Source organism: Heterodontus francisci, chromosome 39 (assembly GCF_036365525.1).
Source record: "Heterodontus francisci isolate sHetFra1 chromosome 39, sHetFra1.hap1, whole genome shotgun sequence".
NCBI classification, from domain to species: Eukaryota; Metazoa; Chordata; class Chondrichthyes; order Heterodontiformes; family Heterodontidae; genus Heterodontus; species Heterodontus francisci.
Window position 1 is genome coordinate 32,213,114 of NC_090409.1, and position 72,089 is coordinate 32,285,202.

Sequence of the window (72,089 nt, forward strand, 5' to 3'; positions counted from 1 at the left end):
CATCACACTGGATACAGAAAGTCAGCATATGATACACAACACTGGATTATGACAGTCAGTATTTAACACACCACATTGCATAGAGTCAGTCAGTACATAACACACCACATTGCATAGAGACAGTCAGTATATAACACACCGCACTGGATAGAGTCAGTCAATACATGACACACCACACTGGATAGAGATAATCAGCATATAACACACCGCATTTTATAGAGACAGTCAGTATATAACACAGCACACTGGATAGAGTCACTGAATTTATAACACACCAAATTGGATAGAGACAGTCAGCGTATAACACTCCACACTAGATACAGATAGTCAGTACATAGCACCACACTGGATTGAGTCAGTCAGGATATAACACTCCAAACTGGATTGAGACAGTAAATATATAACACACCACACTGGATACAGACAGTCAGTACATAACACACCACAGTGGAGACAGACAATCAGCATATAACACACCACATTGGATACAGACAGTCAGTACATAACACACCACACTGCATAGAGTCATTCAGTACATAACACACCACAGTGGAGAGAGACAATCAGCATATAAGACACCACGCTGGACACAGTCAGTCAGTACAGAACAGAGCACACTGGATACACACAATCAGGATATAACACACCACACGGGATAGAGACAATCAGCATATAACACACCGCATTGGATAGAGTCAATCAGTATACAACACATCGCACTGGATAGAGACAATCAGTATATAGCACACAACACTGGATAGAAACCGTCAGTATATAACACACCACACTGAATAGAGACTGTCAGTATACAACAAACCACACTGGATAGAGAAAATCAGTATATAACACAGCACACTGGATAGAGTCACTAAATTTATAACAGACCAAATTGGATAGAGACTGTCAGTGTATAATACACCACACTAGATACCGATAGTCAGTATAGAACACTACACTGGATAGAGTGAGTCAGTATATAACACACCAAATTGGATACAGACAATCAGCATATAACACACTACACTGGATAGAGACAATCAGCATATAACACACCGCCTTGGATAGAGTCAATCAGTATACAACACATCGCACTGGATAGAGACAATCAACATATAACACACCACACTGTATAGAGACTGTCAGAAGACAACATATCGCACTGGATCGAGTCACTGAATTTATAACATGCCAAATTGGATAGAGACAATCAGTATATAGCACACAACACTGGATAGAAACCGTCAGTATATAACACACCACACTGAATAGAGACTGTCAGTATATACCAAACCACACTGGATACAGTCAGTCAGTATATAACACACCACACTGAATAGAGACTGTCAGTATACAACAAACCACACTGGATAGAGACAATCAGCATGTAACACGTTGCATTGGATAGAGACAGTCAGTATACAACATATCGCACTGGATCGAGTCACTGAATTTATAACACGCCAAATTGGATAGAGACAGTAAGTGTATAACACTCCACACTAGATACAGATAATCAGTATATAATACCACACTGGATAGAGTCAGTCAGTATATAACACACCACACTGGATACAGACAGTCAGTATATAACACACCACGTTGATCAGAGATAGTAAGTATGTAACACACCGGATTTGATAGAGACAGTCAGTATATAGCACACCACATTGGATAGAGATTGTCATTATATAACACACCGTACTGGAAGGAGAGAGTCAGTATATAACAGAAGACATTGGATCGTGACAGTTAGCAATAACACACCACACTGGATAGAGACAGTCAGTACAGGATACCACACTGGATACAGTCAGTCAGTATACAACACATTGCACTGGATTGAGACAATCAATATAAAACACACCACACTGGATAGAGGCAGTCAGTATATAACACACCGTACTGGAAGGAGACAGTCAATACATGACAGTTAGTAATAACACACCACACTCTATAGAGACAGTCAGTACATAATACCACACTGGATAGAGTCAGTCAGTATACAACACATTGCACTGGATAGAGACAATCAAGATATAACACACCACACTGTATAGAGACAGTCAGTATATAGCACACCACACTGGATTGAGACCGTCAATATATAACACAGCACACTGGATAGAGTCACTCAGCTTATAACACACCAAATTGGATAGAGACAGTCAGTGTATAACACACCACACTAGATACCGATAGTCAGTATAGAACACCACACTGGATAGAGTGAGTCAGTATTTAACACACTACACTGGAGACAGACAGTCAGCATATGACACACAACACTGGATTGAGACAGTCAGTATATAACACCACACTGCATAGAGTCACTCAGTACATAACACACCACATTGGATACAGACAATCAGCATATAACACACCAAAGTGGATAGAGACAATCAGTATATAACACATCGCATTGGATAGAGACAGTCAGTATACAACACATCACACTGGATAGAATCACTGAATTTATAACACACCAAATTGGATAGAGACAGTCAGTGTATAACACTCCACACTAGATACAGATAGTCAGTATATAACACCACATTGGAGAGAGTCAGTCAGTATATAACACACCACACTGGATACAGACAGTCAGTATATAACACAGCATACTGGACAGAGTCACTGAATTTAGAACACACCAAATTGGATAGAGACAGTCAGTGTATAATACACCACACTAGATACAGACAGTCAGTATATAACACAGCACACTGGATGAGTCAGTCAGTATATCACACACCACATTTGATAGAGAAAGTTAGTTTATAACACACCACACTGGAGAGAGACAGTCAGTATATAACACCCCACACTGGATAGAGACAGTCAGTACATAAAGGACCACATTGGAGAGAGTCAGTCAGTAAATAACACACCACATTGCATCGAGACAGTCAATACATGACACACCACACTGGATAGAGATAATCAGCATATAACACATCACATTTTATAGAGACAGTCAGTATATAACATAACACACTGGATAGAGTCACTGAATTTATAACACACCAAATTGGATAGAGACAGTCGGCATATAACACTCCACACTAGATACAGATAGTCAGTACATAGCACCACACTGGATTGAGTCAGTCAGGATATAACACCCCAAACTGGATTGAGACAGTAAATATATAACACACCAAATTGGATACAGACAGTCAGTACATAACACACCACACTGCATAGAGTCATTCAGTACAGAACACACCACAGTGGAGAGAGACAATCAGCATATAAGACACCACACTGGATACAGTCAGTCAGTACAGAACAGAGCACACTGGATACAAACAATCAGGATATAACACACCACACGGGATAGAGACAATCAGCATATAACACACCGCATTGGATAGAGACAATCAATATACAATACATCGCACTGGATAGAGACAATCAGTATACAATACATCGCACTGGATAGAGACAATCAGTATACAATACATCGCACTGGATAGAGACAATCAATATACAACACATCGCACTGGATAGAGACAATGAATATATAACACACCACACTGTATAGTGACAATCAGTATATAGCACACAACACTGGATAGAAACCGTCAGTATATAACACACCACACTGAATAGAGACTGTCAGTATACAACAAACCACACTGGATACAGTCAGTCAGTATATAACACACCACACTGGATTGAAACAGTCAGTATATAACCCACAGCACTAGATACAGTCAGTATACAACACATCGCACTGGATAGAGACAATCAATATAAAACACACCACACTGGATAGAGACGGTCAGTATATGACACAATACACTGATTAGAGACAGGAGGTATAGAACACACCAGATTGGATAGAGTCACTCAGTTTATAACACACCAAATTGGATAGAGACAGTCAGTGTATAACACACCACACTAGATACCGATAGTCAGTATAGAACACCACACTGGATAGAGTGAGTCAGTATTTAACACACCACACTGGAGACAGACAGTCAGCATCTGACACACAACACTGGATTGAGACAGTCAGTATATAACACACTACACTGCATAGAGTGACTCAGTACATAACACACCACATTGGATACAGACAATCAGCATATAACACACCAAAGTGGATAGAGACAATCAGTATATAACACACCAAATTGGATAGAGACAGTCAGTGTATAACACTCCACACTAGGTACAGATAGTCAGTATATAACACCACACTGGAGGGAGTCAGTCAGTATATAACACACCACACTGCATATAGTCCCTCAGTACATAACACAACACACTGGATAGAGACAATCAGCATATATCACACCACATTGGATAGAGACAGTCAGTATATAGCACAGTACACCGATTAGAGACAGTAAGAATGCAACATACCAGATTGGATAGAGACAGTCAGTATATAGCACACCACATTGTACAGAGACTGTCACTATATAACACACCGTACTGGAAGGAGACAGTCAGTATATAACAGAAGCCATTGGATCGTGACAGTTAGCAATAACACACCACACTAGAAAGAGACAGTCAGTACATGATATCACACTGGATATAGTCAGTCAGTATATAACACACTCCAGTGGATTGAACTTGCTGCCAGGGGAGGTGGTGTTGGCAGATACGATAGCGACGTTTAAGAAACATCTTGACAAATATATAAATAGGAAGGGAATAGACAGATATGGGCCCCGGAACTGCAGAAGGTGTTAGTTTAGGCAGGCATCAAGATCGGCGCAGGCTTGGAGGGCCGAATGGCCTGTTCCTGTACTGTACTGTTCTTTGTTCTTTGAGACAGTCAGTATATAACCCACAGCACTGGATACAGACAGTCAGTACATAACACACAACAATGGATTGAGTCAGTCAGTAAATAACACACCACACTGGATGGAGACAGTCAGTATATAACAAACCTCACTGGATACAGTCAGCATATAATACACCACATTGGATAGAGTCAGTTTATAACACACCATACTGGATAGAGACAGTCATTATATAACACCACACTGGATAGAGTCAGTCAGTTTATAACACACCACACTGGATTGAGACAGTCAGTATATAACACAGCATACTGGATAGAGTCACTCAATTTATAACACACCACACTGGATACAGACAGTCAGTCTATAACACACCACACTAGATACAGATAGTCAGCATATAACACCACACTGGATAGAGTCAGTCAGTATATAACACACCACACTGGATACGGACGGTCAGCATATGACGGCACAGTGGCGCAATGGTTAGCACCGTAGCTTCACAGCTCCAGCGACCCGGGTTCAATTCTGGGTACTGCCTGTGTGGAGTTTGCAAGTTCTCCTGTGTCTGCGTGGGTTTCCTACGGGTGCTCCGGTTTCTTCCCACATGCCAAAGACTTGCAGGTTGATAGGTAAATTGGCCATTAGCAATTGCCCCTAGTATAGGTAGGTGGTAGGGAAATATAGGGACAGGTGGGGATGTGGTAGTCATATGGAATTAGTTGAGGATTAGTATAAATGGGTGGTTGATGGTCGGCACAGACTCGGTGGGCCGAAGGGCCTGTTTCAGTGCTGTATCTCTAAACTAAACTAAACACTGGATAGCAACAGTCAGTATATAACACACCATTCTGCATAGAGTCAGTCAGTACATAACACACCACATTGGATACAGACAGTCAGTATATAACACACCGCACTGGATAGAGTCAGTCAATACATAACACACCACACTGGATGGGGTCAGTATATAACACCACACGGGATAGAGTCAGCTATTATATTTAATACACCAGACTGGATAGAAACAGTCGGTATATAACAAACCGCATGGATACAGTCAGCCTATAATACAGTGCATTGGACACAGTCAGTCTGTATACAACACACTGCATGGATAGAGACAATCAATATATAACACACCACACTGGATAGAGACAGCCACTATTTATCACACCACACTGAATAGAGACAGTCAGTATATAAAAAACCACACTGGATAGAGACATTCAGTATATAACACACCACACTGGATAGAGACATTCAGTATATAACACAGCATACTGGATAGAGTCACTCAATTTATACACACCACATTGCATAAAGACAGTCAGCGTATGACACACAACACTGGATAGCGACCGTCAGTATATAACACACCGCACTGCATAGAGTCAGTCAGTACATAACACACCACAGCGGATAGAGATAATCAGCATATAACACACCGCACTGGATAGAAACAGTCAGTACATAATACCACACTGGATAGAGTCAGTCAGTACATAACAGACCACACTGGATACAGACAATCAGGATATAACACACCACAGTATATAACCGCACTGCATAGAGTCAGTCAGGACATAACACACGACAGTGGATAGAGATAATCAGCATATAACACAGCACACTTGATAGAGTCAGTCAGTACATAACAGACCACATTGGATAGAGTCAGTCAGTACATAACACACCACACTGGATCGAGTCAGTCAGTACATAACAGACCACATTGGATAGTGTCAGTCAGTACATAACAGATCACATTGGATAGTGTCAGTCAGTACATAACAGATCACATTGGATAGTGTCAGTCAGTACATAACAGATCACATTGGATAGTGTCAGTCAGTACATAACAGATCACATTGGATAGTGTCAGTCAGTACATAACAGATCACATTGGATAGTGTCAGTCAGTACATAACAGATCACATTGGATAGTGTCCGTCAATACATAACACACCAGAAAGGATAGAGATAATCAGCATATAACACATCACACTGGACAGAGACAATCATCTCTAACAAACCACACTGGCTACAGTCAGCATATAACACACCACACTGCATATACACAGTCAGTATACAACACATCACATTGGATTCAGACAATAAATATATAACACACCACACTGGATAGAGACAGTCAGTACATAATACCACACTGGATAGAGTCAGTCAGTATATAACACACCACACTGGATGGAGACAGTCAGTATATAACAAACCGCATGGATACATACAGCATATAATACAGCGCATTGGATACAGTCAGCCAGTATACAACACAGTGCACTGGATGGAGACAATCAATAAAAAACACACCACATTGGAAATAGACAGTCAATACATAACACACCACAGTAGATAGAGACAATCTGCATATAACACACCACACTGGATAGAGTCAGTCAGTACATAACAGACCACACTGGATACAGACAACCAGGATATAACACACCACACTGGATACAGACAACCAGGATATAACACACCACACTGGACAGAAACAGTAAGTACATAATACCACAGTGGATAGAGTCAGTCAGGATATAACACACCACACTGGATAGAGACAATCAGCATATAACAGACTGCATTTTACAGAGACAGTCAGTATATAACACACCAAATTGGATAGAGACAGTCTGCGTATAACACTCTACACTAGATACAGATAGTCACTATATTGCACCACACTGGATAGAGTCAGTCAGGATATAACACACCACACTGGATTGCGACAGTAAGTATTTAACACACCACACTGGATACAGACAGTCAGTATATAACACACCACACTGGATAGAGACAATCAGCATATAACAGACTGCATTTTATAGAGACAGTCAGTATATAACACACCAAATTGGATAGAGACAGTCAGTATACAACATATCACACTGGATAGAGACAGTCAGTATACAACACATCACACTGGATAGAGACAGTCAGTATACAACACATCACACTGGATAGAGACAGTCAGTATATAGCACCACACTGGATAGAGTCAGTCAGTATATAGCACCACACTGGATAGAGTCAGTCAGGATATAACACACCACAGAGGATAGAGACAATCGGCATATAACACACCACACTGGATACAGTCAGTCAGTACATAACAGACCACAATGGATACAGACAATCAGTATTTAACATACCACACAGGATAGAGACAATCAGCATATAACACACCACACTGGATAGAGACAGTTAGTGTATAACACACCACACTGAATAGAGACAGTCAGTATACAACAAACCACACTGGATAGAGACAGTCAGTATATAACACACCACACTGAATAGAGACTGTCAGTATACAACAAACCACACTGGGTAGAGACAGTCAGTATATAACACACCACACTGGATACAGACAGTCAGCATATGACACACAACACTGGACAGAGACAGTCAGTATATAACACAGCACACTAGATACCAATAGTCAGTATAGAACACCACACTGGATAGAGTCAGTCAGTATATGACACACAACACTGGATAGAGACAGTCAGTATATAACACACAACAACGGATAGAGACAGTCAGTATATAACACAGCACACTGGATGGAGACAGTCAGTATATAACAAACCGCACTGGTTTCAGTCAGCATATAATACATTGGATAGAGTCAGTCAGTATACAACACATCGCACTGGATAGAGGCAATCAATATATAACACAATACACCGATTACAGACATTAAGTATGTAATACACCAGATTGGATAGAGACAGTCAGTATATGGCATACCACATTGCATAGAGACTGTCACTATATAACACACCACACTGATTAGAGACCGTCAGTATATAGCACGCCAGACTGGATAGAGGCAGTCAGTATATAACAGAACACAATACATAGTGACAGTTAGTAATAACACATCACACTGGATAGAGACAGTATGAATATAACTCACTGCACTGGATAGCAACAGTCAGTATATAATACAAGGAACTGAACAGGAACAGTCAATATATAACACATTACACTGGGTTAAGACAGACAATGGAGAACGCACGACACTGGATAGATTTAGCGTATAATACACCACACTGGATAAAGTCAGTCAGTACATAGCATACCCACTGGGATAGAGATAATATGTAACACATCACACTGGATGGAAACAGTCCATATGTAAAACATCACCGTGGATTGAGACAATCAGTATACAATACTTCACACTGGATTGCGATAGCCAGTATATAACGCACCATAACAGTTATCGACAGTCAGTATATAAAACACTGCATTTGCTGGAGACAGTCAGGAAATAGCTCACCACACTGGAGACAGACAGTCAGCGTATGACACACAACACTGGATAGCGACCGTCAGTATATAACACACTGCACTGCATAGAGTCAGTCAGTACATAACAGACCACATTGGATAGTGTCAGTCAATACAGAACACACCAGACTGGATAGAGATAATCAGCATATAACACATCACACTGGATAGAGTCAGTCAGTATATAACAAACTGCATGGATACAGTCAGCATATAATACAGTGCATTGGATACAGTCAGTCAGTATACAACACATTGCATGGATAGAGACAATCAATATATAACACACCACACTGGATAGAGACAGTCAGTATATAACAAACCACAGTGGAGAGAGTCAGTCAGTATACAACACATTGCACTGGATAGAGACAATCAATATATAACACACCACACTGGATAGAGACAGCCACTATTTATCGCACCACACTGAATAGAGACAGTCAGTATATAACAGACCACACTGGATAGAGACATTCAGTATATAACACAGCACACTGGATAGAGACATTCAGTATATAACACACCACATTGCATAAAGATAGTCAGTGTATAACACACCACACTAGATACAGTCAGTATATAACACAGCACACTGGATAGAGTCAGTCAGTACATAACAGACCACATTGGATAGTGTCAGTCAATACATAACACACCAGAAAGTATGGAGATAATCAGCATATAACACATCACACTGGATAGAGACAGTCAGTCTCTAACAAGCCACACTGGCTACAGTCAGCATATAACACACCACATTGGATATAGACAGTAGACAACACATCACATTGGATTCAGACAATCAATATATAACACACCACTCTGGATAGAGACAGTCAGTATATAATACCACACTGGATAGAGTCAGTCAGTATATAACAAACCGCATGGATACATACAGCATATAATACAGTGCATTGGATACAGACAGCCAGTATACAACACAGTGCACTGGATGGAGACATTCAATATATAACACACCACACTGGAAATAGACAGTCAATACATAACCCACCACAGTGGATGCAGACTATCAGGATATAACACACCATACTGGATAGAGACAATCAGCATATAACACACTGCATTTTATAGAGACAGCCAGTATATAACACAACACACTGGATAGAGTCACTGAATTTATAAGACACCAAATTGGATAGAGACAGTCAGCGTATAACACTCCACACTAGATACAGATAGTCAGTATATAGCGCCACACTGGATAGAGACAGTCAGTATATAACACAGTACACTGGATGGAGACAGTCAATTTATAATGCAGTAGGCTGGATAGATACAGTCAATATACAACGCATCACACTGGATAGTGACAGTCTATCACACCACACTGGATAGTGACAGTCAGTATATAACATACCACACTGAATAGAGACAGTTTATAACACATTGCACTGGAGTGAGAGTCCGTATATAACCCAGTATTATTGATAAAGACAGTCAGTATATAACACAACATATAGGATAGTGACAGTTAGTGTATAACACACCACACTGGATTGAGAGAGTCAGTACATAACGCACTGCACAGACTAGAAACAGTCAGTAAGCAACAAACTGCACTGGATAGAAACTGCGTATAACACACTATAATGGATAGTGACAGTCAGTACATAGTACATTACACTGGATACAGATAGTCAGTATAACACAATGTAATTGATAGTGACAGTCAATATTTAACACAATGAACCGAATAGACAGTCAGTACAGAACACATATCACTGCACAGAGGCAGTCAGCACATAACACACTGTAATGTATAGACAGAATCAGTATATACACATCACAATGGATAGAGACCCTCAGTATAAAACACACTGCACTGGATAGGGGTAGTCAGTATATCATATACTGCACTGGAATGAGACCGCCAGTATATAACACACCACACCGGATAGAGACAGTCAGTATGTAACAAAACACACTACATAATGACAGTCAGTATTTAACACACCATACTCCATTGAAACAGTCCATATATAACTGTAGTGCAGTCTGTTTTGTACTGACTGTCTGTATCCAGTGGGGTGTAGTATAGTCTGTCTCTATCCATTACCATGTGTTATATACTGACATAGAGACAGTCAGTATATAACACATGGCAATGGATAGAAACAGACTACACCACACTGTATTCAGACAGTCAGTATAGAGCACGCTGACCTGGATGAAAATTCAGTCCATAACACACCATAATGTATGGGCAGAGTCAGTATATAAGACACTGCAATGGATAGACACATTCAGTATGTAACACACCACACTAGATAGAGACAGTCAGTATGTAACACACCACACTGGATAGAGACAGTAAGTAAGTAAAAGCCACACTGGATAGAGACAGTCAGTATATAACAAACTACACTAGATAACGACAGTCAGTATATAACAAACTGCACTGGATAGAACGTGTACAACACACGATAATGGATAGAGATAGTCAGTATATAACACATGGCAATGGATAGAGACAGACTATACCACACCGCACTGGATACAGACAGTCAGTACAAAACAGACGGCACTACAGTGAGTCAGTCAGTATATAACACACAGTAATGGAGAGGGACAGTCAGTATATAACACACAGTAATGGATAGAGATGGTCAGTATATAACACACAGCAATGGATAGGGACAGTCAGATTATAACACACAGCAATGGATAGGGACAGTCAGATTATAACACACAGCAATGGATAGGGACAGTCAGATTATAACACACAGTAATGGATAGAGACAGTCAGTATATAACACACAGTAATGGATAGAGATAGTCAGTATATAACACACAGCAATGGATAGGGACAGTCAGATTATAACACACAGCAATGGATAGGGACAGTCAGATTATAACACACAGTAATGGATAGAGATAGTCAGTATATAACACGCAGTAATGGATAGTGATAGTCAGTATATAACACACAGCAATGCATACAGACAGTCAGTACAAAACAGACGGCACTACAGTGAGTCAGTCAGTATATAACACACAGTAATGGATAGAGACAGTCAGTATATAACACACAGTAATGGATAGAGACGGTCAGTATATAACACACAGTAATGGATAGAGATAGTCAGTATATAACACACAGCAATGGATAGGGACAGTCAGTATATAACACACAGTAATGGATAGAGATAGTCAGTATATAACACACAGCAATGGATAGAGATAGTCAGTATATAACACACAGCAATGGATAGGGACAGTCAGTATATAACACACAGTAATGGATAGAGATAGTCAGTATATAACACACTGAACTGGATAGAGATAGTCAGTATATAACACACAGTAATGGATAGAGATACTCAGTATATAACACACTGAACTGGATAGAGATAGTCAGTATACAACACACAGCAATGGATAGGGACAGTCAGTATATAACACACAGTAATGGATAGAGATAGTCAGTATATAACACACTGCACTGGATAGAGATAGTCAGTATATAACACACAGTAATGGATAGGGACAGTCAGTATATAACACACAGTAATGGATAGAGATAGTCAGTATATAACACACAGCAATGGATAGAGACAGTCAGTATATAACACGCAGTAATGGATAGAGATAGTCAGTATATAACACACAGCAATGGATAGGGACAGTCAGTATATAACACACAGTAATGGATAGAGATAGTCAGTATATAACACGCAGTAATGGATAGAGATAGTCAGTATATAACACACAGCAATGGATAGGGACAGTCAGTATATAACACACAGTAATGGATAAAGATAGTCAGTATATAACACACAGCAATGGAGAGGGACAGTCAGTATATAACACACAGTAATGGATAGAGATAGTCAGTATATAACACACAGCAACGGATAGAGATAGTCAGTATATAACACACAGTAATGGATAGAGACAGTCAGTATATAACACACAGCAATGGATAGAGATAGTCAGTATATAACACACAGCAATGGATAGGGACAGTCAGTATATAACACACAGTAATGGATAGAGATAGTCAGTATATAACACACAGCAATGGATAGAGATAGTCAGTATATAACACACGGCAATGGATAGGGACAGTCAGTATATAACACACAGTAATGGATAGAGATAGTCAGTATATAACACACAGTAATGGATAGAGACAGTCAGTATATAACACACAGTAATGGATAGAGACAGTCAGTATATAACACACAGCAATGGATAGGGACAGTCAGTATATAACACACAGTAATGGATAGAGACAGTCAGTATATAACACACAGCAATGGATAGGGACAGTCAGTATATAACACACAGTAATGGATAGAGACAGTCAGTATATAACACACAGTAATGGATAGAGACAGTCAGTATATAACACACAGCAATGGATAGAGATAGTCAGTATATAACACACAGCAATGGATAGGGACAGTCAGTATATAACACACAGTAATGGATAGAGACAGTCAGTATATAACACACAGCAATGGATAGAGATAGTCAGTATATAACACACAGCAATGGATAGGGACAGTCAGTATATAACACACAGTAATTGATAGAGACAGTCAGTATATAACACACAGTAATGGATAGAGACAGTCAGTATATAACACACAGTAATGGTTTGAGACAGTCAATATATAACACACAGCAATGGATAGAGATAGTCAGTATATAACACACAGTAATGGATAGAGACAGTCAGTATATAACACACAGCAATGGAGAGGGACAGTCAGTACACAACACACAGTAATGGTTAGAGACAGTCAGTATATAACACACAGTAATAGATGGAGACAGTCAGTATATAACACACAGTAATGGATAGAGACAGTCAGTATATAACACACAGTAATGGATAGAGACAGTCAGTATATAACACACAGTAATGGATAGAGACAGTCAGTATATAACACACAGTAATGGATAGAGACAGTCAGTATATAACACACAGTAATGGATAGAGACAGTCAGTATATAACACACAGTAATGGATAGAGACAGTCAGTATATAACACACAGTAATGGATAGAGACAGTCAGTATATAACACACAGTAATGGATAGAGACAGTCTGTATATAACACACAGTAATGGTTAGAGACAGTCAGTATATAACACACAGCAATGGAGAGGGACAGTCAGTATATAACACACAGCAATGGTTAGAGACAGTCAGTATATAACACACAGTAATGGATAGAGACAGTCAGTATATAACACACAGTAATGGATAGAGACAGTCAGTATATAACACACAGTAATGGATAGAGATAGTCAGTATATAACACACAGCAATGGATAGGGACAGTCAGATTATAACACACAGCAATGGATAGGGACAGTCAGATTATAACACACAGTAATGGATAGAGATAGTCAGTATATAACACGCAGTAATGGATAGTGATAGTCAGTATATAACACACAGCAATGCATACAGACAGTCAGTACAAAACAGACGGCACTACAGTGAGTCAGTCAGTATATAACACACAGTAATGGATAGAGACAGTCAGTATATAACACACAGTAATGGATAGAGACGGTCAGTATATAACACACAGTAATGGATAGAGATAGTCAGTATATAACACACAGCAATGGATAGGGACAGTCAGTATATAACACACAGTAATGGATAGAGATAGTCAGTATATAACACACAGCAATGGATAGAGATAGTCAGTATATAACACACAGCAATGGATAGGGACAGTCAGTATATAACACACAGTAATGGATAGAGATAGTCAGTATATAACACACTGAACTGGATAGAGATAGTCAGTATATAACACACAGTAATGGATAGAGATAGTCAGTATATAACACACTGAACTGGATAGAGATAGTCAGTATATAACACACAGCAATGGATAGGGACAGTCAGTATATAACACACAGTAATGGATAGAGATAGTCAGTATATAACACACTGCACTGGATAGAGATAGTCAGTATATAACACACAGTAATGGATAGGGACAGTCAGTATATAACACACAGTAATGGATAGAGATAGTCAGTATATAACACACAGCAATGGATAGAGACAGTCAGTATATAACACGCAGTAATGGATAGAGATAGTCAGTATATAACACACAGCAATGGATAGGGACAGTCAGTATATAACACACAGTAATGGATAGAGATAGTCAGTATATAACACGCAGTAATGGATAGAGATAGTCAGTATATAACACACAGCAATGGATAGGGACAGTCAGTATATAACACACAGTAATGGATAAAGATAGTCAGTATATAACACACAGCAATGGAGAGGGACAGTCAGTATATAACACACAGTAATGGATAGAGATAGTCAGTATATAACACACAGCAACGGATAGAGATAGTCAGTATATAACACACAGTAATGGATAGAGACAGTCAGTATATAACACACAGCAATGGATAGAGATAGTCAGTATATAACACACAGCAATGGATAGGGACAGTCAGTATATAACACACAGTAATGGATAGAGATAGTCAGTATATAACACACAGCAATGGATAGAGATAGTCAGTATATAACACACGGCAATGGATAGGGACAGTCAGTATATAACACACAGTAATGGATAGAGATAGTCAGTATATAACACACAGTAATGGATAGAGACAGTCAGTATATAACACACAGTAATGGATAGAGACAGTCAGTATATAACACACAGCAATGGATAGGGACAGTCAGTATATAACACACAGTAATGGATAGAGACAGTCAGTATATAACACACAGCAATGGATAGGGACAGTCAGTATATAACACACAGTAATGGATAGAGACAGTCAGTATATAAGACACAGTAATGGATAGAGACAGTCAGTATATAACACACAGCAATGGATAGAGATAGTCAGTATATAACACACAGCAATGGATAGGGACAGTCAGTATATAACACACAGTAATGGATAGAGACAGTCAGTATATAACACACAGCAATGGATAGAGATAGTCAGTATATAACACACAGCAATGGATAGGGACAGTCAGTATATAACACACAGTAATTGATAGAGACAGTCAGTATATAACACACAGTAATGGATAGAGACAGTCAGTATATAACACACAGTAATGGTTTGAGACAGTCAATATATAACACACAGCAATGGATAGAGATAGTCAGTATATAACACACAGTAATGGATAGAGACAGTCAGTATATAACACACAGCAATGGAGAGGGACAGTCAGTACACAACACACAGTAATGGTTAGAGACAGTCAGTATATAACACACAGTAATAGATGGAGACAGTCAGTATATAACACACAGTAATGGATAGAGACAGTCAGTATATAACACACAGTAATGGATAGAGACAGTCAGTATATAACACACAGTAATGGATAGAGACAGTCAGTATATAACACACAGTAATGGATAGAGACAGTCAGTATATAACACACAGTAATGGATAGAGACAGTCAGTATATAACACACAGTAATGGATAGAGACAGTCAGTATATAACACACAGTAATGGATAGAGACAGTCAGTATATAACACACAGTAATGGATAGAGACAGTCTGTATATAACACACAGTAATGGTTAGAGACAGTCAGTATATAACACACAGCAATGGAGAGGGACAGTCAGTATATAACACACAGCAATGGTTAGAGACAATCAGTATATAACACACAGTAATGGATAGAGACAGTCAGTATATAACACACAGTAATGGATAGAGACAGTCAGTATATAACACACAGCAATGGATAGAGACAGTCAGTATATAACACACAGCAATGGTTAGAGACAGTCAGTATATAACACACAGTAATGGATAGAGACAGTCAGTATATAACACACAGTAATGGATAGAGACAGTCAGTATATAACACACAGTAATCGATAGAGACAGTCAGTATATAACACACAGTAATGGTTAGAGACAGTCAGTATATAACACACAGTAATAGATGGAGACAGTCAGTATATAACACACAGCAATGGATTGGGACAGTCAGTATATAACACACAGTAATGGTTAGAGACAGTCAGTATATAACACACAGTAATAGATGGAGACAGTCAGTAAATAACACACAGTAATGGATAGAGACAGTCAGTATATAACACACAGTAATGGATAGAGACAGTCAGTATATAACACACAGTAATGGATAGAGACAGTCAGTATATAACACACAGTAATGGATAGAGACAGTCAGTATATAACACACAGTAATGGATAGAGACAGTCAGTATATAACACACAGTAATGGATAGAGACAGTCAGTATATAACACACAGTAATGGATAGAGACAGTCAGTATATAACACACAGTAATGGATAGAGACAGTCAGTATATAACACACAGCAATGGTTAGAGACAGTCAGTATATAACACACAGCAATGGAGAGGGACAGTCAGTATATAACACACAGTAATGGATAGAGACAGTCAGTATATAACACACAGCAATGGATAGAGATAGTCAGTATATAACACACAGCAATGGATAGGGACAGTCAGTATATAACACACAGTAATGGATAGAGACAGTCAGTATATAACACACAGTAATGGTTAGAGACAGTCAGTATATAACACACAGTAATGGATAGAGACAGTCAGTATATAACACACAGTAATGGATAGAGACAGTCAGTATATAACACACAGTAATGGATAGAGACAGTCAGTAAATAACACACAGTAATGGTTAGAGACAGTCAGTATATAACACACAGTAATAGATGGAGACAGTCAGTATATAACACACAGTAATGGATAGAGACAGTCAGTATATAACACACAGTAATGGATAGAGACAGTCAGTATATAACACACAGTAATGGATAGAGACAGTCAGTATATAACACACAGTAATGGATAGAGACAGTCAGTATATAACACACAGTAATGGATAGAGACAGTCAGTATATAACACACAGTAATGGATAGAGACAGTCAGTATATAACACACAGTAATGGATAGAGACAGTCAGTATATAACACACAGCAATGGTTAGAGACAGTCAGTATATAACACACAGCAATGGAGAGGGACAGTCAGTATATAACACACAGCAATGGTTAGAGACAGTCAGTATATAACACACAGTAATGGATAGAGACAGTCAGTATATAACACACAGTAATGGATAGAGACAGTCAGTATATAACACACAGTAATGGTTAGAGACAGTCAGTATATAACACACAGTAATGGATAGAGACAGTCAGTATATAACACACAGTAATGGATAGAGACAGTCAGTATATAACACACAGTAATGGATAGAGACAGTCAGTATATAACACACAGTAATGGTTAGAGACAGTCAGTATATAACACACAGTAATAGATGGAGACAGTCAGTATATAACACACAGCAATGGATTGGGACAGTCAGTATATAACACACAGTAATGGATAGAGACAGTCAGTAAAATAACACACAGCAATGGATAGAGATAGTCAGTATATAACACACAGTAATGAATAGAGATAGTCAGTATATAACACACAGTAATGGATAGAGACAGTCGGAAAATAACACATTGCACTGGATTGTGGCCATCAGTATTTAATACACTGTATGCTGGATAGTGACAGTCAGTATATAACACACTGCACAATGGCTTGTGGCAGTCGGTAGATAACACACTGCACACCGAACAGAGACAGTCAGTATATAACACACCACACTGAATTGTGGCAGTCGGTATATAACACACTGCACACTGGACAGAGACAGTCAGTATATAACACACCACACTGAATTGTGGCAGTCGGTAGATAACACACTGCACACCGAACAGAGACAGTCAGTATATAACACTCCACACTGAATTGTGGCAGTCTGTATATAACACACTGCACACTGGACCGAGACAATCAGTATATAACACTCCACACTGAATTGTGGCAGTCGGTATATAACACACTGCACACTGGACAGAGACAGTCAGTATATAACACACCACACGGAATTGTGGCAGTCGTTATATAACACACTGCACACTGGACTGAGACAGTCAGTATATAACACACCACTGTGGATTGTGGCGGTCGTTATATAACACACAGCACACTGGACCGAGACAGTCAGTATACAACACACCACACTGGATTGTGGCAGTCGGTATATAACACACTGCACACCGGACAGAGACAGTTAGTATATAACACACCACACTGGATTGTGGCAGTTGGTATATAACACACTGCACACCGAACAGAGACAGTCAGTATATAACACACCACACTGAATTGTGGCAGTCGGTATATAACACACTACACTGGAGAGAGACAGTCAGTATATAACACACTACACTGGAGAGAGACAGTCAGTATATAACACACTGCACTGGATAGAGGCAGTCAGTATATAACACACAGTAATGGATCGAGACAGTCAGTAAAATAACACAGCAATGGATAGAGATAGTCAGTATATAACACACAGTAATGGTTAGAGACAGTCAGTATATAACACATCGCACTGGGTAGAGACAGTCAGGATATAACATACCACACTGGATAAAGATAAACAATATAACGCACTGCACTGGATAGACACAGTCAGTATATAACACACTGCACTGGATACAGGCAGTCAATATACAACACAACACACTGAAAAGACAGTGAGTATATAACACACCACACAGGATAGAGCCAGTCAACATACAACACACCACATAGGATTGTGGCAGTCAGCATATAATACACTGTATACTAGATTGGAACAGTCAGTATATAACACACTGCACTGGATACAGGCAGTCAATGTAAAACTTGCTACACACTGGATAAAGACAGTCAGTATATAACACAGAGCACTGGATAGAGACAGTCGGCATATAATACCAGACTGGATAGAGTTAGTCTGTATATAACATCAGACTGGATAGAGACAGTCGGTATATAACACATTGCACTGGATTGTGGCCATCAGTATTTAATACACTGTATGCTGGATAGTGACAGTCAGTATATAACACACTGCACAATGGATCGAGACAGTCAGTATATAACACACCACACTGGATTGTGGCAGTCGGTAGATAACACACTGCACACCGAACAGAGACAGTCAGTATATAACACACCACACTGGATTGTGGCAGTCGGTATATAACACACTGCACACCGAACAGAGACAGTCAGTATATAACACACCACACTGGATTGTGGCAGTCGGTATATAACACACTGCACACCGAACAGAGACAGTCAGTATATAACACACCACACTGGATTGTGGCAGTCGGTATATAACACACTGCACACCGAACAGAGACAGTCAGTATATAACACACCACACTGGATTGTGGCAGTCGGTAGATAACACACTGCACACCGAACAGAAACAGTCAGTATATAACACTCCACACTGAATTGTGGCAGTCTGTATATAACACACTGCACACTGGACCGAGACAATCAGTATATAACACTCCACACTGAATTGTGGCAGTCGGTATATAACACACTGCACACTGGACAGAGACAGTCAGTATATAACACACCACACGGAATTGTGGCAGTCGTTATATAACACACTGCACACTGGACTGAGACAGTCAGTATATAACACACCACTGTGGATTGTGGCGGTCGTTATATAACACACAGCACACTGGACCGAGACAGTCAGTATACAACACACCACACTGGATTGTGGCAGTCGGTATATAACACACTGCACACCGGACAGAGACAGTTAGTATATAACACACCACACTGGATTGTGGCAGTTGGTATATAACACACTGCACACCGAACAGAGACAGTCAGTATATAACACACCACACTGAATTGTGGCAGTCGGTATATAACACACTACACTGGAGAGAGACAGTCAGTATATAACACACTACACTGGAGAGAGACAGTCAGTATATAACACACTACACTGGAGAGAGACAGTCAGTATATAACACACTACACTGGAGAGAGACAGTCAGTATATAACACACTACACTGGAGAGAGACAGTCAGTATATAACACACTACACTGGAGAGAGACAGTCAGTATATAACAAACCGCACTGGAGAGAGACAGTCAGTATATAACACACTACACTGGAGAGAGACAGTCAGTATATAACACACTGCACTGGATAGAGACAGTCAGTAGATAACACACTACACTGGATAAAGATAAACAATATAACGCACTGCACTGGATAGACACAGTCAGTATATAACACACACTTTATACAGACAGTCAATATACAACACAACACACTGAAAAGACAGTGAGTATATAACACACCACACTGGATAGAAACAGTGAGTATATAACACACTACACTGGAGAGAGACAGTCAGTATATAACACACTACACTGGAGAGAGACAGTCAGTATATAACACACTACACTGGAGAGAGACAGTCAGTATATAACAAACCGCACTGGAGAGAGACAGTCAGTATATAACACACTGCACTGGATAGAGACAGTCAGTATATAACACACTACACTGGAGAGAGACAGTCAGTATATAACACACTGCACTGGATAGAGACAGTCAGTATATAACACACTACACTGGATAGAGACAGTCAGTATACAACACACTGCACTGGATAGAGACAGTCAGTATATAACAAACCACACTGGAGAGAGACAGTCAGTATATAACAAACCACACTGGATAAAAACAGTGTACAATACACTGCATAGGATAAAGACAGACAATAAGTAACAAACTGTACTGGATACAGACAGTCAGCATATAACACACCACAGTGGATAGAGACAGTAGATAACACACTGCATATTGGATAAAGACAGTCAGGATATATCACACCACACTGGATAGAGACAGTCAGTATTTTACACAGTACATACTGGATAGGGACAGTCAGTATATAACACACCACACAGGATAGAGCCAGTCAACATACAACACACCACATAGGATTGTGGCAGTCAGCATATAATACACTGTATACTAGATTGGAACAGTCAGTATATAACACACTGCACTGGATACAGGCAGTCAATGTAAAACTTGCTACACACTGGATAAAGACAGTCAGTATATAACACAGAGCACTGGATAGAGACAGTCGGCATATAATACCAGACTGGATAGAGTTAGTCTGTATATAACATCAGACTGGATAGAGACAGTCGGTATATAACACATTGCACTGGATTGTGGCCATCAGTATTTAATACACTGTATGCTGGATAGTGACAGTCAGTATATAACACACTGCACAATGGATCGAGACAGTCAGTATATAACACACCACACTGGATTGTGGCAGTCGGTAGATAACACACTGCACACCGAACAGAGACAGTCAGTATATAACACACCACACTGGATTGTGGCAGTCGGTATATAACACACTGCACACCGAACAGAGACAGTCAGTATATAACACACCACACTGGATTGTGGCAGTCGGTAGATAACACACTGCACACCGAACAGAGACAGTCAGTATATAACACACCACATTGGATTGTGGCAGTCGGTATATAACACACTGCACACCGAACAGAGACAGTCAGTATATAACACACCACATTGGATTGTGGCAGTCGGTATATAACACACTACACACTGGACAGAGACAGTCAGTATATAACACACCACACTGAATTGTGGCAGTCGGTATATAACACACTGCACACTGGACCGAGACAATCAGTATATAACACTCCACACTGAATTGTGGCAGTCGGTATATAACACACTGCACACTGGACAGAGACAGTCAGTATGTAACACACCACACTGAATTGTGGCAGTCGGTATATAACACACTGCACACCGAACAGAGACAGTCAGCATATAACACTCCACACTGAATTGTGGCAGTCGGTATATAACACACTGCACACTGGACAGAGACAGTCAGTATATAACACACCACTGTGAATTGTGGCAGTCGGTATATAACACACTGCACACCGAACAGAGACAGTCGGGAAGGAACACATTGCACTGGATTGTGGCGGTCGTTATCTAACACACTGCACACTGGACCGAGACAGTCAGTATATAACACACCACACTGGATTGTGGCAGTCGGTATATAACACACTGCACACTGGACAGAGACAGTCAGTATATAACACACCACACTGAATTGTGGCAGTCGGTATATAACACACTGCACACTGGAATGAGACAGTCAGTATATAACACACCACTGTGGATTGTGGCGGTCGTTATATAACACACTGCACACTGGACTGAGACAGTCAGTATATAACACACCACACTGGATTTTGGCAGTCGGTATATAACACACTGCACACTGGACAGAGATAGTCAGTATATAACACACCACACTGGATTGTGGCAGTCGGTATATAACACACTGCACACTGGACTGAGACAGTCAGTATATAACACACTGCACACTGGATTGTGGCAGTCAGTATATAACACACTGCACACTGGACAGAGACAGTCAGTATATAACACACAGCAATGGATAGGGACAGTCAGTATATAACACACAGTAATAGATGGAGACAGTCAGTATATAACACACAGTAATGAATAGAGACAGTCAGTATATAACACACAGTAATGAATAGAGACAGTCAGTAAAATAACACACAGCAATGAATAGAGATAGTCAGTATATAACAAACCGCACTGGAGAGAGACAGTCAGTATATAACACACAGTAATGAATAGAGACAGTCAGTAAAATAACACACAGTAATGGTTAGAGATAGTCAGTATGTAACACACAGTAATGGTTAGAGACAGTCAGTATATAACACACAGCAATGGATAGAGATCGTCAGTATATAACATACCACACTGGATAAAGATTAACAGAATATAACGCACTGCACTGGATAGACACAGTCAGTATATAACACACACTTTATACAGACAGTCAATATACAACACAACACACTGAAAAGACAGTAAGTATAGAACACACCACACTGGATAGAAACAGTGAGTATATAACACACTACACTGGAGAGAGACAGTCAGTATATAACACACTACACTGGAGAGAGACAGTCAGTATATAACACACTACACTGGAGAGAGACAGTCAGTATATAACAAACCGCACTGGAGAGAGACAGTCAGTATATAACACACTGCACTGGATAGAGACAGTCAGTATATAACACACAGTAATGGATAGAGACAGTCAGTATATAACACACAGCAATGGAGAGGGACAGTCAGTACACAACACACAGTAATGGTTAGAGACAGTCAGTATATAACACACAGTAATAGATGGAGACAGTCAGGATATAACACACAGTAATGGATGGAGACAGTCAGTATATAACACACAGTAATGGATAGAGACAGTCAGTATATAACACACAGTAATGGATAGAGACAGTCAGTATATAACACACAGTAATGGATAGAGACTGTCAGTATATAACACACAGTAATGGATAGAGACAGTCAGTATATAACACACAGTAATGGATAGAGACAGTCAGTATATAACACACAGTAATGGATAGAGACAGTCAGTATATAACACACAGTAATGGATAGAGACAGTCAGTATATAACACACAGCAATGGTTAGAGACAGTCAGTATATAACACACAGCAATGGAGAGGGACAGTCAGTATATAACACACAGCAATGGTTAGAGACAGTCAGTATATAACACACAGTAATGGATAGAGACAGTCAGTATATAACACACAGTAATGGATAGAGACAGTCAGTATATAACACACAGTAATGGTTAGAGACAGTCAGTATATAACACACAGTAATGGATAGAGACAGTCAGTATATAACACACAGTAATGGATAGAGACAGTCAGTATATAACACACAGTAATGGATAGAGACAGTCAGTATATAACACACAGTAATGGTTAGAGACAGTCAGTATATAACACACAGTAATAGATGGAGACAGTCAGTATATAACACACAGTAATGGATAGAGACAGTCAGTATATAACACACAGTAATGGATAGAGACAGTCAGTATATAACACACAGTAATGGATAGAGACAGTCAGTATATAACACACAGTAATGGATAGAGACAGTCAGTATATAACACACAGTAATGGATAGAGACAGTCAGTATATAACACACAGTAATGGATAGAGACAGTCAGTATATAACACACAGTAATGGATAGAGACAGTCAGTATATAACACACAGCAATGGTTAGAGACAATCAGTAAATAACACACAGCAATGGAGAGGGACAGTCAGTATATAACACACAGCAATGGTTAGAGACAGTCAGTATATAACACACAGTAATGGATAGAGACAGTCAGTATATAACACACAGTAATGGATAGAGACAGTCAGTATATAACACACAGTAATGGTTAGAGACAGTCAGTATATAACACACAGTAATGGATAGAGACAGTCAGTATATAACACACAGTAATGGATAGAGACAGTCAGTATATAACACACAGTAATGGATAGAGACAGTCAGTATATAACACACAGTAATGGTTAGAGACAGTCAGTATATAGCACACAGTAATGGATAGAGACAGTCAGTATATAACACACAGTAATGGATAGAGACAGTCAGTATATAACATACAGTAATGGATAGAGACAGTCAGTATATAACACACAGTAATGGATAGAGACAGTCTGTATATAACACACAGTAATGGTTAGAGACTGTCAGTATATAACACACAGCAATGGAGAGGGACAGTCAGTATATAACACACAGCAATGGTTAGAGACAGTCAGTATATAACACACAGTAATGGATAGAGACAGTCAGTATATAACACACAGTAATGGATAGAGACAGTCAGTATATAACACACAGTAATGGTTAGAGACAGTCGGTATATAACACACAGTAATGGATAGAGACAGTCAGTATATAACACACAGTAATGGATAGAGACAGTCAGTATATAACACACAGTAATGGATAGAGACAGTCAGTATATAACACACAGTAATGGTTAGAGACAGTCAGTACATAACACACAGTAATAGATGGAGACAGTCAGTATATAACACACAGCAATGGATTGGGACAGTCAGTATATAACACACAGTAATGGTTAGAGACAGTCAGTATATAACACACAGTAATAGATGGAGACAGTCAGTAAATAACACACAGTAATGGATAGAGACAGTCAGTATATAACACACAGTAATGGATAGAGACAGTCAGTATATAACACACAGTAATGGATAGAGACAGTCAGTATATAACACACAGTAATGGATAGAGACAGTCAGTATATAACACACAGTAATGGATAGAGACAGTCAGTATATAACACACAGTAATGGATAGAGACAGTCAGTATATAACACACAGTAATGGATAGAGACAGTCAGTATATAACACACAGTAATGGATAGAGACAGTCAGTATATAACACACAGCAATGGTTAGAGACAGTCAGTATATAACACACAGCAATGGAGAGGGACAGTCAGTATATAACACACAGCAATGGTTAGAGACAGTCAGTATATAACACACAGTAATGGATAGAGACAGTCAGTATATAACACACAGTAATGGATAGAGACAGTCAGTATATAACACACAGTAATGGTTAGAGACAGTCAGTATATAACACACAGTAATGGATAGAGACAGTCAGTATATAACACACAGTAATGGATAGAGACAGTCAGTATATAACACACAGTAATGGATAGAGACAGTCAGTATATAACACACAGTTATGGTTAGAGACAGTCAGTATATAACACACAGTAATAGATGGAGACAGTCAGTATATAACACACAGTAATGGATAGAGACAGTCAGTATATAACACACAGTAATGGATAGAGACAGTCAGTATATAACACACAGTAATGGATAGAGACAGTCAGTATATAACACACAGTAATGGATAGAGACAGTCAGTATATAACACACAGTAATGGATAGAGACAGTCAGTATATAACACACAGTAATGGATAGAGACAGTCAGTATATAACACACAGTAATGGATAGAGACAGTCAGTATATAACACACAGTAATGGATAGAGACAGTCAGTATATAACACACAGCAATGGAGAGGGACAGTCAGTATATAACACACAGCAATGGAGAGGGACAGTCAGTATATAACACACAGCAATGGTTAGAGACAGTCAGTATATAACACACAGTAATGGATAGAGACAGTCAGTATATAACACACAGTAATGGATAGAGACAGTCAGTATATAACACACAGTAATGGTTAGAGACAGTCAGTATATAACACACAGTAATGGATAGAGACAGTCAGTATATAACACACAGTAATGGATAGAGACAGTCAGTATATAACACACAGTAATGGATAGAGACAGTCAGTATATAACACACAGTAATGGTTAGAGACAGTCAGTAAAATAACACACAGCAATGGATAGAGATAGTCAGTATATAACACACAGTAATGAATAGAGATAGTCAGTATATAACACACAGTAATGGATAAAGACAGTCGGTATATAACACATTGCACTGGATTGTGGCCATCAGTATTTAATACACTGTATGCTGGATAGTGACAGTCAGTATATAACACACTGCACAATGGCTTGTGGCAGTCGGTAGATAACACACTGCACACCGAACAGAGACAGTCAGTATATAACACACCACACTGAATTGTGGCAGTCGGTATATAACACACTGCACACTGGACAGAGACAGTCAGTATATAACACACCACACTGAATTGTGGCAGTCGGTAGATAACACACTGCACACCGAACAGAGACAGTCAGTATATAACACTCCACACTGAATTGTGGCAGTCGGTATATAACACACTGCACACTGGACAGAGACAGTCAGTATATAACACACCACACGGAATTGTGGCAGTCGTTATATAACACACTGCACACTGGACTGAGACAGTCAGTATATAACACACCACTGTGGATTGTGGCGGTCGTTATATAACACACTGCACACTGAACCGAGACAGTCAGTATACAACACACCACACTGGATTGTGGCAGTCGGTATATAACACACTGCACACCGGACAGAGACAGTTAGTATATAACACACCACACTGGATTGTGGCAGTTGGTATATAACACACTGCACACCGAACAGAGACAGTCAGTATATAACACACCACACTGAATTGTGGCAGTCGGTATATAACACACTACACTGGAGAGAGACAGTCAGTATATAACACACTACACTGGAGAGAGACAGTCAGTATATAACACACTACACCGGAGAGACACAGTCAGTATATAACACACTACACTGGAGAGAGACAGTCAGTATATAACACACTACACTGGAGAGAGACAGCCAGTATATAACACACTACACTGGAGAGAGACAGTCAGTATATAACACACTACACTGGAGAGAGACAGTCAGTATATAACACACTGCACTGGATAGAGGCAGTCAGTATATAACACACAGTAATGGATCGAGACAGTCAGTAAAATAACACAGCAATGGATAGAGATAGTCAGTATATAACACACAGTAATGGTTAGAGACAGTCAGTATATAACACATCGCACTGGGTAGAGACAGTCAGGATATAACATACCACACTGGATAAAGATAAACAATATAACGCACTGCACTGGATAGACACAGTCAGTATATAACACACACTTTATACAGACAGTCAATATACAACACAACAGACTGAAAAGACAGTGAGTATATAACACACCACACTGGATAGAAACAGTGAGTATATAACACACTACACTGGAGAGAGACAGTCAGTATATAACACACTACACTGGAGAGAGACAGTCAGTATATAACACACTACACTGGAGAGAGACAGTCAGTATATAACAAACCGCACTGGAGAGAGACAGTCAGTATATAACACACAGTAATGGATAGAGACAGTCAGTATATAACACACAGTAATGGTTAGAGAAATTCAGTATATAACACACAGTAATGGATAGAGACAGTCAGTATATAACACACAGTAATGGATAGAGACAGTCAGTATATAACACACAGTAATGGATAGAGACAGTCAGTATATAACACACAGTAATGGTTAGAGACAGTCAGTATATAACACACAGTAATGGATAGAGACAGTCAGTATATAACACACAGTAATGGATAGAGACAGTCAGTATATAACACACAGTAATGGATAGAGACAGTCAGTATATAACACACAGTAATGGATAGAGACAGTCTGTATATAACACACAGTAATGGTTAGAGACAGTCAGTATATAACACACAGCAATGGAGAGGGACAGTCAGTATATAACACACAGCAATGGTTAGAGACAGTCAGTATATAACACACAGTAATGGATAGAGACAGTCAGTATATAACACACAGTAATGGATAGAGACAGTCAGTATATAACACACAGTAATGGTTAGAGACAGTCAGTATATAACACACAGTAATGGATAGAGACAGTCAGTATATAACACACAGTAATGGATAGAGACAGTCAGTATATAACACACAGTAATCGATAGAGACAGTCAGTATATAACACACAGTAATGGTTAGAGACAGTCAGTACATAACACACAGTAATAGATGGAGACAGTCAGTATATAACACACAGCAATGGATTGGGACAGTCAGTATATAACACACAGTAATGGTTAGAGACAGTCAGTATATAACACACAGTAATAGATGGAGACAGTCAGTAAATAACACACAGTAATGGATAGAGACAGTCAGTATATAACACACAGTAATGGATAGAGACAGTCAGTATATAACACACAGTAATGGATAGAGACAGTCAGTATATAACACACAGTAATGGATAGAGACAGTCAGTATATAACACACAGTAATGGATAGAGACAGTCAGTATATAACACACAGTAATGGATAGAGACAGTCAGTATATAACACACAGTAATGGATAGAGACAGTCAGTATATAACACACAGTAATGGATAGAGACAGTCAGTATATAACACACAGCAATGGTTAGAGACAGTCAGTATATAACACACAGCAATGGAGAGGGACAGTCAGTATATAACACACAGCAATGGTTAGAGACAGTCAGTATATAACACACAGTAATGGATAGAGACAGTCAGTATATAACACACAGTAATGGATAGAGACAGTCAGTATATAACACACAGTAATGGTTAGAGACAGTCAGTATATAACACACAGTAATGGATAGAGACAGTCAGTATATAACACACAGTAATGGATAGAGACAGTCAGTATATAACACACAGTAATGGATAGAGACAGTCAGTATATAACACACAGTAATGGTTAGAGACAGTCAGTATATAACACACAGTAATAGATGGAGACAGTCAGTATATAACACACAGTAATGGATAGAGACAGTCAGTATATAACACACAGTAATGGATAGAGACAGTCAGTATATAACACACAGTAATGGATAGAGACAGTCAGTATATAACACACAGTAATGGATAGAGACAGTCAGTATATAACACACAGTAATGGATAGAGACAGTCAGTATATAACACACAGTAATGGACAGAGACAGTCAGTATATAACACACAGTAATGGATAGAGACAGTCAGTATATAACACACAGCAATGGTTAGAGACAGTCAGTATATAACACACAGCAATGGAGAGGGACAGTCAGTATATAACACACAGCAATGGTTAGAGACAGTCAGTATATAACACACAGTAATGGATAGAGACAGTCAGTATATAACACACAGTAATGGATAGAGACAGTCAGTATATAACACACAGTAATGGTTAGAGACAGTCAGTATATAACACACAGTAATGGATAGAGACAGTCAGTATATAACACACAGTAATGGATAGAGACAGTCAGTATATAACACACAGTAATGGATAGAGACAGTCAGTATATAACACACAGTAATGGTTAGAGACAGTCAGTATATAACACACAGTAATAGATGGAGACAGTCAGTATATAACACACAGCAATGGATTGGGACAGTCAGTATATAACACACAGTAATGGATAGAGACAGTCAGTAAAATAACACACAGCAATGGATAGAGATAGTCAGTATATAACACACAGTAATGAATAGAGATAGTCAGTTTATAACACACAGTAATGGATAGAGACAGTCGGTATATAACACATTGCACTGGATTGTGGCCATCAGTATTTAATACACTGTATGCTGGATAGTGACAGTCAGTATATAACACACTGCACAATGGATCGAGACAGTCAGTATATAACACACCACACTGGATTGTGGCAGTCGGTAGATAACACACTGCACACCGAACAGAGACAGTCAGTATATAACACACCACACTGGATTGTGGCAGTCGGTATATAACACACTGCACACCGAACAGAGACAGTCAGTATATAACACACCACACTGGATTGTGGCAGTCGGTATATAACACACTGCACACCGAACAGAGACAGTCAGTATATAACACACCACACTGGATTGTGGCAGTCGGTATATAACACACTGCACACCGAACAGAGACAGTCAGTATATAACACACCACACTGGATTGTGGCAGTCGGTAGATAACACACTGCACACCGAACAGAGACAGTCAGTATATAAAACTCCACACTGAATTGTGGCAGTCTGTATATAACACACTGCACACTGGACCGAGACAATCAGTATATAACACTCCACACTGAATTGTGGCAGTCGGTATATAACACACTGCACACTGGACAGAGACAGTCAGTATATAACACACCACACGGAATTGTGGCAGTCGTTATATAACACACTGCACACTGGACTGAGACAGTCAGTATATAACACACCACTGTGGATTGTGGCGGTCGTTATATAACACACTGCACACTGGACCGAGACAGCCAGTATACAACACACCACACTGGATTGTGGCAGTCGGTATATAACACACTGCACACCGGACAGAGACAGTTAGTATATAACAAACCACACTGGATTGTGGCAGTTGGTATATAACACACTGCACACCGAACAGAGACAGTCAGTATATAACACACCACACTGAATTGTGGCAGTCGGTATATAACACACTACACTGGAGAGAGACAGTCAGTATGTAACACACTACACTGGAGAGAGACAGTCAGTATATAACACACTACACTGGAGAGAGACAGTCAGTATATAACACACTACACTGGAGAGAGACAGTCAGTATATAACACACTACACTGGAGAGAGACAGTCAGTATATAACACACTACACTGGAGAGAGACAGTCAGTATATAACACACTACACTGGAGAGAGACAGTCAGTATATAACACACTGCACTGGATAGAGGCAGTCAGTATATAACACACAGTAATGGATCGAGACAGTCAGTAAAATAACACAGCAATGGATAGAGATAGTCAGTATATAACACACAGTAATGGTTAGAGACAGTCAGTATATAACACATCGCACTGGGTAGAGACAGTCAGGATATAACATACCACACTGGATAAAGATAAACAATATAACGCACTGCACTGGATAGACACAGTCAGTATATAACACACACTTTATACAGACAGTCAATATACAACACAACACACTGAAAAGACAGTGAGTATATAACACACCACACTGGATAGAAACAGTGAGTATATAACACACTACACTGGAGAGAGACAGTCAGTATATAACACACTACACTGGAGAGAGACAGTCAGTATATAACACACTACACTGGAGAGAGACAGTCAGTATATAACAAACCTCACTGGAGAGAGACAGTCAGTATATAACACACTGCACTGGATAGAGACAGTCAGTATATAACACACGACACTGGAGAGAGACAGTCAGTATATAACACACTGCACTGGATAGAGACAGTCAGTATATAACACACTACACTGGAGAGAGACAGTCAGTATACAACACACTGCACTGGATAGAGACAGTCAGTATATAACAAACCACACTGGAGAGAGACAGTCAGTATATAACAAACCACACTGGATAAAAACAGTGTACAATACACTGCATAGGAGAAAGACAGACAATAAGTAACAAACTGCACTGGATACAGCCAGTCAGCATATAACACACCACAGTGGATAGAGACAGTAGATAACACACTGCATATTGGATAAAGACAGTCAGGATATATCACACCACACTGGATAGAGACATTCAGTATTTTACACACTACATACTGGATAGAGACAGTCAGTATATAACACACCACACAGGATAGAGCCAGTCAACATACAACACACAACATAGGATTGTGGCAGTCAGCATATAATACACTGTATACTAGATTGGAACAGTCAGTATATAACACACTGCACTGGATACAGGCAGTCAATGTAAAACTTGCTACACACTGGATAAAGACAGTCAGTATATAACACAGAGCACTGGATAGAGACAGTCGGCATATAATACCAGACTGCATAGAGTTAGTCTGTATATAACATCAGACTGGATAGAGACAGTCGGTATATAACACATTGCACTGGATTGTGGCCATCAGTATTTAATACACTGTATGCTGGATAGTGACAGTCAGTATATAACACACTGCACAATGGATCGAGACAGTCAGTATATAACACACCACACTGGATTGTGGCAGTCGGTAGATAACACACTGCACACCGAACAGAGACAGTCAGTATATAACACACCACACTGGATTGTGGCAGTCTGTATATAACACACTGCACACCGAACAGAGACAGTCAGTATATAACACACCACACTGGATTGTGGCAGTCGGTATATAACACACTGCACACCGAACAGAGACAGTCAGTATATAACACACCACACTGGATTGTGGCAGTCGGTAGATAACACACTGCACACCGAACAGAGACAGTCAGTATATAACACACCACACTGGATTGTGGCAGTCGGTATATAACACACTGCACACCGAACAGAGACAGTCAGTATATAACACACCACACTGGATTGTGGCAGTCGGTATATAGCACACTGCACACTGGACCGAGACAATCAGTATATAACACTCCACACTGAATTGTGGCAGTCGGTATATAACACACTGCACACTGGACAGAGACAGTCAGTATATAACACACCACACTGAATTGTGGCAGTCGGTATATAACACACTGCACACCGAACAGAGACAGTCAGCATATAACACTCCACACTGAATTGTGGCAGTCGGTATATAACACACTGCACACCGAACAGAGACAGTCAGCATATAACACTCCACACTGAATTGTGGCAGTCGGTATATAACACACTGCACACTGGACAGAGACAGTCAGTATATAACACTCCACACTGAATTGTGGCAGTCGGTATATAACACACTGCACACTGGACAGAGACAGTCAGTATATAACACACCACACTGAATTGTGGCAGTCGGTATATAACACACTGCACACTGGACAGAGACAGTCAGTATATAACACACTGCACACCGAACAGAGACAGTCGGGAAGGAACACATTGCACTGGATTGTGGCGGTCGTTATCTAACACACTGCACACTGGACCGAGACAGTCAGTATACAACACACCACACTGGATTGTGGCAGTCGGTATATAACACACTGCACACTGGACAGAGACAGTCAGTATATAACACACCACACTGAATTGTGGCAGTCGGTATATAACACACTGCACACTGGACAGAGATAGTCAGTATATAACACACCACACTGGATTGTGGCAGTCGGTATATAACACACTGCACACTGGACTGAGACAGTCAGTATATAACACACTGCACACTGGATTGTGGCAGTCAGTATATAACACACTGCACACTGGACAGAGACAGTCAGTATATAACACACAGCAATGGATAGGGACAGTCAGTATATAACACACAGTAATAGATGGAGACAGTCAGTATATAACACACAGTAATGAATAGAGACAGTCAGTATATAACACACTGCACTGGATAGAGACAGTCAGTATATAACACACAGTAATGGATAGAGATAGTCAGTATATAACACACAGTAATGGTTAGAGACAGTCAGTATATAACACACAGCAATGGTTAGAGACAGTCAGTATATAACACACAGTAATGGTTAGAGATAGTCAGTATATAACACACAGTAATGGATAGAGATAGTCAGTATATAACACACAGCAATGGAGAGGGACAGTCAGTATATAACACACAGCAATGGATAGAGACATTCAGTATTTTACACACTACATACTGGATAGAGACAGTCAGTATATAACACACCACACAGGATAGAGCCAGTCAACATACAACACACCACATAGGATTGTGGCAGTCAGCATATAATACACTGCATACTAGATTGGAACAGTCAGTATATAACACACTGCACTGGATACAGGCAGTCAATGTAAAACTTGCTACACACTGGATAGAGACAGTCAGTATATAACACAGAGCACTGGATAGAGACAGTCGGCATATAATACCAGACTGCATAGAGTTAGTCTGTATATAACATCAGACTGGATAGAGACAGTCGGTATATAACACATTGCACTGGATTGTGGCCATCAGTATTTAATACACTGTATGCTGGATAGTGACAGTCAGTATATAACACACTGCACAACGGCTTGTGGCAGTCGGTAGATAACACACTGCACACCGAACAGAGACAGTCAGTATATAACACACCACACTGAATTGTGGCAGTCGGTATATAACACACTGCACACTGGACAGAGACAGTCAGTATATAACACACCACACTGATTTGTGGCAGTCGGTAGATAACACACTGCACACCGAACAGAGACAGTCAGTATATAACACTCCACACTGAATTGTGGCAGTCTGTATATAACACACTGCACACTGGACCGAGACAATCAGTATATAACACTCCACACTGAATTGTGGCAGTCGGTATATAACACACTGCACACTGGACAGAGACAGTCAGTATATAACACACCACACGGAATTGTGGCAGTCGTTATATAACACACTGCACACTGGACTGAGACAGTCAGTATATAACACACCACTGTGGATTGTGGCGGTCGTTATATAACACACTGCACACTGGACCGAGACAGTCAGTATATAACACACCACACTGGATTGTGGCAGTCAGTATATAACACACTGCACACCGGACAGAGACAGTCAGTATATAACACACCACACTGGATTGTGGCAGTTGGTATATAACACACTGCACACTGGATAGAGACAGTCAGTATATAACACACTACACTGGAGAGAGACAGTCAGTATATAACACACTACACCGGAGAGACACATTCAGTATATAACACACTACACTGGAGAGAGACAGTCAGTATATAACAAACTGCACTGGATACAGACAGTCAGCATATAACACACCACAGTGGATAGAGACAGTAGATAACACACTGCATATTGGATAAATACAGTCAGGATATATCACACCACACTGGATAGAGACATTCAGTATTTTACACACTACATACTGGATAGAGACAGTCAGTATATAACACACCACACAGGATAGAGCCAGTCAACATACAACACACCACATAGGATTGTGGCAGTCAGCATATAATACACTGTATACTAGATTGGAACAGTCAGTATATAACACACTGCACTGGATACAGGCAGTCAATGTAAAACTTGCTACACACTGGATAGAGACAGTCAGTATATAACACAGAGCACTGGATAGAGACAGTCGGCATATAATACCAGACTGTATAGAGTTAGTCTGTATATAACATCAGACTGGATAGAGACAGTCGGTATATAACACATTGCACTGGATTGTGGCCATCAGTATTTAATACACTGTATGCTGGATAGTGACAGTCAGTATATAACACACTGCACAATGGATCGAGACAGTCAGTATATAACACACCACACTGGATTGTGGCAGTCGGTAGATAACACACTGCACACCGAACAGAGACAGTCAGTATATAACACACCACACTGGATTGTGGCAGTCGGTAGATAACACACTGCACACCGAACAGAGACAGTCAGTATATAACACACCACACTGGATTGTGGCAGTCGGTAGATAACACACTGCACACCGAACAGAGACAGTCAGTATATAACACACCACACTGGATTGTGGCAGTCGGTATATAACACACTGCACACCGAACAGAGACAGTCAGTATATAACACACCACACTGGATTGTGGCAGTCGGTATATAACACACTGCACACCGAACAGAGACAGTCAGTATATAACACACCACACTGGATTGTGGCAGTCGGTATATAACACACTACACACTGGACAGAGACAGTCAGTATATAACACACCACACTGAATTGTGGCAGTCGGTATATAACACACTGCACACTGGACCGAGACAATCAGTATATAACACTCCACACTGAATTGTGGCAGTCGGTATATAACACACTGCACACTGGACAGAGACAGTCAGTATATAACACACCACACTGAATTGTGGCAGACGGTATATAACACACTGCACACCGAACAGAGACAGTCAGCATATAACACTCCACACTGGATTGTGGCAGTCGGTATATAACACACGGCACACTGGACCGAGACAGTCAGTATATAACACACCACACTGGACAGAGACAGTCAGTATATAACACACTACACCGGAGAGACACAGTCAGTATATAACACACCACACTGAATTGTGGCAGTCGGTATATAACACACTACACACCGAACAGAGACAGTCGGGAAGGAACACATTGCACTGGATTGTGGCGGTCGTTATCTAACACACTGCACACTGGACCGAGACAGTCAGTATATAACACACCACACTGGATTGTGGCAGTCGGTATATAACACACTGCACACTGGACAGAGACAGTCGGCATATAAAACACCACACTGGATTGTGGCAATCAGTATATAACACACTGCACAGTGGACCGAGACAGTCGGTATATAACACACCACAATGGATTGTGGCAATCAGTATATCACACACTGCACACTGGACCGAGACAGTCAGCATATTACACACCACACTGGATTGTGGCAGTCGGTATATAACACACTGCACACTGGACAGAGACAGTCGGTATATAACACACTGCACATTGGACCGAGACAGTCAGTATATAACACACTGCACACTGGACAGAGACAATCAGTATATAACACACCATGCTGGATTGTGGCAGTCGGTATATAACACACGGCACACTGGAACGAGACAGTCAGTATATAACACGCCACACTGGACAGAGACAGTCAGTATATAACACACCACAGTGGATTAATGCAGTCGGTATATAACACAAGGCACAATGGACAGAGACAGTCAGTATATAACACAACACTGTGAATTGTGGCGGTCGTTATTTAACACACGGCAGAATGGACAGAGACAGTCAGTATATAACACACCATGCTGGATTGTGGCAGTCGGTATATAACACACGGCACACTGGACCGAGACAGTCTGTATATAACACACCACACTGAATTGTGGCAGTCGGTATATAACACACTGCACACTGGACCGAGACAGTCAGTATATAACACACCACACTGGATTGTGGCAGTCAGTATCTAACACACTGCACACTGGACCGAGACAGTCAGTATATAACACACCACACTGAATTGTGGCAGTCAGTATATAACACACTGCACACTGGACCGAGACAGTCAGTATATAACACACCACACTGGATTGTGGCGGTCGTTATATAACACACCACACTGGATTGTGGCAGTCGGTATATAACACACGGCACACTGGACCGAGACAGTCAGTATATAACACACCACACTGGACAGAGACAGTCAGTACATAACACACCACACTGGATTGTGGCAGTTGGTATATAACACGCTGCACACTGGACAGAGACAGTCAGTATATAACACACCACACTGGATTGTGGCAGTCGGTATATAACACACTGCACACTGGACCGAGACAATCAGTATATAACACACCACACTGGATTGTGGCAGTCAGTATATAACACACTGCACACTGGACCGAGACAGTCAGTATATAACACACCACACTGGATTGTGGCAGTCGGTATATAACACACTGCACACTGGACCGAGACATTCAGTATATAACACACCACACTGGATTGTGGCAGTCGGTATATAACACACTGCACACTGGACTGAGACAGTCAGTATATAACACACCACACACTGGACCGAGACAGTCAGTATTTAACACACCACACTGGATTGTGGCAGTCGGAATATAACACACTGCACACTGGACAGAGACAGTCAGTATATAACACACCACACTGGATTGTGGCAGTCGGTATATAGCACACTGGACCGAGACAGTCAGCGTATAACACACCACACTGGATTGTGGCAGTCAGTATATAACACTCTGCACACTGGACAGAGACAGTCAGTATATAACACACTGCACACTGGACCGAGACAGTCAGGATATAACACACCACACTGGATTGTGGCAGTCAGTATATAACACACTGCACACTGGATGGAATGTATGAGACAACCCACTGATTCAAGAAAATGAGTGTAGATGCACACATCTGGATTGATCCTCTCATTATCCATGTCTCATAGACTCGCAGTGTGCAATGACGAATCAGTGTACTAATTTATCTGTACAGTAGAATTAACTTTGGATAACATGTTTTTCGGATATATTGTGAATTTAATATAAATTTGTTAATAATTGAGTTTAAAAAATGGTTTCCTTGTGTGTCACTGACTTTTAAAATTCCACAAGGGGGAATTCCCAGTGTCTGGGGAGAGGACGCGGTGAGAGTTCCCAGTGTCTGGGGAGTGGACGTGGAGAGTGTTCCCAGTGTCTGGGGAGAGGACGCGGTGAGAGTTCCCAGTGTCTGGGGAGTGGACGTGGAGAGTGTTCCCAGTGTCTGGGGAGAGGACGCGGGGAGAGTTCCCAGTGTCTGGGGAGAGGACGTGGAGAGTGTTCCTAGTGTCTGGGGAGTGGACGCGGGGAGAGTTCCCAGTGTCTGGGGAGAGGACGCGGAGAGTGTTCCCAGTGTCTGGGGAGTGGACGCGGTGAGAGTTCCCAGTGTCCGTGGACTGGACGTGGAGAGTGTTCCCAGTGTCTGGGGAGTGGACGTGGAGAGTGTTCCTAGTGTCTGGGGAGTGGACGTGGGGAGAGTTCCCAGTGTCTGGGGAGAGGACGCGGGGAGAGTTCCCAGTGTCTGGGGAGAGGACGCGGAGAGCGTTCCCTGTGTCTGGGGAGAGGACGCGGAGAGTGTTCCCTGTGTCTGAGCAGAGGACACGGGGAGAGTTCCCCGTGTCTGAGCAGAGGACACGGGGAGAGTTCCCAGTGTCTGGGGAGAGGACACGGAGAGTGGTCCCAGTGTCTGGGGAGTGGACGTGGAGAGTGTTCCTAGTGTCTGGGGAGTGGACGCGGGGAGAGTTCCCTGTGTCTGGGGAGAGGACGCGGAGAGTGTTCCCAGTGTCTGGGGAGAGGGCAGGTCGTGAGATCCCAGTGTCTGGGGAGAGGACGCGGGGAGATTTCCCAGTGTCAGGGGAGAGGACACGGGGAGAGTTCCCAGTGTCAGGGGAGAGGGCAGGGCGTGAGTTCCCAGTGTCAGGGGAGAGGACGCGGGGAGAGTTCCCAGTGTCTGGGGAGAGGGCAGGGCGTGAGTTCCCAGTGTCTGGGGAGAGGACGCGGGGAGAGTTCCCAGTGTCTGAGCAGAGGAATTTAGAATTTAGAATTTAGAACATTACAGCGCAGTACAGGCCCTTCGGCCCTCGATGTTGCGCCGACCTGTGAAACCATCTGACCTACACTATTCCATTTCCATCATGTGTCTATCCAATGTCCACTTAAATGCCCTTAAAGTTGGCGAATCTACTACTGCTGCAGGCAGGGCGTTCCACGCCCTTACTACTCTCTGAGTAAAGAAACTACCTCTCACATCTGTCCTATATCTATCACCCCTCAACTTGAAGCTATGTCCCCTCGTGTTTGCCATCACCATCCGAGGAAAAAGACGCTCACTATCCACCCTATCTAACCCTCTGATTATCTTATATGTCTCTATTAAGTCACCTCTCCTCCTCCTTCTCTCCAACGAAAACAACCTCAAGTCCCTCAGCCTTTCCTCGTAAGACCTTCCCTCCATACCAGGCAACATCCTAGTAAATCTCCTCTGCACCCTTTCCATAGCTTCCACATCCTTCCTATAATGCGGTGACCAGAACTGCACGCAATACTCCAGGTGCGGTCTCACCAGAGTTTTGTACAGCTGCAGCATGACCTCGTGGCTCCGAAACTCGACCCCCCTACTAATAAAAGCTAACACACCATATGCCTTCTTAACAGCCCTATTAACCTGGTTAGCAACCTTCAGGGATTTATGCACCTGGACACCAAGATCTCTGTTCATCTACAGTACCAAGAATCTTCCCATTAGCCCAGTACTCTGCATTCCTGTTACTCCTTCCAAAGTGAATCACCTCACACTTTTCCGCATTAAACTCCATTTGCCATCTCTCAGCCCAGCTCTGCAGCCTATCTATGTCTCTCTGTACCCGACAACATCCTTCGGCACTATCCACAACTCCACCGACCTTAGTGTCATCTGCAAATTTACTAACCCACCCTTCTACACCCTCTTCCAGGTCATTTATAAAAATGACAAACAGCAGTGGCCCCAAAACAGATCCTTGCGGTACACCACTAGTAACTAAACTCCAGGATGAACATTTGCCATCAACCACCACCCTCTGTCTTCTTTCAGCTAGCCAATTTCTGATCCAAAGCTCTAAATCACCTTCAACCCCATACTTGCGTATTTTCTGCAATAGCCTACCGTGGGGAACCTTATCAAACGCCTTACTGAAATCCATATACACCACATCCACTGCTTTACCCTCATCCACCTGTTTGGTCACCTTCTCGAAAAACTCAATAAGGTTTGTGAGGCACGACCTACCCGTCACAAAACCGTGCTGACTATCTCTAATGTACTTATTCTTTTCAAGATGATTATAAATCCTGTCTCTTATAACCTTTTCCAACATTTTACCCACAACCGAAGTAAGGCTCACAGGTCTATAATTACCAGGGCTGTCTCTACTCCCCTTCTTGAACAAGGGGACAACATTTGCAATCCTCCAGTCTTCCGGCACTATTCCTGTCGACAATGACGACATAAAGATCAAGGACAAAGGCTCTGCAATCTCCTCCCTAGCTTCCCAGAGAATCCTAGGATAAATCCCATCTGGCCCAGGGGACTTATCTATTTTCACACTTTCCAAAATTGCTAACACCTCCTCCTTGTGAACCTCAATCCCATCTAGCCTTGTAGCCTGAATCTCAGTATTCTCAACAACATTTTCTTTCTCTACTGTAAATACTGACGCAAAATATTCATTTAACACTTCCCCTATCTCCTCTGATTCCACACACAACTTCCCACTACTATCCTTGATTGGCCCTAATCTAACTCTAGTCATTCTTTTATTCCTGATATACCTATAGAAAGCCTTAGGGTTTTCCCTGATCCGATCCACCAATGACTTCTCGTGTCCTCTCCTTGCTCTTCTTAGCTCTCCCTTTAGATCCTTCCTGGCTAGCTTGTAGCTCTCAAGCGCCCTAACTGAGCCTTCACGTCTCATCCTAACATAAGCCTTCTTCTTCCTCTTGACAAGCGCTTCAACTTCTTTAGTAATCCACGGCTCCCTCGCACGACAACTTCCTCCCTGCCTCACAGGTACATACTTATCAAGGACACGCAGTAGCTGCTCCTTGAATAAGCTCCACATTTCGATTGTTCCCATCCCCTGCAGTTTCCTTCCCCATCCTACACATCCTAAATCTTGCCTAATCGCATCATAATTTCCTTTCCCCCAGTTATAATTCTTGCCCTGCGGTATTTACCTGTCCCTGCCCATCGCTAAGGTAAACCTAACCGAATTGTGATCACTATCACCAAAGTGCTCACCTACATCTAAATCTAACACCTGGCCGGGTTCATTTCCCAGTACCAAATCCAATGTGGCATCACCCCTGGTTGGCCTGTCTACATACTGTGTCAGAAAACCCTCCTGCACACACTGGACAAAAACTGACCCATCTAAAGTACTCGAACTATAGTATTTCCAGTCGATATTTGGAAAGTTAAAGTCCCCCATAACAACTACCCTGTTACTCTCACCCCTGTCGAGAATCATCTTCGCTATCCTTTCCTCTACATCTCTGGAACTATTCGGAGGTCTATAAAAGACTCCCAACAGGGTAACCTCACCTCTCCTGTTTCTAACCTCAGCCCATACTACCTCAGTAGCCGAGTCCTCAAACGTCCTTTCTGTCGCTGTAATACTCTCCTTGATTAACAATGCCACACCCCCCCCTCTTTTACCATCTTCTCTGTTCTTACTGAAACATCTAAATCCCGGAATCTGCAACATCCATTCCTGCCCCTGCTCTACCCATGTCTCCGAAATGGCCACTGCATCGAGATCCCAGGTACCAACCCATGCTGCAAGCTCACCCACCTTATTCCGGATGCTCCTGGCGTTGAAATAGACACACTTTAAACCAGGTTCTTGCTTGCCAGTGCCCTCTTGCATCCTTGTAACCATATCCCTGACCGCACTACTCTCAACATCCTGTACACTGGACACGGACACGGGGAGAGTTCCCAGTGTCAGGGGAGAGGACGCGGGGAGAGTTCCCAGTGTCAGGGGAGAGGACGCGGGGAGAGTTCCCATTGTCTGGGGAGAGGTCGCGGGGAGAGTTCCCAGTGTCTGAGCAGAGGACGCGGGGAGAGGTCCCAGTGTCAGGGGAGAGGACGCGGGGAGAGTTCCCAGTGTCAGGGGAGAGGACGCGGGGAGAGTTCCCAGTGTCAGGGGAGAGGACGCGGGGAGAGTTCCCAGTGTCTGGGGAGAGGACGCGGGGAGAGTTCCCAGTGTCTGGGGAGAGGACGCGGGGAGAGTTCCCAGTGTCTGGGGAGAGGACGCGGGGAGAGTTCCCAGTGTCTGGGGAGAGGACGCGGGGAGAGTTCCCAGTGTCTGGGGAGAGGACGCGGGGAGAGTTCCCAGTGTCTGGGGAGAGGACGCGGGGAGAGTTCCCAGTGTCTGGGGAGAGGACGCGGGGAGAGTTCACAGTGTCTGGGGAGAGGACGCGGGGAGAGTTCACAGTGTCTGGGGAGAGGACGCGTGAGAGTTCCCAGTGTCTGGGGAGAGGGAGCGGGGAGATATTCTACTGATCGTGAGCTTCTCTCCAGCTGCTGCACCTGCCGCACTGCGCCCTTCGCGCGGCTCCTTTAATTCATCTACCTGGGCCCTAATCTCTGGAATTCCCTCCTTGAACCTCACAGTCTCTCCCGCTCCTGATTCAAGATGTTCCTTAAAACCTCCCTCTTTGACTGATCTTTTAGTCCGCAGTTCCTAATCCCACTTCTCTGTCTCGTTCCCCCATATGCTCCCTGTAACCCTCCACATTCTTCCTTTTCATACAAGTCTAATTCCCTTTTGAATGCTTCAGTTGAACCTGTCTTCACCACACTCTCAAGCAGCGCATTCCAGGCCTTAACCACTCACTGCGTGAAGGGGTTTTTCCTCATGTCACTTTTGCTTCTCTTACCAAATACTTTAAATCTGTGCCCTCTCTTGCTCGATCCTTTCACCAGTGGAAACAGTTTCTCCCTATCCACTTTGTCCAGACCGCTCATGATTTTGAATATCAAATCACCTCTCAGCCTTCTCTTCTCCAAGGAAAATAGTCCCAACTTCTCCAAACTATCTTCATAATGACGTTCCTCATCCCTTGAACCATTCTCATGAATCTTTTCTGTGCTCAGGGCTAATTAAGCCTAACCATCTCAAAGACCCTAGGCAGCCATGGAAATGGGAAAACTGAAGAAAAACCTCCCCAAAAAACACCATGTTTATTGGGATGCCAATAAAAGGGCAATTTTAATACATTTTAGGATTTATAAATGAATGGAAATGAATGAGAGAAATGCATGTTTTTTTTCTCTATCTTATATTTTCTCACAACCCTTTTCATAAAATGCGCTTTTCACAAATCGCATTTCATTCCATTGGATGTGGAGGTGTCAAGCTGGGCCCCAACCTGCCAAGAATGAGGCATATTAATTTTGCCATATGGACATTAAATTTAAATTGTTGCTGGGAAGAGGACTGTAACAAGGGCTGCCAGAGAGGACATTTGCATACCAATAGGACCAGAGAGGTTACTTCCTTTATCCACCTATGCTAAAATGGACTTTGATCACCAGGTATTGTGTGTAAGAGAAGAATTCCAGAGACTGCAAAGGTGATACAATCCATAAACTGGTTAAACCAGCTGGTTATATGACTAACTGGCTGGTCCAGGGTTATTTGAACTAGCCACAGAATTTTTGAATGAAGGGTGTGTATTTGCTCCTGGACTGAAAAGACCTCTCCTGGCTGATTCTCCACAGCCTCTCCTGTCTGATCCCATCTCTTTCTCACAGAACTCCAAATCCACATAAGGCACATGAAACCCAAGAGAGAAAAGTCTCCTACAGCAAACAAGGTTTAAGAAGAATACTGGGCCCCAACGAAAAGCAAGATCTACCTACAATCAAGGACTCTACAGTGAGCTCGAAGATCCGCAACAAAAAGACCCTCTTCAGGGATTGCCTCAAACTTTTCCACTTTATTTTTCTTCTCTTTTGTCTCTATCTGCATGTGTGTATCACGTATGCATGCTAGCATGGGAATGTTGTGTATCTGTAGGCGTTAACCGAATTAGAGTTTAAGTTTAATAAATTTCAACCTTCCTTCTTTAAACCTAAGAAAACCTGTTTGTGCCGGTTTCTTTGCCTTATAATTGGAAAGCAGTGAACAAGGATTCACCGAGGGGAAGCTAAACACCATGGTGTGTTTAAAATTAAACCCTGTTGCGGCAAGATTAGGTGAAGGCTGAGAGGGAACCCTTGACCTCTTTCTCATCTGGTCATAACAGGCACCCAGAACTGGATGCAATACTCCAGCTGAGGCCGAACTGGTATCTTATACAAGTTAAATATAACTTCCTTGCTCTTGTACTCGATTCCCCTATTAATAAAGCCCAGGATACTATATGCTTTATTAATTGCTCTCTCAACCTATCCTGCCACCTTCAATGATTTATGCACATATACACCAATGTCCCTCTGCTCCTGCAGCCCCTTTCGAATTGTACCCTTTATTTAATATTGTCTCTCCATAGTCTTCCTATCAAAATTTCGCCAAGTTGTTTCAAAAAAACTTTTCACGAGTGTCCAGTGTGATTTAATTCTCGATAAACGAGTCATAGCGAGAGGCAAAGTGGCTTCAGAAACCCTCTGCACAGCATCACACAGTGGCCAGAGCCTGAAACTACATGGTGACCGTTGACATAGCAAAATGGAATGGGAAATGTAGACAGATGAATGGACAATAGGAATGCAGCCAGAAAAGCAGGATAGGGAGTCCATGCACCCTGTTTAAGATTGTTTATCAATATACAGACTGAGGGGCGGAACTAACAGAAGAACATTTTCCATGATGTTTTTAATAGCGTTAACCCGTTCAGCAGCTGTGATACATTGAGGCCAGAGAGGAGAATGTCGACAGGTCTCAGTGTTTCCTTGAACACCTCCAATCCCAACTTGCTGCTTCCAGATTATTATCGGCTCTGCAGAAAGACTCTGATAAGGCACCGTGTTACAGTCGTGTCTACACTTCAAAAAAGTTTCACTGGCTGCAAAGGGCAGTGGGTGGTCCAGTGCTTATGAAAGTCAGAAGTCATTTATTCACAGCACAGAAGGAGGCTACTCGGCCCATCGAGTCCATGACGGCTCCCCACAGTGCTATGCTGTCAGTCCCGCTCCCCGGCTCGATCCCCTTAGCCCTGCAAGTCTATTTCTCTCAGGTGGCCATCCAACTTCTTCCTGAAATCATTGATTGTCTCCGCTTCCACCACCCTTGTGGGCAATGAGTTCCAGGTCATTATCACCCTCTGCGTAAAAAATTGCTTCCTCACATTCCCCCACATCTCTTTCCCAAAACCTTCTCTCTGTGTCTGCTAGTCCTTGTACCATTTGTTAATGGGAACAGTTTTTCCTTGTCTAACTTATCTAAGCCTGTGATAATCTTGTAGACTTCTACCAAACCTCCCTTCAATCTCCTTTGCTCCAGGGAGAAAGTGGGATGTGATCCTGCAGTCAGAATTTAGGGAGCTAGGTAAGAAATTAACAAGCAGGACCTCAAAAGTAGTAATCTCTGGATTACTCCCAGTGCCACGCGCAAGTGAGTATAGAAGTAGAAGGATAAGACAGATGAATCCGCAGCTGGAAAGATGGTGCAGGAGGAAGTGCTTTAGATTCCTGGAACATTGGGATCGGCTCTGGGTGAGATGGGACCTGTATTAGCTGGACGAGTTGCACCTGAACAGAGCTGGGACTGAGTTCCTGGCAGGATGTTTTGCTTGCGCTGTTAGGGAGGGTTTAAACTAGTTTGGCAGGGGGGTGGGGATCTGAGGGTAGACTCAGTTGGGACAAAATCGGAAATTAAAATGGAAGGCAGAAAATTAATGGATGAGTCTGGAAGACAGAGGAAACAATGGTTAGAAAATTTTTTAAAAAGAGTTAGGCAGTGTTCAAGGGTATCTATTTCAATGCAAGGAGTATAACAAATAAAACAGATGAGCTGAGGGCACAGATAGATGCGTGGCAGTATGATATCATAGCTGTTACAGAAACATGACTTAAGGAGGGACAGGAACGGCAGCTCAACATTCCTAGTTACAGGGTTTTCAGACTCGTTGGGAGGGGGTAAGAAAGGAGGAGGAGTGGAAATTTTGGTCAAGGAAACTATTACAGTTGTGAGGAGGGATGATATGTAGGAAGGTTCATTAAATGAGGCATATGGATTGAGCTAAGGAACAGTAAAGGGGCAAACACACTGCTGGGAGTGTACTATAGACCTCCAAACAGTCAGAGGGAGATAGAAGAGCAGATATGTAGGCAAATCTCTGAGAAGTGCAAGAATAATAGGGCAGTAATAGTAGGGGGTTTTAATTATCCCAATATTAACTGGGATAGTTTTAGCGTGAAAGGAATTGAGGGAGTGGAATCAGGAGTTGTGTTCAGAAGAACGTTTTTGCCCTGTATGTAGCAAGTCCAACAAGAGAGGACATAGTTTTAGACTTAGTTTTAGGAAATAAAGATGGGCAGGTGGATGGCAGTGGGAGAGCATTTTGGTGATAGTGATCATAATTCAGTCAGACTTAACATAATTATGCAAAAGGACAGAGATAGAACAAGAGTTAGAGTTCTCAACTGGGGCAAGACCAATTTTACTAAACTGAGGAGTGATTTAGAAAACGTGGAATGGAAACAGCTACTTGAAGGTAAAACAGTGTCAGAGCCGTGGGAGGCATTCAAAGGGGAGATTCAAGGGGTTCAGAGTAAACATGTTCCCACAAAAGAAAAGGGTGAGATGGCCAAATCTAGAACCCCATGGATGTCAAGGAGCTTACAGGATAAGATAAGGCAGAAAAGAAAAACTTATGTCCAACACCGAGAACTCAATACTACAGAAAGCCAAGAGGAGTACAGAAAGTGGAGGGGTGAAATCAAAACGGAAATTAGGAAAGCAAAGAGAGAGGGCATGAAAGAATATTGGCAAGCAAAATCAAGGTGAACCCAAAGATGTTTTATCGATACATTAAGAATAAGGGGATAGCGAAGGAGAGAGTAGGGCCCATAAAAGACCAAAAAGGTAACCAATGTGAAGGGGTGGAAGATGTTGGTATGGTTCTTAATGAATACTTTGTGTCTGTCTTCACAGAAAAGGGGGATGATGCAGATATTGTAATTAAGGAAGAAGAGTGTGAAGTATTGGATGTGAAAAACATAGGGAGAGAGGAAGTATTAATGGGATCAGCATCATTGAAAGTTAATAAATCACCAGGGCCAGATGAAATGTATCCTCGGCTGTTGAAAGAAGCAGGAGAGGAAATAGCAAAGGGTCTGACCATCATTTTCCAGTCCTCACTGGATACAGGTGTGGTGCTGGAGGATTGGACAGCTGCTAATGTTGTACCTCTGTTTAAAAAGGGATCGAAGGATAGACCAAATAATTACAGGCCAGTCAGTCTAACCTCAGTAGTGGGCAAATTATTGGAATCTATTCTGAGAGACAGGATAAACTGTCACTTAGATAGGCACAGGTTAATCAAGGATAGTCAGCATGGATTTGTTAAGGAAAGATCTTGTTTGACCAACTTGATCGAATATTTTGAAGAAGTAACAAGGAAGATAGATGAACGTAGTGCTGTTGATGCGGTCGACATGGACTTTAGCAAGGTTTTTAACAAGGTCCCACATGGCAGACTGGTTAAAAAAATAAAATCCCATGGGATCCAGGGAAATGCAACAAGGTGGATAAAAAATATGGCTCAGTGGCCGGAAACAAAGGGTAATTGTTGACAGGTATTTTAGCGACAGGCGGGCTGTTTCCAGTGGCATTCCTCAGGGCTCAGTACTGGGTCCTCGACATTTTGTGGTATATATTAACAATTTGGATGTAAATGTCAGGGTGTTACGACCAGGTGAGCAATGTGTCGAGGGGTCTTTGGCTGTCTTTACCTGGTATTATTGTTACAGGGCTTAATTTTAAACACATTGTGTTTTGAGCTCCCCCTTTGTGAATCCTTGTTCACATCTTTCCAATTATAAGGCAAAGAAATGAGCACAAACAGACTTTCTGTGGTTTAAAGAAGAAAGATGAAATTTGTTAAACCTTAAACTTAAACTCTAATACGGTTCACGCCTACAGACATATGACACGCCCACGCTAGCATGCACACGCGATACAGACATGCAGATAGGGACAGAAAACAGCAGAGGAAAAGATAAGTAGAACAGTCTGAGGCAATACCTTGTTACTGTTTCTCAATCTCGCTGTAGTCCTTGATTGAAGATATGGTCTTGTCTTTTGTTGGGACCCTGTAGTCTTCTTAAAACCTTGTTCACATAGGAAACTTTTCTCACTTTGAGTTTCACGTGTTTTCACAAGATTCAGTTCTGTGGGAAGAGATGAAGGCAAGCAAACAGGAGAGGACATGTTCTCAGTTCATCAGCACATGTGTCTCAATCCCCTTGTTGGTAGTTCAAATTCAAAAAAAATCCCAGGTTGCCCAGCAGTTTATTCATGTAACTAGCTCCTTATATGGAACAGTCTCTTCAAAATCCTTTGTTGGAAGTTCAAATTCAAAAACTCCAGCCAGCTAGCCATGTGACTAAAACTGGTTTGCCCACTTCTGTGTATTGGGGAAGCAACTGCTGGGTCCCAATTGTTTCAACATTGTCTGGTACTATGTAAATGTCCTTCTAATCAGGACTTGCAATTTTTAAATTTTTGTTCATGTGGCGAAGTACTGTGTGCCTCAGTCTTGGCAGATGGGGGCGGGGGGCGGCAGTTTGCTTGACAAGGGGGCATGAGCAAGATGTTTGCAGACGACACAAAGATTGGCCGTGTGGTAGATAGTGAGGAGGATAGCTGTCGGCTGCAGGAATATATCAATGGACTGGTCAGACGGGCAGAAAAGTGGCAAATGGAATTCAACTTGGAGAAGTGTGAGCTGATGCATTTGGGGAGGTCAAACAAGGCAAAGGAATACACGATTAATGGGGAAATACTGAGAAGTGTAGAGGAGGCGGGTAGGATTAAGGAAAATCCCAAGGCGTTCTACACTTATGTGAGGAACAAGAGGATGGCCAGAGTGAGGGTAGGGCCGATCAGGGATAGTGGAGGGAACGTGTGCCGGGAGTCGGAGGAGGTAGGGGAGGTCCTAAATGAATACTTTGCTTCAGTATTCACTAGTGAGAGGGACCTGGTCGTTTGTGAGGACAGCATGGAACAGGCTGATATGCTCGAACAGGTTGAGGTTAAGAGGGAGGATGTGCTGGAAATTTTGAATGATATGAGGACAGATAAGTCCCTGGGGCCAGACGGGATATACCCAAGGATATTACGGGAAGCGAGGGAAGAGATTGCTGCGCCTTTGGCGATGATCTTTGCGTCTTCCCTGTCCACTGGAGTAGTACCAGATGATTGGAGGGTGGCAAATGTTGTTCCCTTGTTCAAGAAAGGGAATAGGGATAACCCTGGGAATTATAGACCAGTCAGTCTTACGTCGGTAGTGGGCAAATTATTGGAGAGGATTCTGAGAGACAGGATTTATGATTATTTGGAAAAGCATGGTTTGATTAGAGACAGTCAGCATGGCTTTGTAAGGGGCAGGTCATGCCTCACAAGCCTTACTGAATTCTTTGAAGATGTGACAAAACACATTGATGAAGGAAGAGCAGTGGATGTGGTGTATATGGATTTTAGCAAAGCGTTTGATAAGGTTTCCCATGGTAGGCTCATTCAGAAAGTAAGGAGGCATGGGATTCAGGGAAAGTTGGCTGTCTAGATACAAAATTGGCTGGCCCATAGAAGTCAGAGGGTGGCAGTAGATGGAAAGTATTCAGCATGGAGCTCGGTGACCACAGGGATCTGTTCTGGGACCTCTGCTCTTTGTTATTTTTATAAATGACTTGGATGAGGAAGTGGAAGGCTGGGTTAGCAAGTTTGACGATGACACGAAGGTTGCTGGAGTTGTGGATAGTGTGGAAGGCTGTTGTAGGTTGCAACGGGACATTGACAGGATGCAGAGCTGGGCTGAGACGTGGCAGATGGAGTTCAACCTGGAAAAGTGTGAAGTGATTCATTTTGGAAGGTCGAATTTGAATGCAGAATACAGGCTTAAAGACAGGATTCTTGGTAGTGTGGAGGAACAGAGGAATCTTGGGTTCCATGTCCATAGATCGCTCAAAGTTGCCACCCAAGTTGATACGGTTGTTAAGAAGGCGTATGGTGTGTTGGCTTTCATTAACAGGGGGATTGAGTTTAAGAACCACGAGGTTATGCTGCAGCTCTAAAAGGCCCTGGTTCGACCACACTTGGAATATTGTGTTCAGTTCTGGTCGCCTCATTATAGGAAGGATGTGGAAGCGTTAGAGAGGGTGCAGAGGAGATTTACCAGGATGCTGCCTGGACTAGAGGGCATGTCTTATGAAGAAAGATTGAGGGAGCTAGGGCTTTTCTCATTGGAGTGAAGAAGGATGAGAGGTGACTTGATAGAGGGGTACAAGATGATGAGAGGCATATAGATAGAGTGGATAGCCAGAGACTTTTCCCAGGGTGGAAAGGGCTATCACCAGGGGGCATAATTTTAAGGTGATTGGAGGAAGGTTTCGGGGAGATGTCAGAGGTAGGTTCTTTACACAGAGAGTGGTGGGTGCGTGGAATGCGCTGCCAGTGGTGGTAGTAGAAGCAGATACATTAGGGGCATTTAAGCGACTCTTGGATAGGTACATGGACGATGGTAGAATGAAGGGTATGTAGTTAGTTTGATCTTAGAGTAGGTTAAAGGTTCGGCACAACATCGTGGGCCGAAGGGCCTGTACTGTGCTGTACTGTTCTATGTTCTATGTTCTAAGTGAGGGACCTTGGAGTGAATGTCCACAAATCCCTGAAGGTAGCAGGACAGGTCAATAAGGTGGTTAAGAAGGCATATGGAATCCTTTCCTTTATTAGCTGAGGTACAGAATATAAGAGCAGGGAGGTTATGCTGGAACTGTATAACTCATTGTTTAGGCCACAACTTGAGTACTGTGTGCAGTTCTGGTCACCTCATTACAGAAAGGAAGTAATTGCACCAGAGGAGATTTACAAGGATGCTGCCGGGACTGGAAAAATGCAGCTATGAGGAAAGATTGGATAGACTGGGGTTGTTCTCCTTGGAACAGAGAAGGTTGAGGGGAGATCTGATTGAAATGTACAAAATTTTGAGGGGCCTGGATCGAGTGGAGCTGAAGGGTCTATTCACCTTAGCAGAGAGGTCAGTGACGAGGGGGCATAGATTTAAAGTGATTGGTAGAAAAATTAGAGGGGAGATGAGGAAAAACTTTTCACCCAGAGGGTGGTGGGGCTCTGGAAACTCACTGCCTGAAAGGGTAGTTGAGGCAGAGACCCTCAACTCATTCCAAAGGAGTCTGGATATGCACCTCAAGTGGCATAATCTGCAGGGCTACAGACCAAATGCTGGAAGGTGGGATTAGAATAGGTGGATCGTTTTTTGGCCGGCACAGACACAATGGGCCCAGTGGCCTCTTTCTGTGCCTTAAGCTTTCTATGATTCTCTGATTCTAACCCCAGCTTCTCCAACCTAACCTTGTAACTAAAATCCTCCATCCCTGGAATCATTCTGTCTAAATCACCTCTGCATCCTCTCAAGGACCCTCATATCCATCCTGAGGTGTGGTAACCAGAAATGGATGCAATATTCCAGTTGGGGTCGAACCAGAGCTTTATAAAGGTTGAGCATAACCTCCCCACTTTTGCATTCAATGCCTCTATTTATGAGGCCCAAGATCCCATATCCCATTTAAAAAGGGAGCCTCTCCATCAGAGACCCTGTTTAAAGAGAGAGTCTCTCCATCAGGAACCCTGTTTAAAGAGAGAGTCTTTCTGTCAGGGTCCCTGTTTAAAGAGGGAGTCTCTCCATCAGGGACCCTGTTTAAAGAGGGAGTCTCTCCGTCAGGGACCCTGTTTAAAGAGGGAGTCTCTCCGTCAGGGACCCTGTTTAAAGAGGGAGTTTCTCCATCAGGGACCCTGTTTAAAGAGGGAGTCTTTCTGTCAGGGGCCCTGCTTAAAGAGGGAGTCTCTCCGTCAGGGACCCTGTTTAAAGAGGGAGTTTCTCCATCAGGGACCCTGTTTAAAGAGGGAGTCTTTCTGTCAGGGGCCCTGCTTAAAGAGGGAGCCTCTCCATCAGGGACCCTGTTTAAAGAGGGAGTCTCTCCATCAGGGACCCTGTTTAAAGAGGGAGTCTCTCCATCAGGGACCCTGTTTAAAGAGGGAGTCTCTCCGTCAGGGACCCTGTTAAAGAGGGAGTTTCTCCATCAGGGACCCTGTTTAAAGAGGGAGTCTTTCTGTCAGGGGCCCTGCTTAAAGAGGGAGTCTCTCCGTCAGGGACCCTGTTTAAAGAGAGAGTCTTTCTGTCAGGGGCCCTGCTTAAAGAGAGAGTCTCTCTGTCAGGGGCCCTGCTTAAAGAGAGAGCCTCTCCATCAGGGACCCTGTATAAAGAGAGAGTCTTTCTGTCAGGGGCCCTGTTTAAAGAGGGAGTCTCTTTGTCAGGTGCCCTGTTTAAAGAGGCGTCTCTCCGTCAGGGACCCTGTTTAAAGAGGGCGTCTCTCGGTCAGTGACCCTGTTTAAAGAGGCGTCTCTCGGTCAGTGACCCTGTTTAAAGAGAGCGTCTCTCCGTCAGGGACCCTGTTTAAAGAGGGAGTCTCTCCGTCAGGGACCCTGTTTAAAGAGGGAGTCTCTCCATCAGGGACCCTATTTAAAGAGAGAGTCTCTCCATCAGAGACCCTGTTTAAAGAACGAGTCTCTCCATCAGAGACCCTGTTTAAAGAACGAGTCAGGGACTGTGTAAAAATTAATTATACAATTAGACCCATATATTTAGTATTATTTTTGTTTCATTTGCAATGAATGAGTAAAAAGTGGGAACTGAGCCAGTGAAAAGTCGAAGGACGCGGCAGAGATGGAGTCTGAAATGGGAAACGAAGAGGAGAGATGCCCTCTCTCTGCAGGTCTCTCCGTCAGGGACCCTATTTAAAGAGAGAGTCTCTGTGGACCTGGAATTACAGCCAAAGTGAAGAACCTCACACTTCACCAGATTTATATTCCATCTGCCATGTTCTTCCCCAACCTGTCTATCTCCCTCTGCAGCCTCTTTACATCCTCCTCACTGCTCACTTTCCCACCTGTCCTTGTATCATCAGTAAACGTGGATACGTTACACTCAGTCTCCTCATCTAAGTCATTAATATAGATTGCAAATAGCTGAGACCCAAGCACTGAACCTTACAGTACCCCCGCTAGTTACAGCCTGCCAACCTGAAAATGTCTCCTTTATTCCGACTCTCTGTTCTTGTCCATTAACCGATCCTCAATCCACATTATTACCCCCAATGGCATGAGTCCTCATTCTGTGTAATGACCTCGTGTGTGGGCACCTTATCGAATGCTTTTCAAAAATCCAAATACACTCCATCCACTGGTTCCCCCTTATCCATCCGACTAGTTATATCTAATCATATTCTGATTTTCTAAGTGCCTTGTTCCCACATCCCTAATAATAGATTCTAGTAAGTAAGCAAAATTCTGCGGCTGCTAGAAATCTGAACTTAAAACAGGAAATGCTGGAAATACTCGGCAGGTGTGAAGAGAGAAACAGAGTTAACGTTTCAGGTCCATGACTTTTCATCCAAACTCTAACAGAACTCTATGCAGACGGATACAGATCAGCTGAGATGTAACTTAATAGGGAACAGGATCAAGGAGCTGAATAGCCGCCTCCTGTTCCTATAACAGAGAGGCAGAAACAGTGAGAATAAGTGAGTAGGAAAGTTGGAAGTGGTGGAATCTGTGCGTTTCTGCTGCTTTGCGACCAAGGTTGACCATTAATAAAGTGCTCTGTTCATACACCAACACATTCCTGCTCATCAATAAACAGGGATCTTAGAAAAACAAATGAAACCAGGTGCCAGTGAAATGTGAACTTTGGACCTCTGCTTGATAAGACCAGCGCTCGAACCTGCAAGCAATGAAACCACCTGCCCTGCAAAATCCTATTTTAATGCTTAATGCTTTTAATAAGAACTTATGATCCAAAAACACCTTCATCACTAAACAATCCAAGAATAATATAGTCAACAGGGAGGCCATTCAGCCCATCCTGCCTGTGCTGTCTCTTTGGCAGTCCTATCCAATTTCTCCCACTACACCCCCGCACCGCCCCCCTTGCTCTTTCCCCACAGGCCTGCAAATGTTTCCTTTTCACTATTTATCCAGTTCCCTTTTGAAACTTGCTGTTCAAATCAGCAATTCAGGAGAAACTTCTTTCCCCAGAGAGTGCTGAGAATGTAGAACTCGCTACCACAGGGAGTGGTTGCGGTGAATAGTATCGATGCATTTAAGGGGAAGCTGGATAAGCACAAGAGGGAGAAGCGAATCGAAGGATATGTTGATGGGGTGAGATGGAGAGGGGTGGGAGGAGGCTCGTGTGGAGCATTAACACCAGCACAGACCTGCTGGGCCGAATGGCCTGTCTCTCTGTAATTCCATTGAATCTGCTTCCACCGGCATTTCAGGCAGTGAATTCCAGATCACAACAACTCACTGTGTAAGAAAGCAATCTCCTTATCTCCTCTTCCACTGGCTCTTTGGCCAATTATTTCCAAGAGCTGGAAGATGGGATCAGATTGAATAACAGTTTTTCAGCTAGCATGGACATGATGGACTGAATGGCCTTCTGTGCAAAATCTTTCTACATTCAATCTTTGTCCTCTGGTGACTGAGAGAGGGAACAGAGTAAAGGGAGAGAAAGGGTACAAACAGGAGACAGCAGGTCGGGTAGTGACAGGAGAAACCAAGAGGAGAGCCTGTTGTTCCAGGGTCATCCTCGGAGCTGTTTAATAAATAAATGGGAAACATTTGCTGTTTGATGATGAATTGAAAAGCTGAATGGAATACAGTCAGGCCCCACTGAGATTTGAAAGCCCAACCCCTGGTTTTCAAGGCCAATGCACTAACCCCTGAGCTATGAAACTACCTGTGTTGCAACTCTGGACATTCCCCAGTTAGTGCTCTAAGTTTGAAGAATGAGGTAGGAATCAGTTAAAAATTCAGATTATCACAGAATCACAGAATTGTTACAGCACAGAAGGAGGCCATTCAGCTCATTGTGCCTGTGCTGGCTCTCCGAAGGAACAATAAACCTAGTGCCACACCCCCACCTTCTCCCCGTAACCCTGCACATTCTTCCTTTTCAGAAAACAATCCAATTTCCTCTTGAATGCCTCAATTGAACCTGCCTCCACCACAGTCTCAGGCAGTATATTCCAGATCCTAACAGCTCACTGTGTGAAAACCTTTCTCCTCATGTTGCCATTGCTTCTTTTATCAATTACCTTAAATGAGTGCCCTCTGGTTCTCGACCCTTCCACCAATGGGAACAATGTTTCACTATCTCCTCTTCTTTGGCCTCCTTGTCTCGAGAGACAATGGGTAAGCGCCTAGAGGTGGTCAGTGGTTTGTGGAGCAGCGCCTGGAGTGGCTATGAAGGCCAAATCTAGAGTGACAGACTCTTCCACAGGCGCTGCAGATAAAATTGGTTGTCCGGGCTGTTACACAGTTGGATCTCTCCTTTCTCCTGCCAACTGCTAAGTCTCTTCGACGCAACTCTTTAGCTATCTACTCTATCCAGATCCATCATGATTTTGAACACCTCTATCAAATTTCCTCCCAACCTCTTCTCCAAGAAAACAGTCCCAACTTCTCTAATTACCCATGTAACTGAAGTTCCTCATCCCGGAACCATTCTCGTGAATCTTCTCTGCACTCTCTCTAACGCCGTCACATCTTTCCTAAACGGTGGTGCCTGGAACTGGATGCAATATTCCAATTGAGGCCAAACCAGTTTTTCATTCAGGTTTATCATAACTTTCTTGTCTTTGTACTCTATGCCCCTATTAATGAGGACTAGAATGCTGTATGCTTTATTAACCGCACTCTCAACCTGTCCTTCCACCTTCAATGTTTTATGCACATATACAGCCAGGTCCCTCTGCTCCTGAACCCCCTTTAGAATTGTTCCCTTTATTATAGATTGATTTCCCCATGTTCTTCCTACCAAAATGAATCACTTCATACTTCTCTGCATTAAGTTTCATCTGCCACTTGTCTGCCCATTTCACTAACCCATCTAGGTCCTTTTGAAGTTTAACACTATCCTTCTCACAGTTCACAATGCTTCCAATTTTTGTTTCATTAGCAAAGTTTGAAATTTTGCCCTATAAACCAAGGTCTAGGTCATTAATATATATCAGGAAAAGCAAGGGTCCGAACACCGATCCCTGGGGAACTCCACTACAGACCTTCCTCCAGTCTGAAAAACATCCATTAGTCGCGACTCTGTTTCCTGTCACTCAGCCAATTCCGTATCCATGTTGCTACTGTCCCTTTTATTCAATGAGCGATAACTTTGCTCACAAGGCTATTGCATTTGCCCAAATTATCGTTTCTAGAAGCTTCCCCACCACGGAGGTTAAACTAACTGGCCTATCTTTACACCCTTTTTTGAACAAGAGTGTAACGTTTGCAATTCTCCAGTCCTCTGGCATCACCCCCGAGTCTCAGGAAGACTGGAAAATTATGGCCAGTGCCTTTGCGATTTCCATTCACTTCCCTCAGTATCCTTGGACACATTTCATCCGGTCCTGGTGCCTTATCAACATTAAGTACTGACAGCCTATCTAATACCACTTCTTTATGAATTTTAAACCCAAGTGTCTGAATTACCTCCTCTTTCACCATGACCTGCGCAGCATCTTTTTCCTTGGTAAAAACAGATACAAAGTATTCATTTAATACCTCAGCCATGCCCCTGCCTCTATGCGTTAATCTCCTTTTTGGTCCCTAATCAGCCCCATTCCTCCTTTTTTCCACCCTTTTACTATTTATGTGCCAATAGAAGACTTTTGGATTCTCTTTTATGTTAACTGCCAGTCTCTTCTCATACTCTCTCTTGGTTCCCTTATTTGATTTTTCAATTCCCCTCTGAACCTTCTATATTTAGCTTGGTTCTCAACTGGATTATCCACCTGACATCTGACATAAGCACACTTTTTCTGCTTCATCTTAATCTCTTTCTCTTTCATCATCCAGGGAGCTCTGAATTTGTTTGCCCTACCTTTCCCCTTTGTGGGAATAATACCTGACTGTGCCTGAGCTATCATGATTGTGACTCATCCCCCAGACACCTGTCTCAGTCTCTTCAATATTTACTTCCCAAATATATATATATATAGCACCTTTCACATTGTAAAACTTCCCAAGACAACTCTGTTACTCTTTCACCCTCTCTCTGGCACTTTATCTTTGTTACTCTCTGTATCTCTGTTATGCTCTTGCTGTCTTCGAGTCTGTTTTTCTTTTTACTTTCACTTTTTTACCCTTTTTACTTTCTTTCCCTCTGTGTTTCTATCTTTTTCTCTGTCTCGCGCTCTCAATTTCACCCCGTCTCTCTTTTTCTCTCTGTGTCTCTCACTTTCCTTTTCCTTGTTTCTCTCTCTCTCTCTAACTTTCCTTCTTTCTGTCTCTGTCTCTATCTGGTGGGTGTATTTAAGGGTCAATCTGGAAATGAAGCTGTTTGAAATACAAACAAAAGCAATCTGAAGAATAGAAACATCTTTCACCTGATTCAGGTTAAACTTGTGTGTTGTTGGCTCTTGCAGTTTATGTTTTTTTTATTCATTCACGGGATGTGGACGTCACTGATAAGACCAGCAATTATTGCCCGTGAGAAGGTGATGGTGAACCATCTCCCTAAATACAGCTGAGTGTCTTGCTAGGCCATTTCCGAGGGCAGTTAAGAGTCACCCACATTGACTGTGGGTCTGGAGTCACATATAGGCCTGACCGGGTAAGGAGGGCAGATTTCCTTCCTTGAAGAACATGAAGCCCAGCAGCTACAGGCCAATCAGCTAAACTTCGGTGGTGGAGAAACTTCTAGAAACAAAAATTCGGGGCCAAATTAATAGTCACATGGACAAATGCGGATTAATTAAAGAAAGTCAGCACGGATTTGTTAAGAGAAAATCACGATTAACTAACTTGCTGGAGTTTTCGGAAGAGGTAACAGAGAGGGTTAATGAGGGTAATGCTGTTGATGTGGTGTACATGGACCTCCAAAAGGCATTTGATACAGTGCCATGCAACAGACTTGGGGGGGGGGGGGGAGAAAGAGAGGAAAGGGGGGGGGGGGGGAGAAAGAGAGGAAAGGGGGGGGAGAAAGAGAGGAAAGGAGGGGGGGGAGAAAGAGAGGAAAGGAGGGGGGGGGAGAAAGAGAGGAAAGGGGGGGGAGAAAGAGAGGAAAGGGGGGGGAGAAAGAGAGGAAAGGGGGGGGAGAAAGAGAGGAAAGGGGGGGAGAAAGAGAGGAAAGGGGGGGGGAGAAAGAGAGGGAAAGGGGGAAGAGAAAGAGAGGGAAAGGGGGAAGAGAGGAAAGGGGAAAAAAGAGGAAAGGGGAAAAAAGAGGAAAGGGGAAAAGAGAGGAAAGGGGAAGAGGAAAGGGGAAGAGAGGAAAGGGGAGGAAAGAGAGGAAAGGGGAGGAAAGAGAGGAAAGGGGAGGAAAGAGAGGAAAGGGGAGGAAAGAGAGGAAAGGGGAGGAAAGAGGAAAGGGAAAGGGGAAAGGGAGGAAAGGGGGAGGAAAGAGAAAAAAGGGGGAGGAAAGAGAAAAAAGGGGAGGAAAGAGAAAAAAGGGGAGGAAAGAGAAAAAAGGGGAAAAAAAGAGAGGAAAGGGGAAAAAAGAGAGGAAAGGGGAAAAAAAGAGAGGAAAGGGGAAAAAAGAGAGGAAAGGGGAAAAAAAGAGAGGAAAGGGGGAAAAAAGAGAGGAAAGGGGGGAAAAAGAGAGGAAAGGGGGGAAAAAGAGAGGAAAGGGGGAAAAAAGAGAGGAAAGGGGGGAAAAAGAGAGGAAAGGGGGAAAAAGAGAGAAAGGGGGGGGGAAAGAGAGGAAAGGGGGAACAAAAGAGAGGAAAGGGGGAACAAAAGAGAGGAAAGGGGGGAAAAAGAGAGGAAAGGGGGAAAAAGAGAGGAAAGGGGGAAAAAAGAGAGGAAAGGGGGGAAAAAGAGAGGAAAGGGGGGAAAAAGAGAGGAAAGGGGGGAAAAAGAGAGGAAAGGGGGGGAAAAGAGAGGAAAGGGGGGAAAAAGAGAGGAAAGGGGGGAAAAAAGAGAGGAAAGGGGGGAAAAAGAGAGGAAAGGGGGGAAAAAGAGAGAGGAAGGGGGGAAAAGAGAGGAACGGGGGGGGGAAAAAGAGAGGAACGGGGGGGGAAAAGAGAGGAATGGGGGGGGGAAAAAGGAACGGGGGGGAAAAAGAGGAAAGGGGGGAAAAAAGAGAGGAAGGGGGGAAAAAAGAGAGGAAAGGGGAAAAAAGAGAGGAAAGGGGGGAAAAAGAGAGGAAAGAGGGAAGAGAGGATGGGGAGACGAAAGGGGAAGATAGGAAAGGGGAGGAAAGAGAGGAAAGGGGGAAAGAGGAAAGGGAAAGGGGAGGAAAGGGGGAAAAAAGAGGAAAGAGGGAAGAGAGGATGGGGAGACGAAAGGGGAAGATAGGAAAGGGGAGGAAAGAGAGGAAAGGGGGAAAGAGGAAAGGGAAAGGGGAGGAAAGGGGGAAAGAGAGGAAAGGGAGAGGAAAGAGAGGAAAGGCGGTAAGAGAGAAAAGGGGGTAAGAGAGGAAAGGCGGTGAGAGAAAAGGGGGTAAGAGAGAAAAGGGGGTAAGAGAGGAAAGGGGGTAAGAGAGGAAAGGGGGTAAGAGAGGAAAGGGGGTAAGGGGGTGAAGTGGAAAGGGGAAAAGAGAGGAAAGGGGGAAAGAGAGGAAAGGGGGAAAGAGAGGAAAGGGGTGGTAAGAGGGGAAAGGGACGATAAGAGGGGGAAGAGAGGAAAGGGGGAAGAGAGGAAAGGGGTGGTAAGAGGGGAAAGGGACGATAAGAGGGGGAAGAGAGGAAAGGGGGAAAGAGGAAAGGGGGGAAACAGGAAAGGGGGAAAGAGAGGAAAAGGGGGAAAGAGAGGAAAAGGGGGGGAAGAGAGGAAAGGGGAGAAAGAGAGGAAAGGGGAGGAAGAGAGGAAAGGGGAGGAAGAGAGGAAAGGGGAGGAAGAGAGGAAAGAGGGGAAGAGAGAAAAGGGCGAAGGGGGGATGGGGTAAGGGAGTAAGGCAGAGAGGGAAGCAGGGAAGGGGAAGGAGAGGGGGAAGGGGAGCGGAGAAGGGGAGGGGGAAGGGGTGAGGGGGGAAGTGTTGAGGAAGGAAGGGTGCGGGAAGGGGAAGGGGGAAAGGGGAGGGGGTAGGGGGAAGGACATGAGTGGTAGGGGGAGTGGGAGGGCGAAGGGGAAGGGAAGGTGGAGAGGGAAGGAAGGTGGAGGGGGAAGGAAGGTGGAGGGGGAATGAGAGGTAGAGGGGGAATGAGAGGTAGAGGGGGAATGAGAGGTAGAGGGGGAATGAGAGGTAGAGGGGGAGGTGTATGGAGAAGCGGAGAGGGAGGGGAAGGGAGTGCGAGAAGGGGAGATGGGGAGATGGGGAGGGGGAGGGCAGAGAGTGCAGGAAGGAGAGAAGGGGGAATGGTGGAGGGGGTAATGGGGAGGGGTGGGGGCAGGGGAATGGGGGAGTGGGGAATGTCGAGGGTGAGGGGGGAAAGTCGAGGGGACGGAGGAGGGGGAAAGGGGGGGGGGAGTGGGAGGAGGGGATTGGATGCTGATGTGAACTGACCCAGAATGGGTCTCCTACTCAAATTAAGGATGTGGATGAAATGTGCTCAGTTCAGACACCAAACATTCACTGTCGGAGGGTCAGTACTGAGGGAGTGCTGCAGTGTCAGAGGGTCAGTACTGAGGGAGAGCTGCACAGTCAGAGTGTCAGTACTGAGGGAGTGCTGCCCGGTCGGACGGTCAGTACCGAGGCAGCGCTGCAGTGTCAGAGGGTCAGTACTGAGGGAGTGCTGCAGTGTCAGAGGGTCAGTACTGCGGGAGTACTGCACTGTCAGAGGGTCAGTACCGAGGCAGCGCTGCAGTGTCAGAGGGTCAGTACTGAGGGAGTGCTGCCCGGTCGGACGGTCAGTACCGAGGCAGCGCTGCATGGTCAGAGGGTCAGTACCGAGGGAGAGCTGCACAGTCAGTGTCAGTACTGAGGGAGTGCTGCCCGGTCGGACGGTCAGTACTGAGGGAGTGCTGCCCGGTCAGACGGTCAGTACCGAGGCAGCGCTGCACTGTCGGAGGGGGAGTTTGTGCTCACAAATCAGACAATCACATTGTCCTATTATTTATTTCCCAGTTCCTTCCTATACAAATTCTTCAGGACCGTAATGGAAATGCCTGTGTCGGACATTTACCTGGGAAAAAAAACTGTGGGAAGTCTGGAAAGAATGGACTGCATGTGTCAGTGCTGAAGGATTGTCCATCTAGCAGAGAGCCCGTGCAGCAGTAAAATGGGTCTGGACAACATGCAACAAACTGATCCAGTTCAAGTCAGCTATTTTCCTCAACAAAATGATTACCGACAACACAGCCAGCAGTTTACGTCATCTGACCCTCTGCGCATGCGCTGCATTCCGTACTGCCAGGACAGGTTGGCGCATGCGCAGATGACGTGAACGCGTAACACGGACAGATGGTGGGGGCATCCGGGCTGGAGAGAGCAAGGGTGGGCGGAGAGGGGGTCTGGGGGGGGCAGGGAGAGAACAAGGGTGGGGGGAGAACAGGGGTGGGGGGAGGGGGAGTCTGGGGAGCGGGTAGAGAGCAGGTGCGGGGAGAGCGCGGCCGAAGACCTTGTTTATGGCGGGTGCGCTCTCCTCCTTCCCCCCGCCGGCCGCTCGCTCACAGCCCCGCTCCCCCACCCTGACCGCTCGCTCACAGCCCGCTTGCCACACCCCCGACCACTGGCTCACCCATCCGCCTGCCCGCTCCCCCTCCGACCCCCCTCCCCTTCCCCCCTCCCCTCCCTGGCCCGCTCCCTCCCTCCCTCCCCTCCCCAGCCCACTCGCTTCCTCCCCTCCCTGGCCCGCTCGCTCGCTCCCCTCCGGCCATTGTGTGCTGCTTTGTGTTTAGGTTGCCATCGTGTGATTATTTGAGCAGCGCCATCTTTAATCCTGGCAGCTGCTGACGTTTTAGTGGCACAGGCTGCATTTGCGCCTGTGCCATTGCAGCACCACCTAGTGGTGGCGTTGTCAGCAAACGCAGCCTTTCCTCAATCAACAGTTATTGGTTACTCCATAGAACAGTTTGCAAATCTTTTTGCAAAATATAACTTGAACAGACACGTCAAAATAATTCCACGTTTTACACTGGGAATAAAGCCGATCCGGTGTCAGACCCTAAATATCTGCACAGAGACAGCAAACAGTTTGGAAAGCGAGTTTGGAGCCTTAACATTATGAAATGCATGGTTTCAATCACATCTGTGTCTAAAAAAATCACTTCTCTCGATGCTAAACAGGCAAAATCCAGTTTCAGGCTGCTTCGTTATCTGGTGCAATGTAGTAACTCAGATTCTCCATCAGATAGAACAACAGTTTGCTGCTAATTCTTTGTAATTGTATATCAATGCGCGAATCTCACTGACAGTTCCTGGGAGCAGAGTGTGTGATTGACAACTGCAGAATGTTTGCACATTTAAAGTCAATAAAGCAGAGAGTGAAAACTGTGCTCAGTGAGAGTTTTTTGTAGCTGTAGTTTCTGTGGAAGACACTGTGGTGACAGCATCATTCTGGGTCTCATCACTGAGAATAAGCAGCAACTTTAGTCTTCAAGCCTTTTTGCTGCCCCCAAACACCTTCTCTTTGGCCCCTACAGGTCCCTGGAGACCCATTTGAGAACCCCGACTCCAAACAACAGTCATCGAATCATAGAGTCATTTACGGCACAGAAGAAAACCATTCAGCCCTTCGGGTCTATGCCAGCTCTTCATGGAGCTATTCAGTCAGTCCCACCAGATCCCTGCAGCCCTGCAAGTCTATTTCCTTCAAGTGCCCATCCAATTTCCTTTTGAAGTCATTGATTGTCTCCACTTCCACCACCCTTGAGGGCAGTGAGTTCCAGGTATTTACCACCTGTTGTGTAATAAAGTGCTTCCTCATATTCCCCCTGCATCTCTTGCCCAAAACATTCAATCTGTGCCTCCTAGTCCTTGTACCATTAGTGAATGGGAACAGTTTTTCCTTGTCTATCTTATCGAAGCCTGTCATCACCTTCAACAGCTCGATCAAATCTTCCCTCAATCTCCTTTGTTCCAAGGAGAGCAAACCCAGCTTTTCCTACCTAATGGTCACCTGATGTTCTTCTCCATGGATTCTCTGTCATGGACGAGGTCATTGCAAGTTCGACAGAAAGTAACAACTAATTTATAGGAGTCGAAGAATTCGAGTACCTTATGCACAAAACTGATGAAATCTTTCTGCACATCATAAAAGCAAAATGGTCAAAAAGTGTCCTTAAGGGAGAGGCCTGGCCTACATTTGACTCCAGTCACACACTGACTCTTAATGTCCTCACAGCAACTTAGTGATGGGCATTTATAACACACTTTTCATGACTTTAAGTGTGTTTTGATACTGGGGCAGGGGTGGAAACCTGATTGGAGGGATTCAAACATGGAGTTCCGGCAAAGATTGGCACAGATTTGGAAGGTGACAACAAGGTCAAGGACTTTGGAGAGGAAAGGGAGGTTGGGGTGGATGTTTGTAATGATAGTAGGTTAACAGTAGTTTCTTTGAGGAGAGGGTTGATGACAGCAGATTGTGAGGAAAGAGAGACAGAACATGAGGAGAGGGAACTGTTAACAATATTGGCTAACAAGGAGCCAGCAAGGGACTTGGTCCTGTCTACCAAGCAGCCGCCAAGCTGACCCGCCAGGGCTGCTGGTGCCCGTGCCGAGCCCGGCCCCACTCCCTCGTCCCGGGTCCCATCTCACTGCCCAAACCCCTCAGCTAGATTTTTCCAGACGCAAACCCCCCCACGAACACCATTTGACTCAGGGGGAGAGGGAGGGAGATGGCAGTGGGCAGAATGGAAGAGAGATGGACTCAATAAAAAATTTCCAAAAATAAAACATAATAATCAATTGAGACAAGAAGATTTTCAGCATCTGTAGCACGTTGCCTTTTGGAAGAACAGGTTTATTTCTCTGAGCAGACGTGAGGGGATGAGAATCGAACCAGTGGAGGTGGAGTAAAGAATGTGGCTGCTCTTTCCCTTCATGTGGTGCTCAATCTCTCCTCTTGCCCACTTCCCGTCCAGTCCCACAAAGGTCACCTCTTGCCTGCCGCCCCGCTGCTCTTTGGCATATGTGACCCTTGACACCCCGCACCCCCCCCCCCCCCCCGCCAGTATATTTTGGGTCATCCTCTTCCCCTTGGGGACAAATGTTACTGGAAACACAGGGATCTGCCTCTGGGCTGCTCTCAGTGGTTTTGTATTTTCAGTAATTTAATAATTGATGTAACCGGATATTTCACCGCACTCTTGACCTGCTCTCTGAACTTGGACTGAGTCACCCCGTAAATAAATGTGCTTGTGCAGCAACTTAAAGTTCGCAGCATAAATCCCATTCGTTCAAATATGCATTCAGAATCACTGAATTCCCTGGGATTGGCTCCTGCAATGTTATAATATAAGAATTCCATAACATAAACCAACCACAGAAGTAGGAAGCTGCCGGATATGGTGAACAGTAAAATCACAGACTTCCTCCTGCTCTCCATCTCTGGGTCACTGCGATTCTCTCCCTTGCTCTGACCCCTCAGTCCCTTACGGACTCGACTGGCCACTAAAATGTGCCTGACTGTCAGAGCGTTGAGCAACAGAATTAAAGTGAAAGGGAGCAATGGGGATAAAACCTTATCAAACCTGTCAAATCCCACCCATCCGGGCTCAGTAAAATAGTTTCGCTTTACAGAACAGGTACATTGTTGATTATCCTTTCAGCTTCATATACGAGATAGAAGGGGATGTTTTTTGAACAGAGCAGAATGGAGGTTGTTGCTAGAGCCACAGCCGCAGTTTTCTCGGTGCAATATTTAGCTTTCATCTTCTGACAACAAATGGCCACAAATCGATCAAAGGTGAAATTGACGGTGAACCAGACAGAACAGTCTATGGCTGCACGTTTCAAGACACTGACAACAGTACACACAGGGGAGATGTGAAGGAATGAACATGGGAAATAATAAAAACTGATCCGCCACAGTACGACCTCCATGATAATGACCAGTAGATCCGCCGTTGCCATGGCCACCAGGTAGTGAGTAGTACAGGTGGAGAGTCCGCACTTTCCCCGGGACAGGATCACAATGGCCAGTAAATTAACTGAGAGAGAGAGCAGGAAAAAGAGACTGGAAATTACTGATCAAACATTCTCCGTTTCTGACCCAAAAAGTAAGGGCAGGATTTAAGGATTGAGAATGAGAGGGCACAGATTTAAAGTAGTTAAGAGAAGCAAAACTGACATGAGGAATGCGCTGCCTGAGAACGTAGTGGAGGCAGGTTCAATTGAAGCATTCAAAAAAGAATGAGACAGTTATATTAAAAGGAAGAATGTGTAGGGTTACGGGGAGAAGGCAGGAGAATGGAACTGAGAGAGTTGCTCTTTCAGAGAGCCAGTGCAGACACGATGGGCCGAATGGCCTCCTGCGCTGGAACAATTCTGTGATTTTAACACCAAATATGGGTGGCTGAGATCGGGTCAAGGGTTAAAATTTAAAAATCTCAAACTCGACCCCAACTGATCTCTGAGTCGCCCACTTCCTGGTTTAACTGAGTCGGTACAGGGGGAGGGGCAGCTGGCGGCTCCCAGGAGGTGGGTTGGTAATTGAAATATTTTAATGAGGCTGGAAGTCTCTGATTTAAGCAGTTTTACAGGTTTAACTGTGTCTGCCCGGCCGGGTTGCCCCATTATAATATGCGCCACACACAGAGACACCCAGGATTGGCAATCGGAACTGCTCCCCTCTCTGGATTCGGACCACTCCCTTAGGATTGGAACCCTCCCCCTGACTCCGGGATCCCACTCAACTTTCCCCAGGTTTGGACCACACCCCGCCCCAGGATGGGGCCCCCCAGGGTTGCACTGCCCTCCCTGAATCAGATCCGGCTCTGTGCTCAGATCTCCTGTCCCGGGATTAAACCACTCTCCCGGAGTTGGAAGCCCCAGGAATCAGGTTCTCCCATCGTGTCTTGGATCAGACACTACCTCTGCCCCTCCCCCTAAATGAACTCAGACCAATCCCCAAGACCGGAGACCCCTCGCTGGGATAGGGGATCAGACACTCCCTCTTCCCCTCCCTAGCTCAGGCTACGCTTCAGGATTGCAGGCTCCTTTCCCGGAGGTGGGGATCAGACACTCCCCCTCCTCCTTCCTTATCCCCGAACCCGGACCACACTGCAGTGTAGGAGATCCCTTCCTGGGATTGCGGATCAGACACTCGCCCTCCCCGGACTCCAACTCGGACAACACTGTAGGATGAAAGAGCTCTCCCTGGAGTTGGGGATCTGACACGCCCCGCCCCTCACTGGAACTGGACCAAATGAGAACCCTCCCCTGAGTTGAGGGTCAGACAATCCCCCTCCACTGCCCCTTCCCCTCCCTGGACTTGGGCCACATTCCAGGATAGGAGATTCCTACCTGGCATCAAAGATCAGACACTCCCTCTCCCAGGACCCGGAGCAGGTTCCAGAAGAGCAAACTCCTCCCTGGGTTTGAGGATCAGACACTCCCCCTCCCTCGGACCACACTACAGGATAGGAGACTCCTTCCCAGGGTTGGGGATCAGACACTCCCCCTCCCTCTCCTCCCCCTCCCTCGGACCACATTCCAGAATAGGAGACCCCTTCCCGGGGTTGGGGATCAGATACTCCCCCTCCCTCGGACTACACTGCAGGATAGGAGACTCGTTCCCGGGGTTGGGGATCAGACACTCTCCCTCCCACTCCTCCCCAGACTCGGTCCACACTGCAGGATAGGAGACCCCTTCCCGGGGTTGGGGATCAGACACTCTCCCTCCCTCTCCTCCCCAGAATCGGACCACACTGCAGGATAGGAGACCCCTTCCCCGGGTTGGGGATCAGACATTCCCCCTCCCTCGGACCACATTGCAGGATAGGAGACCTCTTCCCGGGGTTAGGGTTCAGACACTCCCCCTCTCTCTCCTTCCCAGACTCGGACCACACTGCAGGATAGGAGACCTCTTCCCGGGGTTAGGGTTCAGACACTCCCCCTCTCTCTCCTTCCCAGACTCGGACCACACTGCAGGATAGGAGACCCCATCCCGGGGTTGGGGATCAGACACTCCCCCTCCCTCTCCTCCCCAGACTCAGACCACACTGCAGAATAGGAGACTCCTCCCTGGGTTTGAGGATCAGACACTCCCCCTCCCTCGGACCACACTGCAGAATAGGAGACCCCTTCCCGGGGTTGGGGATCAGACACTCCCCCTCTCTCTCCTTCCCAGACTCGGACCACACTGCAGGATAGGAGACTCGTTCCCGGGGTTGGCGATCAGACACTCCCCCTCTCTCGGACCACACTGCAGGATAGGAGACCCCTTCCCGGGGTTGGGGATCAGACACTCCCCCTCCCTCGGACTACACTGCAGAATAGGAGACCCCTTCCCAGGATTGGGGATCAGACACTCCCCCTCCCTCGGTCCACACTACAGGATAGGAGACCCCTTCCCAGGGTTGGGGATCGACAGCCCAGCAATCAGAGATGTCACCACTGTCTCCCCTCTGGAGGTGGTGATTGGATAACCCCCGATATCTGCCAGCTCCCCCTAAACCCCGGGGTCAGCACTGGGACCGCCCTGGTCCTGAGGCCTGCTCCAGTGTCCTTCCTGCTTGACTGGAAGCCAAGCCTGTCAATCAGGCAGAGCTCAGGGCGGGGAACCTGTCCAGGATAAAACAGGCAGTCCGTGGAGTTAAAACTAAGAAACTCCGCTCACCAACAATGTCACCCACCCTGTGAATATCCAGAGCTCATCATTGGAGCAAAAACAAAATACTGAAACTGCTGTAAATCTGATAAATGTAGGAGAATGTAGAAAACACTCAGCAGCTCAGGCAGCATCTGTGGAGAGAGAAACAGAGTTAATATTTCAGGCTGATAGCCTTTCATCAGAACTGGATGATATTAGAGATTAACTGTTTTAAAGCAATGATAGAGCCAGTGAAAAGTGGTGTATAGGGGGAGGAAAGAACAAAAGGGAAGGTCTGCGATCGGGTAGAGGGCAGGAGTGATTCAGTGACAAAACAAATGATACTGCAAGGTGAATGGGACAATTAAAGAAACAGGATGGGCCCAGAGGAGGTGGAAATGGTTCCAGCAGAATAACAGAGGGGGAGGAGAGAATGGAAAATCTGATAAAGAGAAGACGGCTCCAGTGGCCTGGAAAAGTGACAGGGAACGGTGGGAAGAGCTCAGCGGTGTGGACCAATAGGGGAACCCCCACCCCAAATACCAGCCCACACCCACTCCACTCCCAGTGACCCTGGTGTGGCCATCCTCCATTACCAGCACAGCCCGTCCCAGAAAGTGAGAGCGACGGTTATAATCTGAAGATTTCAATTTCAGAGTTGAGTCCGAAAGGCAATAAAATGCCAAATGGACAAAATCCTGTGCTGTTCCTCATTGAGCTTCAGTGGAAGAGTGTGGGAGGTCGAGGATAGAGAGGTCAGAGTGGTATTGGGGATGTAGAATGAGAGTGACAAGTGGCCGGAAGCTCAGGCTGACACTTACAGACGGAACGGAGGAGTCCAGCAAAGCAAATCACTTAATCTGCGTTTGCTCCTCTCCCAATGTGCAGGAGACTCCATCATGAGCAATGAATGCAGTTAGTAAACTGTTAAAAAGTAAAAATGTGGCCATGTGAGCCGCATGGAAGATGGCAGGATCCCCAAGGACACATTGTACAGCGAGCTCGTCACTGGTATCAGACCCACCGGCCGTCCATGTCTCCGCTTTAAAGACGTCTGCAAACGCGACATGAAGTCCTGTGACACTGACCACAAGTCGTGGGAGTCAGTTGCCAGCGATCGCCAGAGCTGGCGGGCAGCCATAAGGGCGGGGCTAAAGTGTGGCGAGTCGAAGAGACTTAGCAGTTGGCAGGAAAAAAGACAGAAGCGCAAGGGGAGAGCCAACTGCGAAACAGCCCTGACAACCAATTATATCTGCAGAACCTGTGGAAGAGTCTGTCACTCTCGCATTGGCCTTTATAGCCACTCCAGGCGCTGCTCCACAAACCACTGACCACCTCCAGGCGCTTACCCATTGTCTCCCGAGACAAGGAGGCCAAAGAAGAAGAAGAAGAAGAAAAAGTGCAAGCAAATCACTATTTACTCAGAAAGGGGTGTTTGGGGCCTTTGACAGTGGGAAAGGAGGAGGCGAAAGGGCAGGTATTATATCTCCTATGTTTGCATGTGTAGGAAAGGGAGCAGATGTTGGGGTTAACTGAGAAGTGGACCAGGGTGTCACAATGAGGGATGGGACGGGAGGGCAGCTCTCACTTTCTGGGATGGTCTGTGCTGGTAATGGAGGATGGCTACACCAGGGTCACTGGGAGGGGAGGACATAGGTGAGGTTTTGAACGATTACTTAGCATCTGTGTTCACTATAGAGAGGGACGATGTAGGTGTAGTGATCAGGGAGGGGAATTGAGATATACTTGATCAAATTAGCATTGAAAAGGAGGAAGTATTAGCTGTTTTAGCAGGCTTAAAGATGGATAAATCCCCAGGCCCAGATGAGATGTACCCCAGACTGTTACGTGAGGCAAGGGAGGAGATAGCGGGGGCTCTGACACCAATGTTCAGATCCTCTCTAGCCACAGGAGAGGTGCCAGAGGACTGGAGGACAGCGAATGTGGTACCATTATTCAAGAAGGGTAGCAGGGATAAACCAGGTAATTATAAGCCTGTGAGTCTAACATCAGTGGTTGGGAAATTATCGGAAAAAATTTTGAGAGACAGCATTAATCTCCACTTGGAGAGGCAGGGGCTGATCAGGATGGTCAGCATGGCTTTGACAGGGGGAGATCGTGTCTAACAAATTTGATTGAATTTTTCGAGGAGGTGACTAGATGTGTAGATGAGGGTAAGGCAGTTGATGTAGTCTACATGGACTTCAGTAAGGCTTTTGATAAAGTCCCGCATGGGAGATTGGTTAAGAAAGTAAAAGCCCATGGGATCCAGGGCAATTTGGCAAATTGGATTCAAAATTGGCTTAGTGGCAGGAGGCAGAGGGTGATGGTCGAGGGTTGTTTTTGTGAATGGAAGCCTGTGACCAGTGGGGTACCACAGGGATCGGTGCTGGGACCCTTACTGTTTGTAGTGTACATGAGTGATTTAGAAGTGAATATAGGAGGTATGATTGGTAAGTTCGCAGACGACACGAAAATTGGTGGTGTCGTAAATAGTGAGGAGGAAAGCCTTAGATTACAGGACGATATAGATGGGTTGGTAAGA